We start from the raw sequence: 72,089 nt of genomic DNA on the forward strand, positions 1-72,089 counted from the left end.
CGAAAAAGAGAAAATTTATCTTGTGACAAGTCTTTGTTTCAACACCGAATTTTGTCTTTTTTACACACGCCACATGATATGTCGATTTTTCATGAAACGACTTTGTGAGCGTGTAGCACATTAAGATGTACGTGCGAAATTTTTGTTTCAATTTTTTTGACATTTTAAAATGTGTCTAACATGTATTTTAAAATAAAGGGAGCATATGCTCCCATGTGCCAAAACATCACTCCCTGCTGTGTATATATAACATTAAGTAGTATATTATAGAAAAATTTAGTTTTTTTTTTGAAAAAACAACACGAGAGAAGAAAAAGAAAGTAAAACATCGAATCCACATGCGAGGAATGAGCATGAACCAAGACTGGCAGAAGCCAGTTATGCAAGCTTATGCCATCTCCAATGGAGGGCCGCATATGGACATGTCTTATCCGTTCCTATTCTCATGGCCTAAATAGAAGGCCCAAGGATGAACAGCATACAAACAACTACTCTCTCTGATCCTAAAAAAGTGCCGGAAGCTACAGTTTAATTACATTTTACTGCTAACCCCTTCTAAATAAATCAATTTGATGCCGCTGCAACAATGTGTGTCCTGCCACACTACGAAGCCGCACATGCGTAGCAACATGCAGATGGTCCCGTGTACGGATGCATGCAAGCTAGTTGGCCAGGAGCAGGACGGCGGGTTGATTAGCTAAATTACTTGAGGGTGTGTTTGCAAAACCGTTCGTCCGACATTTTTTTAGGATCGGAGGGAGTACCGAGTACCTATGTTTGATCTACACAACCGTATTTTTAGACCAAATTTAGTTCGGATTTATGGTGGGATGGACAGTGTCCGGAGCTCGTGTCGTCCACATACATGCCACTAATGAAGAGATTGAGAATGTGGTCCAGGCCACATGCAGGCCACCGATTGGCCTTGCCATGGGACATGGCCCACAAAACATTACCTAAACTTTTATGATTTTATCATTCTTGCTGCGCTTAAAATATAAGTAATTTTGGATTGAAAATTTGCACAGTAATAGTGTACACCAATGGTACATGCGATTTTTTTTTAAAAAAAATTGAACACATTTGTTTTGCCTTTTCTTGTAATAGGGATTGCTGTTGGAGACGTACCACCCTAAACGAACAGTGATCCATTTTTTTTCCACGCAGCCACCGTATATAGACCGAAACAGATAATTTTGATATTCGGTATGCGTCCCTTCCTTGGAGATGGCCTCACGGGTCATCACGTGACGCCCAATCAAACCGTTACGCAGGCTCCCGTGTAGGGCGGCCCTCCTACTTGTCGCTCTTCTGAAACAGACAGGTCGTGCGGAAACCAGCCGTGCGTATGTGGTGTGACCACTGACCCCAGCCGTGCATTGGCCCTGTCCGTGTAGTCTACGTACGTGTGTAGATCTATAGTTCTCCTTTTGGACGTTTGGTACGTGCCTTGGCCGTGCTCTGTGTGGTTGTCCTCTTTGGTACACATCTATGTCGTATATGCACTTTGTCCGTGCATGTTGATTCCAGTGTATTGGCTGATAACTCTCTACCGTTAATTCTAAATTGATAAATCCTCACCTTTAGTTTCTGTAATTGTAGTTACTATAATACTTCATCTGTCTCACCAAAGTTGTTTAAAATTTGTTAAAATTTAGGTGCACCTACACATTGTCTAATATGTAGATACATCTAAATTTTATGTAGTATGTAGATATATCTAAATTTCGCCAAATCTGAGACAAGTTGCATAAGACGTAGGAAGTAGAAGATTGTACAAAACCTGAAGAAGAATTAGAGAGAACAAAAGAACTTACGAGCATACACTTGGATTACACATGAACTAGAATGAGTATGAATGTTGTTTTTCTTTGAAAAAGGGAAAGTTTCTGCCTCTACATCAAAGTGATGCATGCCATTTTTATTGCATTATCGAAGTCTGGTTACATGTTATTACAGTTTACGAATCACAAAGAGTTGGTACATGAATAAACTATTTAAATATAAAAGCAACATGAAGCGCATTTGCAGCAACATGCTAGTCCTTTATCAAACCGCCAACAAAATCCGGTGCTACCATTTTCAAACAATTGCACCCGGTGTCCTTGGTCTGCCGCTGATGTGTCGGCTATAGATAAGCCACATACAGGTCCAGTGAGTTGCCAGATGAATTGTGTGTAGAAATGGAGTAGATCCTAAACCGTTAAAGGAAAGTCATTGTGCACATGTCGTATCATAATGAGGCGTGCAAACTAACTCAGGTATCTTTCTTATTAACACCATACAACCAAGTTCTAACCAAATTCGTAATATTAGCTGGTGATGACTTGTTAAAGGTCATTTGAACAATGCACCCAATATTTTTTGTAAAATGATAATCAATAAAAAGATTTTGTATTGTTTTGTTTTGATACAAAAGCAACATTTCTCGATCTAAGATCATTCTTGCCAAAAACATTGCCCGTTTGAAAATAATCGTGCTAAAATCGATGTAAGGTTACATAGTAAGGGCATCCACGGGCGGACCTTGGGCCGAATAGAGCTACATACTGATTTTAGTGGATAAACGGGCCAAATACATGTGGAAATTAGATTTTTTCTTTATAGGCTGGATGGGGCGACGGCCCATTTCGCCCCCATGAAGGTCCGCCAATGAGGGCATCTCCAATATTTCTAAAAAAATGACACCTAAAAAGGAGTTTTTTTTTAACGGTAGAGGAAGTTTTTCTCGAAGTAGAACCAGATGTCCTCAAGTTGCTCCCTTAAAACCGGCTCCCTTTTTATGCACACATCCCTATATCGTGATTTCTCTCCTCGGTGTATGCAGGTGGCAACCAAGCTCTGGGAGAGCGAGGACAAGGTCCCCAATGACCTTACACTGCGAGGAGAGGTCGTGGTGACCTCATGTGCTAGCGATGCCCGAGCGGATACTCTCGATGTTGAAAACAACCTTGGGGAGCAGTTCACAAGGCGAGCATTACAAGGTGTGGCCGTATGCTTAGGGCATGCAGGGATGAGTGGTGGAGGTCGTGGAGTTTGCAGAGTTGTCGAAACTAGCCGGTTAACCTTCGGGCAGCGTGAAAACAAGTACAACCATGTCCGTCCTCTCCGGCCAAATTCGGGCCAAACAAGACCGTCTTGTAACCATCCCTGAGTAATAAAACTCCTTTTTCCAGCTAAAAGGCAGCATGGGTATGGGATGTCGGCGGAGCAAGTGGGAAAGGTCACACCGGCCGTACCATGGCAAGCTAATTCGGTTGCTACAGCGAATTAGATAAGTTAGATACCGAAAGTTTCTGAATGGTTGCTAGAAATCCCTCTCTTAGGAAACTATGTCGAGATTTGGTTTTAAGGAAATACTTTTGTACGGAGAGTTGGGTAGATGTTTCTAGTCTTTCCTTAAGAAAACTATATTGATCGGGATCATTTTTAGACTAATGGAGTATTGTTTCTTGTTTTTTTAGAGCGTGACAAGTTTTCAGACCAAAAGCCACTTTTTGAACTCTCCAGGAGATGATCCAAGAATTGGAAAGCGGAGAGTGGGCAACTAAACTATACTAGTCCAACTGAAAAATCAAATTTGTGTTTCTTACAGTAAATCGATTTGTGATTTTACACGAAAGAGAAGGAAGAAAGCGAGTGAAGGAGAGCGACGTTCACAAGATGGGGTTGAAGGTGGGCCGACACGTGAAACACGTACGAGCCGACCGACGGCCGATGCGTGCTTTAAACAAAATAGGTTGTGCAGGCAAATCCTATACACCGATCAGGTCAGCCGCTACCGCGCGCGGTATGGGCCGGTCTGGTCGGCCCAGTTCGCCTATTTTTTCTGTTTCTGTTTTTGTTTCTTTTTTATTTTTCTCCTTCTATTTCTTTTTTGTTTCATTTTCTTCTTTTGTTTTGTTTCTTTTCTGTTTATTTTTATTTTTGTTCAAATTGGAAAATAGTTTAAATATAGAAAATTTACAAAATTGAAAATTGTTCAAAATTCAAAAAAAACAAATTTAAAAAACATTCAAATTTGAAAAACGTTCAAATACAAAAAATGTTTAAATTTTATAAAAGCGTTCAAATTTGAAATCCATTCGAATTTAAAAAATATTCAAATACAAAAAATGTTCAAATTATAAAAGCGTTCAAATTTGAAATCCGTTCAAATATATAAAGCGTTTAAATTTGGAAAAATGTTCAAATTCGGAAAATGTTCATAACTAAAAATGATAATGTTTGGGAAAAATAAAAATTTTAAAAAATGTTCAAATTAAAATTTTGTCCATATCCGATAATGTTCAAATTTCAAAAAAAAAACAAAATCTGAACATTTTTTAATTTCGAAAATTTCTAATCTGAACAGATTTTGAAATTTTGTTCTCCAATTTTTTTTTAGTTAGATATTGAAAAAGAAAAATATTAACATAAAAGAAACAGCAAAAAAAGAAGGAAAAACGTACCTACTTTTAATGGGTCGCGGCCCAACCCACCGACCTGGTCGCGAGGGTTTGCGGTGGCCCGTACATGCCGACCAGGTCAGTGTACAGCAGCCCCCGTCAGCCTGGCTTTGGCCATGTTCATGTATAAGTGTCGTGGCCACGTTGATACAAGGGTGAGTATATGTAATTATTTGTCAGTGTCTGCATTTATATTTATTTGGTAAAAATAAATAAAAAGATAGACGTTCTATGTGACTTATCATAGCATATTAGTTTTTTTTAAGTAGGAGGTTATATAAGGATATGGGGCATCACTCCTCATTGACGAGCTAGATGAAAGAATGAATTTACAAAACCATCTTGAGGATGTTGATGAGTCCAAAAAGCGACATGTTTTTATTACATAAACATATTTTTTTTCTCACTACATGCTCTATCTAGATTTAACTATGTCATAGATGTATGGTTACAAGTTATGACTCATTTTCATGAGAGATTTTTCATAATTAGTAGTTTTAGTAGGACTTTAGTACTTTTACTTATCTTTGGGTGTGTGTAGGTGATATGAACCTTTATGGATAAAACACCAAGAAATGAGCCAAAGGGAGGCAATGTTGAGAGGTTACACGCACCATGATTAGCCATTTCAAGGGTGGAAAGAAGTCAATTTATTCATCACAATATAATAAATATCCAAAATTATAGTGTTGTAGCCCTCGTCCATACGAATTAAACGATCCAAAAGAAACACCTAAATTGGAGTTCGTATGAAAAAGTCTGAGCTCGGCCCGAAGTGCAAGCCCGACCCGGCCCGCCCGGGATTTTCGGGTCGGGCTGCCCATGCCCAGCTGTAGGCGCAAGTATCGCCCTCAGGAGGAGTGAGAGGGGATATCGATGGAGGCGGACTATATAAGAAGGGTGGCAGCCATGCCGACGGACAAACATAGCGGGATGCGGCTGCCATCGCACAGAGTTTGGGGGGGTGCACATATTGAGTGGTTGGTGCAGCGAGCTCGCCGCATGCGGCCCCGATGGAAGGCAGCTTGTGCGGTCGCACCGAGATGAGCGAGCGAATGGAGGCAGTAGCGAGAGGGCGGAAGGGATGAAAAAAATGAAGGAAATTACTTACTGACCGGTGGGTCTCGTGCAAGATTTTTTTTTTCATCCCCAAATTTTTAGCTATCCGTTGTGAGAGATGACGGCTTTGTACCATAGAAGTTTCGCGCGATCTGCAAAAGATGCTCTTAGGGCATCTCCAACGGAGCGACGGAAATGAACGTTGAGCGACCGTTTGCGTCCGCCGTGACCGAAAATGCATCTGGGTCCTGCTCGGGCGACGCAAAGTGACCGGGCCGTCCGCGGCGACGCAAACCTGGCCCAAATATGCGCCAGGTTTGCGTCTCCGCGGTCGCGCCGAGCGTTCTCCTTTTCTTACCCGGTCCCGCAAGTCAGGGATAACGAAATCGAGCGCTTCGACTCTTTTTCCCCTTCTTTCTGCCCTAGTACGACGCCACCATCCCAACCCCACCCACCGCCGTCCCGCCGCAGCGGCGCAGTACTCGCCGTCTGCTCGGTTCTCGCCGCACGGGAGAGTAGGATCGTAGTCGGGGTTGGCTCCGGCGCGTACCTGCCGCCTGTTTTGGGGCTGTTGCCGGTTGCGCCGCCCACGACCTGTTCGGTCAATTGCGCCGGTATGTGTCTTACTCATGTTTTCGGCACTATTGTGCGCGGCCATTGATCCACAGTTCGTACCCACGCAGATGGGCATGTGGCAAATGATGGACAAGTTCCGCGCGGAGGTCGTTAACTCCTCTTCCGACGAGGAGTCCGATCAGTCCACGCAGACATTGACAACTACTGCGGCCTCCATGATCCACGAGTTCAATTCAAACCAGGGGCCGGTGCACCAGGGCTATACCTGGGCATGTGTCGGGCCGGGCTAGGCCCCGGGCTAGGTCGAGGAAAGCCCGACGTTGAAAAAGCCGGCCCAAGCCCGGCCCGGCCCTACCAAATACCCACCAAGCCCGTCAGGCCGCGGGCCGGACCGTAGTGTAAATTGACGTTTTCGGGCTACCCAGGTCCGGCCCGGCCCGGCCGGGCCGTCCGGCCAGCATTTTCCGGCCTAGGCCGAGTTTTTCGGGCCGGGCTTCGGGCCGAGCTGCCCATGGCTAGGTATGACCGGGGCTCTGTCAAGGGCCGCTCAAAAACCTGCCGCGAAGGGCAGCTCTGGCTCCACAAGGACTACTTCCACCTCACCGATCCGGTGTTTAAGGAAAAAATATTCTGGCGCCGGTATAGGATGTCAAGGGAGCTGTTCATGGTCATTCTACCGGGAGTCAGACACTACAACCCCTACTTCCAATGCAGGCCCGATGCAACATGTGCGCTAGGCTTCACCTCCTACCAAAAATGCTCCACGGCTATTCGCATGCTATCATATGGAATGGATGCTGATATATTCGATGAGTATCTTCGAATGGGTGAGAGCACCTGCCTTGAGGCCATGTACAGATTTTATCGAGCCGTGATTTCCGTGTTCGGAAAGCATTACTATAGGGAGCCAACTGTTGAGGATACAAGGCGGTTGTTGTCTATCAACGAGTCTAGAGGATTCCCAGGAATGATTGGCAGCATAGATTGCATGCACTGGGAGTGGAAGAACTGTCCATTTGGATGGCAGGGTCAGTACAGCGGGCATGCGGACGGACGGACTGTCATTCTTGAAGCTGACATATCTCAAGATTTATAGATTTGGCATTCATTCTTTGGCATGGCCGGTTCCAACAATGATATCAATGTGTTGCACCGATCATCGGTTTTCAACAGGCTCATGCAAGGTAAAGCTCCCCGGGTGAGCTACGAGGTCAATGGAAATGAATATGACAAGCCATATTATCTTGTTGATGGCATCTATCCTGACTGGGCCACACTGGTGAAGAGTGTCCGTAATCCAAACTCCGAGAAGACGAGGAGGTTTGTCAAGATGCAAGAGGCTTGTAGGAAAGATGTGGAGCGCGAATTTGCTATGCTCCAAGCTCGGTGGGCAATTGTCCGTTACCCGGCAAGAACATGGTCGCTGAAGACCATGCATGAGGTGATGACATGCTGCGTGATCATGTACAACATGATCGTTGAGAATGAGCGTCCTGATGGCCGCAATGAGAGCCATTGGGAATTCCTAGGTGAGCTGGTTGCGCCACTTCCTGGGGCTTTATCTTGAGAGGACTATCTGCATATGATGTAGAAGTCACTGACGAGACCGTGTGCAAACGGTCGCAGACGGATCTGATTGAGCATCAGTGAGCATTGGCTGACCATGAAGACCTTACCTAGAATAATACCATCTTATTTTCATGTAGACTTTTTAAACTTTAGATGTAATGTAGAATTTATCTGATATAGAACACTCATATCGATAAAATGGTTTGAACTATTTACTAGAAAAAGGGCACCCTGCCCTTTTTTATCCAATGTTGAATCGACGACCTATCTATAAAAAAAAGAGAAACTTTTTGGATTTGAAGAAAAAAAAGAATAACTATGACTTTGTTGTAACTCTTTATTTTGTTGTTTTCAAACATCATAATTCATGCCGACGCGGAAATGCGTCGGGCAGCTGGAGGCATCTCCAGGTGCAAATGGATGCGCGGATAAAAACGGTCTTTCTCGCGTCCGCCGCGCGACAGAAACGAACGCAATCGAACACCGATTTACGTCGCCCTGATGGAGATGCCTTAGAGCATCTCCAGTCGCGTCCCCCAAACCGTCCCCCAAAGCGCGCCGGATTGAGCGTTTGGGGGACGTGTTTTGTTCGTGCCGCGTTTGGGGGACGTCGCTCCCCAGCCGCGTCCCCCAAACGCCGCCCCCAAACATTTAAAATAATTTTTTTAACACATAAACCATTTATATCAAATGTAGCATATGAAAAAAATGTTTTCGAGGATTGTTTTCAAATTAAATTACAACAAACAATAAAACAAGTAATCAAATATAATAAAAAGGGCTAGATGATACATCAAGGTGCCACGGTATTTCCTTTGATCCTCCACAAATGCTCAACGAGATCAGCTTGAAGTTGCTCATGCACATTGTCGTCACGGATCTCGCGTGCATGACCACAAAATCAGCAAAATCTGCAGGCACCTCATGATCAACCTCCGCGAGAGGTCCTTGACACTCATATGGACCAACATGTGACCTAACATGATTCTTGCGGTCATCCTCGATGATCATGTTGTGCATGATCACACAAGCCTGCATCACCTCCCACATTTGGTCGTGAGACCAGCTTAGAGCAGGGTACCGGACAATGGCAAATTGTGCTTGAAGCACACCAAATGCCCGCTCGACATCCTTCCCGCAAGCCTCCTGTCGTGTAGCAAACCGAGAATTCTTCGGACCTGATGGATTCGAGATTGTTTTGACAAAAGTGGCCCATTTTGGATATATACCATCGGCTAGATAATAGCCTTTGGTATATTGGTGGCCATTGATCTCATAGTTGCATGGTGGAGCATGCCCTTCCACTAGTCCGTCGAACACCGGAGACCGCTCGCAACACGTTGATGTCATTGTGTGATCCCGCCATGCCAAAGAAAGAATGCCAAATCCACAGGTCATAATCTGCCACAGCCTTCAAGCACCACACTGCAATATCCATGACGCCCTTTGTATATACTTTGCCAAGCAAACGGGTAGTTCTTCCATGCCCAGTGCATGCAATCGATGCTTCTAAGCATTCCAGGATATCCTCTGGCAGCATTTTGTGCCATGATCCTTGCAGTCTCTTCCTCAGTTGGCCCTCTCAAGTAGTATTTGCCGAACTTTCCCACCACAGCTCGACAAAATTTGTACATGCACTCAATGGCAGTAGACTCACTCATGCGAAGGTAGTCGTCCCGTGTATCGGCAGTGCTCCGTATGCAAGCATCCTCATGGCGGCGGTGCACTTCGAATGGATGAGAACCCGAGAACGCCTACGGCGTCGAGCTTGAGCTTGAAGTAGGGGTCGAACTCTCGAACGCCGTGGAGGATATTCATGAACAGGCCCTTGCTCATCCCCGTACCGGCGCCGAAAATTGTCGCGCATGTGTTTCCCCGTCGGCGAAGTAGTCGTTGTGCAGCATGGCATGCCCCTCCATCCTCTCGCCGGGGCTTCGACTTCCTTCTTCCCGGCCTTGATCCTCCGCGGCGCGGCCTCTTCCTCTTCTCCGCCTCGGCGTCCAAGCATGTCCCGGAGGGACGCGATGATCGAGCAAATGCTCCCGCAGGTCGTCGTCGAACGCTTGCTCGTCCTCCGGCAGCACAGGGCAACCATCTCATCGTCGTCGTCCATGGCTAAAGCAAAATCAATGGTTAAAATTGCGCCGAGGCGACGACGCAACAAACAGCGACCAATCGCGCCTACCCGGCAAGTCGTCGAGCACCTTCCGTGCGCGGAGGTGGGGCGGATTTGACGGCGCGTTCGGGAGGCGCCGGCGACGCGGCGGCGGCGGCACGACCGGCGGGAGCCCCGCCCGCGACAACGGTGCCGACTCGCGCAGCACGGATCGAGCGCCCAAACGGCCGGGAAATCCAGCGGCGGCGGTGGGGTGGGAGGCGCGGGAAGGAAGGAGCGACGAGAAAAGAGGCGCGAACCAACGGTTTATGCAAATAGTCGCCGACATGTGGGAGCCCGCCTCGCTTTCGTTGTGTCCGGCGTCCCCGGTGCGTCCCCCGTGGGACGGGGACGGGCTCGGGGCGCCGGACACCGTATCGGGGCGCGCCGGACAAAAAAGGGCTTTGGGGGACGCGGCTGGAACGCTTTTTTTGTCCGGCGCGCCCCAAATCGCTTTGGGGGACGGTTTGGGGACGCGACTGGAGATGCTCTTAGACTGCGTTTGGATGTCCTGTTTTATTTGCGCTCTGTTTTTTAGTTAAACTGTGCTCTTAGACTGCGTCTGTGTCATGGTATCGTCACGGCATATGCCATAGGGTGGCTAATCGAAGGGGCTCCTGAGAGATCTCACGGCGGTATCCGGAAGCGGGTATGGGCACGAGCGACACGGCGACGTACCCAGGTTCGAGGCCCTCCGGTGGAGGTAAAACCTCTACTCCTCGCTATGAGTGTATATGGTAATCACACAAGACAATGGTGCTCCTAGAGCCGTGTCCGGCCGGCCCCGGGAGGCTAAGGGAGACGAAGGTCTCTCTCACAGGGCAGCGCTGTAGGTAGGTGAAAGCAATAAGTGATCGATCGTCCCTGCACGAGAGGGGTAGTGCGGCTTATATAGGCACCGGCACTTTACATATAAGACCCTATAGTCTACTAGCCGGCTTGGCCGGCTCGGCTTCCGCTCCTTCCCGAGGCGGTGACGTCGGGAGCCGTTGAGGCGTCATGGCCTCGTCCCATCCGGCTGCTTGGTCGGCCGGTATGGAGAGGAGGTGTCTCTCGCCGCCGTCGCCCACCGTAGCCTCGTACGGCGCGTCGTAAGCCATGATGGCCTGTCCGGCGCGTGGCACTATTGCTCCACAGGTGCCCGCGCTTTACGGAAGATGAAGTCGCCGTGGACTTTGGGAACCCGGATCACCAACCCGGTTCCTTCCAAGTGCAAGACTCGCCAGCCTCGAGTCGGTCCGAGGCACTGCACCCCCGCCGGATATGGCTTGTAGAAGCCGGCCCAGCTGGCAGCATTGGCGGCCGTAGCCGGGCCGACTAGGACTTGGAGCCAGCCGGCTTCCGGACCAGCCGGCCACGGCGCCGCCGCGCTGCTCCTCGGCTGGCCTTTGCCGCGAGCCGGCCGCTGGCCAGCCGGCTGCTCCGCGTCCATTGCCCTACCCGGGTCTTCCCCCCGACATTAGCCCCCGAAGCCGGCAAGGTCCTGCGTTTAGAAGGACCTAGGCAGGTTTTCCCCGGCTTCTTGAATATATTTGACGGCACCCGGAGGGGCCGACCGAGGATTTCCTTTCGGCCGGCCGCGCCCTCATCCGGCTCGTTCCCGCTGGCTGCTCCCAGCCGGCCGCTTTTACACTTGTATAGTTCTTTGCTTTCTCGCAAGATTTGATGGCGCCTCCGCCTTGCTGAAGAGTTTTGGTTCGAGTGGAACTTTTGTCCGGCTCCGGCTTGCTGCGCGCCGGGGTCTCCGCCGCTCGGGCCCTGCGCCCGACTTGACCGGTCCGACGCCCTGCCCGGGCCGTCGGTTCGTCCGGTCACATCAATGTTCCTCCGGATTCGGTGCGGTAGTGGGCGACGTGGTGTGGCGGTTTCTGGTAACGGTAGCGGTCGTGGGCGACGTTAATGCGCAGAAGATCCGGGCGGCGTGGCCCACGAACGCCACTTGGAGGCCAACCGCCCGCGGCAGGAGGCTATAAATGCCGCGGGGGAGGGTACCGAGGCGGCACTTGCTCACTTCTTCTCCCTCGCGCTCCTGCCTCCATCGCTCTCCGCTCGAGCTTTTCGCTGCTCCGGCGAACGTCTTCCGCTGGCGAACCCCGGCGAGCGAATCTCCACCGATCCGCCGCCGTCGCTCCATCAATCCGCGCCACGGGGCCGCGCGTCGCTCGACGGAGCGTCCTCGCCCGCCGTTGTCGCCGCCGCGGTCGCAAGGTTCTTCCTCGCCGTTCCGCCTCTCCCGGTCATCTTCTTCTTCGGCCTCGTCGATGGCGTCCCCAGCCGGATCATGGAGGGGCTCCTACATGCGCGAGGACGACATCGAGCGCCAGGTGCGCCTCCGGCGGATCCCGCGGTCGGTGATCACGCGGGCGCCCGGCGGGGAGTTGGAGCCCAAGCCGGAGCCCGGCGAGCGCGTCGTTTTCGGCGCGCACCTCGACCGCGGGCTGGGCTTGCCGGCTTCGACATTCTTCCGGCGGTTCCTCGACCACTTTGGCCTTCAGCCGCATCACCTGCCGGCCAACGCGTGCGTCCTCTTGAGCTGCTACGTAGCGTTCATGGAGGCTTACGCCGGCCCGTGGCCCGACATCGACTTCTCGGAGCCGGCTCTTCTACTTGAAGGCCCAAACCACCGAGGGCCGCCGCGGGCCTCGTGGCGCCGCGTCGATCTACACCCGGCCCGGTACGCCTTTCCCCAAAATCCCCACCGTCGATTCGGTGAAGAACCGCAGCATGTCATTCTTCTACGTGCGCAACGACGGGCGCTCGTTGACCGGATCAACTTGCCGGAGTTCAACCCGGCTCCTCCGAGCCGGCCGGATCAACCGGAGCCACAACGCCCGCTCGACGGATCGGACCGCCGAGGTGAACCCGCTCCGGGACTTTCGGGGACAGCCACCACCGGCGGGCTGACCGCCGAAGATCTCCTCTCGCACCATCGCCGAGCGCCGGTGCTGCCGCTCCGTATGCGCTCCCACAAGATCGGGCACATGTCCGGCCGGTTCGATCCGAACCGGACGTCCAAGGCGCCGCTCAACAAAGCCCGTGTGGCCAGCCGGGTGAACCACATCACCAAGGCGAACCTAACGGAGAGCTGGAGCTACGGGCTGGTGCCTTGCGACAGGGAGCATCCGCCGGCACGGGTAAGTCTCATGTCTTTGCCATTTTCCGGCTTGCGGCTGCGAGGCCGACTTCCTTTTTCTTCTGCCGACTTCCGGCTTGTCATATGTTCATGTTTTTTCTGTCTTTCTAGCTTTTTGAGCGCCAGAACGTCGAGGACGGCGACCCGGCGACGAAGAGGTGGACGCCGGATCACGTCGATCCGGCCGACCAGGCCGGCGAGCATGCCGGCGACGACGACCCGCCGCAGCGCGCTGATCTAGGCGGCCGGGGGAGCACAATCCGCCCCCTTCACCGGAGCAGCAGGAGGAGGAGGAGGAGCCGGCGATGTCCGGCACGGGGCCCATCGCCGCCGTGCCTCTGCGTGCGAGGCCGCCAAGCACCACGGCGACTTCGGCGCCCAAGGGTACGAAGCGAGCCGGCTCCACCGCCGCCTTGGAGGCGAAGGCGAAGAAGCTGCGCCGGCAGCTCGAAGATGGTCCCGGAGCAGGCCGGGTGAGTTCTTTCTCTCCTTTTCTTGTTTGATTCCTTTTCTTTCCTTACTTTTATGCTTATTGTCTCTCTCGTTTATCCGGCTAGGGCCCCTATCAAGTTTGCCCGGGCGGCGGCTCCCGGCAAGCTCCGCGCGTTACGTCGCCGCTTCCCCGCCAGCAGGAGGGAGCAGACGCCGCAGCCTTCCTCGCGCGCACCTACACCGTCGCCGCCCGCCACGGGGCGTCTTCCTTCGCCGTGCCGCCGGCCTCGCGCCCGATCGCGGCACGCGGGCTGAGCCGACTCGCCGAGGCGACGCTGGACGACATGTTCCCGGCCGGACTCGCCCTTCCGGGCCCAGCTGCTGGGGCTGGTCTGGGAATGCCGCCGTCGACCGGAGACGGAGCCGGCAGCTCCGCACCGCCTGCGACCGGAACCGGAGCCGGGAGGGCTACGCCGCCCACGATCGGAGCCGGAGCCAGGCCGAGCGTGGTGGTGCTGGACGAAAGTCCGGAGGAGGCACCTCAGGCGCCGGAGACGACTGGGCCGGCTGGGCCATCCGCCGCGCCGGAGCGACGCCGCCACCGCAGCTCGACGACGGAGGAGCCGGCCCGACAGGAGCCGGCAAGAGACGAGCCGGTGCGCACGGAGGGCGCCGACTCGCGCGCGCCGGTGAGGACGGGAACCCCAACGGCGTCACCGCAAGGCCTCGCACGTGGCCAAGGGCGCACTTCTTCTTCAGTGCCGTCCGCCTCCGACTCCAGCCTCGGCTCGGCTGCCACCATGGAGCGGGCGTGGCTCCGCGCCGACTCCTACGAGGTGACCAGCCGGGAGGGGAACCCCGGCCAAGCATCGGTGGAGATGTTCTTCTCCAGCCCCGCAGGCCAATCTCAAGGCCAGGGCAACCGAGGCCGCGGCCAACGTCGCCAAGGTGGAGGAAGCCAACAAGGTAAGCTTCGACTGTTTTTGATCTGATTATTATCCTGGTAGCCCTCCGAGGCATGGGCCGGCTGCTTGGAGCCGGCACGGGTTTCGCCTGATCGACTAACTTTTTCCTTTTTCCTTAGGCTGTGGCGGATCGGCGCACCGCTCCGTACAACCGCGCCGTGACCCACTACCACAAGGCCAAGCCGGACCGGGCCGACTTGGCCCGCGAGCCGGAAGCCGCCAAGGGTAAGCTCTATGCTTCTTTCGACTTGATGTCTTGTTTTCTTTCTAATCTTGGTTGGCTGACATTTCTTTCTCGGCCGTCTTGCGCTTGAAGCCGCCAAGGTCCCGCAGCCGGAGTCGGATCTCCGAGCCGCCGCGACCGCTGCGCCGTGAGCGAGGAGGCGGGCCGATCCGCCGCCCGCAAGCTTAAGCCGGCCGATCGAGAGCCGACGCGGCTGCGCTCGCCGGAGCAGTAACCACCTTAAGGAGCTTGCTGCCCTCAAGAAGGACGGGGAGGAGAAGCCGGCGGAGCTGAGCAGCGGCCGGGACGAGGTGGAGAGGCAACGGCTTGCGCTTCAGAGGAAGTCACCACCAAGTCCACGGAGCCGACGGCCACCGCCAAGCGCCGGACGGAGGGGATTGGCGCGCTTGATCGCGGCTTGTCGGGTGAGTGCCTCTATGTTTCCTTCCCTTTGCCGGCTTTCGCTGTCGGCTGCCGGCTTAGGTTGGTAGCCGGCAGCTGAAACTTATCTTTTTTCGCTATCTCCATCTTCGGGCTGGGGGCGTCGGCTCGTGCTGGCCGCCGCCAGCTTTTGCTTTGCTCCTTCGAAATCTCGACCTGGGGGCAGTCGGTTCGTGCCGGCCGCCGCCAGCCTTACTTTAGAGCTTCGGAATCTCCATCTTCGGCCGGGGGCGCCGGCTCGTGCCGGCTGCCGCCGCCTTACTTTAGGACTTCGAAAATTTGCATTTTTCAGCTTATTTCGGCTTTTGGTGGTTTCTGACATGCTTCTTCCCGCAGCGGCCTTCCTAGAGACGCAGGATGCGGCCTTGGCAGCCGTTGGCGTTGAGCGCGAGTCCCGGAGGCAGGCGACTGGCGAGGGCAGCTCGGAGTACTTCAGCATGGAGGATCACCTGGCGTCCATGGCTGCCCGCATCGAGCCCATCACCAAGCTCGGCCGGGAACTTCGAAGGCGGCCGAAGAGCCGGTGCCCATGCCGTGGCCTCGAAGAGGCGGCGCCGCAAGATATCTCTCGGCCTCATCGCTGCGATGGAGCGGGCGCCGGACCGTTTCCTCGACCGGAAGGAGTCGGCCACGCGCGCCGGTGCCGACATGGCGCCGTCCTTCGTCCTCTCTTGGTACAACGAGGTGGACCCGGGGCAGCTTGAGTTCCGGCGAGCCAGCCGTGGAGGACAAGCTCCCAGCCGATCTCAAGGCCGCCCGCCTTGCTCGAGCCAGCGCCATCGCCGAGTTCGTCGACAAGACCCTCTTCGTCGCGGACCCGAACCCTCCTCCGTCCGATGGAGAGTACATGGACGATGAGGAGGCGGAGGACGTGCCTGAGGACGACCCGGCAGCCGGCTCCACCGATGCTCCTCCAGCTCGGCGCTTAGTTTACTCCGTCTCTTGATTGTTGCTTTTGCCAAGACAATTTATCAAATCCCCGGGATGCCGGGTGCATATGTAAGACAATATAATTATCCTTTTATTAAGGCACACTTTAATGTGTTTGTTAATCATTTGTGTGCCGGCTTGCTTTCTTTCGACTTGTTCGCTTTTTCCTATCCGCCCCACTCTTTGGCTGTGCTCTTGCCTGGCCGTACGTCCGACTTGCGATCCGTCGCCGGATCAAGAGCGGGCCGCCGAGGGAGGCCGACAAGCATTTCCGCCGAACGAGCTGAATTCGGCAATCCGACACTTTATGAAAATTTGCAAGTCAATTCGCTTTTACTCTTTCCCTTAGTCGTTTTTCGCGTGCCGGCTCCCTAGGCCTTACTCCCGCCAGCCGGACAGCCGGGTTGCGGTCTGTAGCTGGTTCGGAAGCCGGCTGTCGGAAACCGGATCACGTTACTGATCCGACCGCGTGAGAGGGTTCAAGCCAATTGGCGAAACAAGGTAAAGTACGCGAAAACTTGTCGGAAACGGCGCTCTTGGCGCAAGCTTTTTCATAACTTACAAAAGGGATACAAGGGATACATACATTCCTCGTTCTCATGTGTAAAATGGGCGGAGCAACCCGACATTCCAGTGGACGTTTAGTCTCCTCGTCAGCCTTGTCCGGCTTGTTTTTCTTAGCCTCTTGGGCATCTATGAGATAGTAGGAATCATTGCCTACCGCCTTGCTCACGATGAAGGGACCCTCCCATGGGGATGCTAGTTTATGCCGTCCGGCTGTCCGTTGGATCAGCCGGAGCACTAGGTCTCCTTCTCGGAATACTAAGGTCTTGACCTTCCGACCGTGGTAGCGACGGAGGCTTTGCTGATATACGGTTGACCCGGACTCGGCCATCAGCCGGACCTCTTCAACCAGGTCGACTCCATCTTCGCGAGCTTCTTTGGCTTCAGCCTTCGTGTAGAGCTTGATTCTTGGCGCGTCGTGCTCGATATCGCCTGCAGGACGGCTTCGGCCCCGTATACGAGGAAGAAGGGTGTGAACCCGACCGAGCGGTTTGGCGTTGTGCGCAGGCTCCACAAAGACGCCGGGCAGCTCTTCAATCCAGCAGCCGGCCGAGCGCTCAAGCGGCTCCACCAGCCGGGGCCGGATGCCGGCTAGGATCAAGCCGTTAGCCTTCTCCACTTGGCCGTTGGTTTCCGGGTGTGCCACGGACGATAGGTCCATCCGGATCCCCATTTCTCCGCAGTAGCGTTTGAAGATGCCTTCGGCGAAGTTGCCGCCATTGTCGGTGATGATGCTATGCGGGTAGCCATATCTCACGATTATTTCCTTGAGGAATGTGACGGCCGTGGAGCCGTCCAGCCTTCTTGATTGGCTTGGCTTCGATCCACTTAGTGAACTTGTCAATCATCACCAAGAGATGAGTCATGCCGCCTGGGCTGTTTTGAATGGGCCCACCATATCCAAGCCCCATACGGCAAATGGCCAGGTAATGGGGATGGTCTTCAAGGCGGAAGCCGGCGTGTTCCTTTGCTTGGCGAAGCGTTGGCAGCCGTTACACTTCTTCACCAGCTCTTCTCGCGTCTCCGAGCGCAACCGGCCGCAAAAACCGTGCCGGAAGGCTTTGGCCACTATGGCTCGGGAGGAGGCGTGATGGCCGCACTCACCCCGATGGATTTCCCTTAGGAGTTCAATCCCTTCAGCCGGCTCGACGCACCGCCGGAGCACCCCACTTACGCCGCGTTTGTACAGCCTCGTGGTTGATGATTGTATAGGCCTTGGCCCTTCTCTCAATCTGCCCGGCCCGGACTCCGTCATCGTGCAAGACACCGTCGGTGAGGTAGGAGAGGAATTCTTGTGCCCATGAAGGTACGCATCTTATCTCGAATACGCCGACCAACATGGTCTCCCGCGTGGGAGCTTCCGGCTTCGATCGCATGGTCGCCGGGTTCGGCTTGCTAGCCGGCGGGTTCGGCTTGCTAGCCCCCGAGTGTGGCGATGAAGCCCCCGGGTTGGACCGAGAAGTCCCCGGGTTCGGCATGGTAGCCGGCGGGTTCGGCTTGTTAGCCCCCGACTTGGGCGATGAAGCCCCCGGTTCGGCCGAGCAGCCCCCGGGTCAGCCCGGCACGAATATTGAATCCGAATCCGGTGATCGGTATGATGGACGGCTTCTTGATAACCGCTAAGGCGATGCCCGGCGGAATGGCTTGCCGGGTTGAGCCAATCTTGGACAAGGCGTCGCCCGCCTCGTTGTTTGCTCGTGGCACATGGTGGAATTCGCAGCCGTCGAAGAAGCCGGATAGCCGCCGGACATGGAAGCGGTACGAGGCCATGTTGGCGTCCTTCGCGTCCCGGCCGCCGCATGCTTGTCGTATAACCAAGTCGGAGTCGCCGAAGCAAAGTATGCGACGCACACCAATCTCCTTGGCCAGCTTCAGCCCATGTATGAGCGCTTCATACTCCGCCACATTGTTGGATGCGGCGAAGTGGATCTCGCAGGACGTAGTCCAGCCCGGTCTCCCTTGGGAGAGGTGATGACGATGCCGGCTCCCATGCCGTTGCGCATCTTCGAGCCGTCGAAGTGCATCTTCCAATGTGTGGAATCCGCACAGAGCGGCAGGTGATCGCATCTCAGCCCGGCCGACGAAGAAGTCCGCGAGGATCTCGCGACTTGATGGCCGTGCGTGGCTCGTAGAGGATGGTGTGGGCGGCTAGCTCCAGAGCCCACTTGGCAACCCGGCCGTTGGCATCCTTGCCGCCGATGATTTCCGCCGCAGGCGCTCGTGGCAACCACCCGGATGGGGTGTTCTTGGAAGTAATGCTTGAGCTTCTTGGCTGCCATGTAGACACCGTAGGTGACCTTCTCGGTAGTGGGGGTAGTTTTGCTTCGACCGGGAGAGCACTTCGCCGAGGTAGTAGACCGGGCGCCGGACCAGCCGCTCTCTGTTTTCGACTCTTTGCGCTCCACCACCAGACAACGCTAACCACTCGGTTGGTGGCTGCGATGTACAACAAGCATCGGCTCCATTGAACCCGGCGTTGCGAGGATTGGCGCGGTTGAGAGCACGCGCTTTAAGTCACGGAAGGCTTCATCCGCCCGCGGTGACCGTGACGAACTTGTCCGCCTTCCTCATCAACCGATATAGGGGCAAGTGCCTTCTCCCCAGCCGGCCGACGAAGCGGCTCAAGGAAGCCGACAGCCAGCCGAACTTCCGGACGTCCTTGAGGCACCGCGGCAGCTCCATCTTCTCAATGGCACCGATCTTCTCTCGGGTTGGCTTCGATTCCTCGCCGAGAGACGAGGTAGCCCAGAGTTGGCCGGCCGGGCACGCCGAAAGTGCACTTGGCCGGGTTGAGCTTCATCCGGAATCTTCGCAGATTGGTGAAGGTTTCTCTCAGGTCATCAAGGAGGGTAGGCATCTCCTTGGTTTTTACAACGACATCATCCACATATGCGTGAACATTTCCGCCGATTTGATCCTCGCAAACACTTTTGCATGCACCTTTGGTAGGTGGCGCCGCATTTTTCAAGCCGAATGGCATAGTCGTGTAGCGTAAGCCCCGTACGGGGTAATGAACGAAGTCTTTATTTGATCATCCGGATTCAAAGGAATCTGGTGGTAGCCTGAATAGGCATCTAGAAAAGACAACAGCTCACAACCGGCGACCGAGTCTATGACTTGATCTATGCGCGGCAGGGGAAGGGGTCCTTCGGGCACGCCTTGTTCAGGCCGGTGTAGTCGATACACATGCGCCAGAGCCGTTCTTCTTCAAAACCAGGACCGGGTTCGCCAACCAGTCCGGGTGCAAGATTTCCATGATGAAGCCGGCAGCTAGGAGCCGGCGATTTCTTCACCGATGGCCTTCCTTCGTTCTTCGGCGAAGCGCCCGAGAGGCTGCTTCACCGGCTTGGCGTCAGCCGGACGTGGAGGTGGTGCTCAGCCAACTCCTCGGCACACCCGGCATGTCTCTTGGAGTCCATGCGAAGATGTCCCGATTCTCACGGAGGAAGCCGGTGAGCTCGCTTTCCTATTTCTTGCTCAAGCCGGCACCGATGGTGACGTACTTGTCCGGCCGCGCCGGTCCAAGCAGGATCTTCTTGGTGTTGTCGGCCGGCCGGAAGTGAGTCGTCCCAGCTCGGGCTGCCTCGCAGCCGGCATGTCCGTCTCGCGCGGCCTTGGCGAGGGCAACGGCGTCGTGGATGAGCTGCTTCTGCGTGGCGATGACCAGCTGTCCGGGCCATCTTGGAGCTCGCGTGGCGCAGCCCATGGAGCGGCGATAGTCGCCGGCTATGGTGATGACCCCCTTTGGGCCGTGCAGCTTCATCTTTAGGTACCCATAGTGGGGCACCGCCATGAACTTGGTCGTGGCCGGCCTCGCCCAGGAGCGCGTGGTAGGGACTCACGAGGTCCACCACCTCGAACTCGATTCTCTCGTGCGGAAGTGGTCCGGCTTCCCGAACATCACCTCCAGCCGTGATCCGGCCGATCGGCCGGCAGCAGTGGCCCGGCACGATGCCATGGAAGACGGTGGGGGTGGGGCGCAACTCGGCCTCCCGGATGCCCAGCCTTGCGGGCGGTGTCGCGGTAGAGGATGTTGATGCCGCCGCCGCCGTCGATGAGGACGCGCGAAAATCGCACGCCGCGCCGAGTCGTGCCGATGGTGGGGTCGAGGACCATGGCGTAGCTGCCCGGCTTCGGCAGACAGCCGGTGTGTCGCGGCGATCGAAAGTGATGGCCTCGCTCGACCGGCTTAGGTACCGGGGGACCGGCGGTATGACCGCGTTGACCTCGAGGGAACGGCTCGCCGGGCTCGTCTTGTCCTCGGGCTCGGAGGTGAAGATGATGTAGGTAGCATCTTCGGCCGATATCGGCCATGGTGCACTTGGTTAGCCTCGTGGTGCTCGAGGTTGGCGTTCTCCGCGCCGCCTTGGCCACCCGGCCCGCCGGCCGGAGGAGGCGGGGGTGGAGGGGGAGGGGTTCGCCGCTTGTCGCCCGCTTCATGAAGTGGCAGCCGCGGGTGGTGTGGTTGGAGGGGTTCTTGCCGCCGTGATACTTGCACGGCGAGTCGAGCATCCGCTCGAAGGTGTACTTCGGCTTCCATTGCCGGTCCTGTTTGCTTCGCGGCGGCCGCCGCCCGCCGCGTTGTCCGACACGGCCGCCACATGGGCGGAACCGTACCGGCGGTCCGGCTGGTCGCCGTGACGCTTGCCGCGGTAGTTGTCCCGCCGGCTGCCATGCGAGCCGCCCTCGGCCGGCTTGTGCTCAGCCGGCTTGTTGTCTCGTCTTGCCGGGGCTGGTGAAACGTCGCCCGGCGCTTTGCCGGCTTCCTCGCCCGCCGCAGTACTTGTCGGCGATGGCCATCAAGGCGGCCATCGTCTTGGGCTCGCCGCGGCGTAGCTTGTGCCACAGCATGGTGTTGGGCCGGCAGCCTCCCATGAAGAAGCTGATGGCTTGCATCTCGTGCACGCCCTCGCAAGAGTTGCGCATCTCGCACCAACGCGTCAGGTACGCGCGATCCGTCTCATCCGGGCCCCGCTTGCACATCTCAAGCCGTTGAGGGCGACCCGGCCGGCGATAGGTGCCGGTGAAGTTGCCGATGAAGGCGGCCTCGAAGTCCAGCCAGCCGTTTATGCCGCCGGCCGGCAGGTTGTTGAGCCATGTGCGGGCGGAGCCGAGCAAGCATGAGGGGGAGTAGCGCACAGCCCAGCCGCTTGTTGCCCCGAGAGATGCCGACCGCGGTGGAGTAGTCCAGCAGCCGGTCCTCCGGCTTGGCGGTGCCGCCGTACTTGGGCGTGTCGCGGGGGAGCCGGAAGCCGTCGATCACGGGCTCGTTGGCGATGCGGGGCCCGAAGCACTTGGGGCAAGCCGGCGCTCCTCTTCCGCGATGCGGGATTCGATCAGCCGGTCGAGGCGATCTCTCGGCGCCGGCAGGCTCGATGCGCGGGCCCGGCCGGGAGTGGGCCGGCCGGCGAGCGCCGCCGGCTTCCGGAGCCGGCCGATGTGGGCGTCGAGGCTCGGAGTCTTGCTCCCGGTTCCCGCTTGGTGGGGCCCGGCCGCGCTGCCGCCGCCGCCCGGTTGGTGGCTCGGCCGGCTCGGGGTTGCGCGCGTGGCGCGGGAGTCGCTGCGCCGGCTTGGTGCCGGGGAGGCGGACTCGGCCGTGTCCTCGGCATTGCCCGCGGCACCACGAGCGTGAGGAGCCCTAGGGTCTCGGGCGTACTCGGGGTCTTTCGACCGCTCGTTGGCAGCCTTCACCAAATCAGCCACCCGCGCAGCTCCGGCGGCGTAACTCTTCGCCTTCGAGGCGGTGCAGCTCTTCTGCGGCGGCTTCGGCCGCGAGCATGTTCTTGTCGGGAGTGTTGTAGATGGGCAGCTCCATGGATGGAGCCGGCTCGTCCGCGCCGTCACGGTCGATCTCGGCGCCTAGGTCGCGGCCTCTCGCGGCGGATCTCGGCCGGCTCGACCGGGGTTGTCGCCGCCCGGGGTGAGGCCGTGGGCGTGGTTGTACTCGCGCTCGGGTGATGTCCCACCGGCGCTAGCAGCAGCCAGCTCCTCGGTCCGCTTGAGGAGGAGCACGCGGTGCGCCTCCGTGTCTGCGCTCGACGGCGGCGGCGTCGGTGCCGGCGCCGGTGGTGAGCGGGGTGCTCGGCTTTGCCCGGACTTGCTCCAGCCGGGACGGTGGTGGTGGCGCCTTTGGGCCCGAGCCGGAGGCGTTGGGGTCGACGTTGCGCTCCAGTTGGGGCCGCGGGTGCGCGGGTTCTTGGTGACTTCCTCGCCAGCCATCATGACTTGCACGACGGCGGGCCGGCGGGAGCGCCGCCGCCGGCTCGCGGAGGAGGGCTAGCGCAGCGCAACACCTGCCGCGGGTAGCGCGGCGGTGCGACGGTGGCGACGTAGACGTCGTGGCCGCCGAAGGAGATGACGCGGCCGCCGGCCGGGAAGGGCCGGTCGGCGAAGCGGCCAGGCCGTTGTCGCCGACGCAGCCGAGGGAGCCGAATCTCCGGATCAAGCCTCGAAGCGACTCGCTCGCCGGTGGTGATGGTGAGGCCCGTCCGGATGAAGACACCGGCCGAGGATGCCGAAGGCCCCACGGTGGGCGCCAAATGTCGTGGTATCGTCACGGCATATGCCATAGGGTGGCTAATCGAAGGGGCTCCTCGAGAGATCTCACGGCGGTATCCGGAAGCGGGTATGGGCACGAGCGACACGGCGACGTACCCGGGTTCGAGGCCCTCCGGTGGAGGTAAAACCTCTACTCCTCGCTATGAGTGTATATGGTAATCACACAGTACAATGGTGCTCCTAGAGCCGTGTCCGGCCGGCCCCGGGAGGCTAAGGGAGACGATGGTCTCTCTCACAGGCGCGCTCGTAGGTAGGTGAAAGCAATAAGTGATCGATCGTCCCCGCACGAGAGGGGTAGTGCGGCTTATATAGGCACCGGCACTTTACATATAAGACCCTATAGTCTACTAGCCGGCTTGGCCGGCTCGGCTTCCGCTCCTTCCCGAGGCGGTGACGTCGGGAGCCGTTGAGGCGTCATGGCCTGTCCCATCCGGCCGCTTGGTCGGCCGGTATGGAGAGGAGGTGTCTCGTCGCCGTCGCCCACCGTAGCCTCGTACGGCGCGTCGTAAGCCATGATGGCTCGTCCGGCGCGTGGCACTATTGCTCCACGGTGCCCCGCGCTTTACGGAAGATGAAGTCAGCGTGGACTTTGGGAACCCGGATCACCAACCCGGTTCCTTCCAGTGCAAGACTCGCCGGCCTCGAGTCGGTCCGAGGTACGCACCCCGGCCGGATATGGCTTGTAGAAGCCGGCCCAGCCTACGACGATTGGCGGCCGTAGCCGGGCCGACTCAGGACTTGGAGCCAGCCGGCTTCCGGACCAGCCGGCCACGGCGCCAGCCGGCTGCTCCTCAGCTGGCCTTTGCCGCGAGCCGGCCAGTGGCCAGCCGGCTGCTCCGCGTCCATTGCCCTACCCGGGGTCTTCCCCCCGACAGTCTGGATGTTCTGTGTTAGTTGCGCTCTGTTTTTTAGTTAACCTTTCTCAGACATCCATACAAAATCAGCAGAAAAGACGAAAATGCCGAAAAGAGAAAAGATCAGAGAGAAATATCAAAGTGGAGTTGGCATGGACAGGAGACCAGCTCCAGCTGCACGAGCTCGCTACGTGCCTCCCGATCGCGGAGGCCGGGCCCCTACCAGTCGCTCTCTCAAAACAAATACGTCGTGCGGCAATCACTGTCCCGTGGTCGTGGCCGTGCAGAAATGCAGTTCCCCGTTTGGTGCGTGTTTTGGTCTTGTCCATGTGCTTGTTCTCTTGGTACACGTGTATGTTGACAGTAGCGGTGCTGGGACCATAATATTGTGACGTGAAACTCATATTATTTACGTATTTTTAAGGGTGTGCCTATGTCTCAGTTGACTGAGATTTTTTTAAGTCCCAGTTAACTCAGAAAAGTGCAACTACAGTTCAAAGAAAAGTGCAACTCTGTTTAGTTGCATATTTCTGTCAGAAAAGTGCAATTGCACTTTTTTAATAGAAAAGTACAACTCAAAGCATATTTTTGTAAGTAACTTAGACTTAAGAAAATCTCAGTTGACTGAGACATAGCAAAACCGTATTTTTAAATCTTTCACAGATTTTTCTGGAGATTTTATTGTATGGATACAAAGGATTTGCCCACTTTATGTAGTTATTTGACTACGCATAAACCCTCTGGCTACGCCAAACGTCAACATATTAGTTATGTGTTTTTTATAAAAGGTATTTTAAAAGATTTATGTATTACAATTCAACCTCTACATAATTAACAGCCGCACAAATTCAGCAAAAAATAAAATTAAAATAACGTACTAATACAAGTAATATTTAAGAAACTGTATAGCCTTAAGGCATATAGTTTTTTAGGAAAAATTTCAGAATATAAGGTGTATTGCGTTGCTCCGCTTGTATGAATACTATAGAAATTTAATAAAGTTTTCTTATCCTATGCAAAGTTCTTTATTAGCTCATGTCAATTGCCTAGTGTTAAACCTAGTCAAACATGATGTAATTTTTATTAAATGTGTGTTCTTTAATTTCGTGCCAGAAACTATATGGCTTATATCCCAAAACGGAGGGCATTGTTTATGTCTATTCTTAAACATTGATACTAGTAGTACATTGGTTGATAATTCTCTACCTTTCATTCGTCGTAATTCTGAAGTGATAAACTCCAAGGTTAAGTAGAATTAGAGGAAACGGAATACACGAGCAGACACGTACTCCCTCCACGAATAAGTGTACATCTACGAAATAAGAAACAACTTAGTTCTCTCTCATTTTTTATGAGTCTCGACTCTATTAATTGAAGAAGAGGGATGATGATTGGTGGTTGAGGTGGAGGAGAGGAATGAGGATTGGAGGATGGAGTTGTGGAGTGATTACGAGGAGTTAATTGCGTTAATTAACTGCATAGGTACTGTAGATGTAAAAAATTTTGAAATAAATTTTAAATCTAGAAGTACACTTATTTGAGGACGGGGGAAGTAGATTAGATGGCTTTTACATTAATGTTGCAATCCGAGAAAAAAAAGAAAGACCAAAGAGAAAGAAGCACCTTGGCCTACTTTTTTATTTTTACATATTATATAATTATATAAGAAGTTTAGAAACAAAAACTTAATTTGGCTCCTAAATGCATATGCTCTCTTTAATATTTAGAAACTCAACTCAAGCGGGAAATCGAACCTTCTTGGCCTAGAACAAGTAAAATTAACCCAACCGCTCAGTTAGCACTTAGTTCTCAGTTATATTCGAGATCAACCCTTGGCTTAGTTTTACCTTTTTATATATTACTATATAAGAAGTCCAAAAACTCAAGCACCCCCTCCAGAAATCGAACCTAATTGGCCTAGAACAAGTGAAATTAACCCTACAGTTAGCACTCAGTTCTCATTTATATTCGAGATCAATCTTGTTGAAATCATAGTTTAAAAAACCGAACCTGTGATCGACCGGTGAGGTGATTGGTTCACTGGTTCGCTGGTCGGATCACCGGTTCATCTGGTTCGATGGTGACAAAAAACCATTAGTTTTAGTTAAAATTTAAGCAAATTTTGGAGAAATTGACCACAAAAGACATATATGGAGTATATTTCAATATCTAATCACAAAACATTGTGAGTCTAAGTGGCATCGTGTATTACGTGGTGCTATTTCTCCCTAGCTAAAGGTTTATAGTTCAATTTCTCCTGCGACATCTCTTTTTGCTGGTTTTTTGCTGATTGGACCAGTAACTCTTAAAAAACCGGTGATGCCGTCGGTTTAGGTTTTTTCGGTTGAACCACCGAACCGGTCTGGTTTTTAAAACTACAGTTGAAATCCATAAGGTCCCAACAAGGAGGGAAATCCACTTAGATTTATCTAGATACGCATGTTAATATGTAGATATATTTATTTTAGATAAATTAGAGTGTTTTATTTTGGAACTCAGATTGTACCCTCCAAGTGAACTTTGTCAAAAATTACCGGGCACAAAAGTCGTCGACAATCCCACGTGTAGAGTAATGGATCCTGAGATTGTTAAGAGTTGCCGGTCGCAGAGTCGTGGAATCACGTGATCAACTAGGGTTGCCTGTCACTCGATCCAATATCGATTTCTGCGCGCCCATCATCTCCACTAACCATTCACATCGGCATCAGCTACAGCGTTGCTTTGTCTTTGCATATATCGGCATCTTGTTGACGCGAGGAAGCCACGCTCGTTCGCTCGCTCGCTGACCGACTCTGCAGGCAGTAGCTAGCTAAGCTAGGATCCATCAATGGCGTCGAGCAGGGCAATCTTGGCCCTGTGCCTCCTTGCCACCGTGCTGTGCCCAGCCCTGTCGAGGCCGCGGCCGCTTCCGAACTTGCCGGTCAACGGCCCTCGCAACCTCGCCAACGGCCTCTCCTATGACTTCCACGCGGACTCGTGCCCGGACCTAGTGGACATCGTGTGGCCGATCGTGGAGAGCGCGGTGCTGGGCGAGATCGCCATCGCCGCCGGCCTCCTCCGCATCTTCTTCCACGACTGCTTCCCCCAGGGCTGCGACGCGTCCGTCCTCCTGACGGGGGCCAACAGCGAGCTGGATCCTGCAGCTCATCGAGGACGTCCGCGTCAAGGTGCACGCCGCCTGCGGCGCCACCGTCTCCTGCGCCGACATCCTCACCCTCGCCACCCGCGACGCCGTCTTCGTGGTACGTGCGCACCTCTCGTCTCCTCTCGTCGCTGGTAGCTACTGTACAACAGCAAAAGTCAAGGCACCATCGATCTGCTCCTACCTAGCTAGCTCAGTCGCGAAATGAATGAACTTTATGCAGGCCGGGCAGAGCGAGGTGTTCTACTTCTACGAGATGCCGCTCGGCCGGTTCGACAGCCTTGCGCCGGCCAGCAGCGGCGACGTCTTCGCCCTCCCGCGGTCCGACGCAAACGCCAGCGTGCTCATCGACTCCTTCAAGACCCGCAACCTGGAGCCCATCGACCTGGTCGCGCTCTCCGGAGCGCATACCGTCGGGAAGGCGAGCTGCGGCAACTTCAACAACCGCTTCTCCGAGGACTCCGACTTCGCCCGGAAGCTCGCCGCCAACTGCTCCAGCGACGCCAACCGGCTGCAGGACCTCGACGTCACCACCCCCATCGTCTTCGACAACAAGTACTTCAGCAACCTGCTGGAGGGGAAGGGGGTGTTCACCTCCGACCAGGTGCTCGCCACCGACGGCCGCACCCAGTGGGCGGTCCAGGGCCTCGCCCAGAACAAGTGGTGGTTCTACTCCCAGTTCCGTGACTCCCTCGTCAAGCTCAGCCAGTTCCAGCCCAATGGAAACGTCGGCGAGATCCGCAGCAAGAGCTGCTTCGTCACCAACGGACAGAGCTCACAGCTTGAGGAGGGCTTCGCGGCATCTGCTTGAGTTCAGTGCGACGGTTTTGTTTAAATTCCATGTAATAAGTGTTAGCTAATCTACAGTGTATCATCTTCTTCTGCGACCCATCCTCTGATGATGATGGCTCGCCACACCACACGTTTGAAATAAGGAATTCTCATGACATTGCCATCTTAATAAAAAGTCTGCTCGCATCCTACAGGGACCAGCTTGGCTGCCATCGAGCACCGAAAGCTCATGTTACCTAGATATCCTAGTGATTCACATCATGCCATTCATGGCATCACGTGCTACTGTCTGCTACATCACCTTCTCCACTATCTTCAGCAATTTACGGCCGAGAACACGGAAATCCGGCTTCTAGCTGTAGATGCACGGAAGCAAATTTGGTGCACATGAGCACCAGTGCTCCTGGTTTTTAAAATATTTGAAAACTGTATATCTACGTTTCAAAAAATTGTCACATTTATTCCGTGAATACATACATATGTCATGAATACTTGTGCAAAATTTCGTTAGAGATTGCATTGTATTTTGACCTACAGGAAAAAAACAAATTTGTTGCTACGTATAGTGGTATATATTTGTTAGAAATTTGTCTTTTTTGTATAGCTCAAAATACAACATATTTTTCTACAAAATTCACAACGTATCTTTGAAATGTTTATATGTATGTGAGTATTTAATATCATTTTTTTTGGAATTCGAAAAATATAATTTTTAGAAAACAGGAGCACTGGTGCTCATGTGCCAAAGACACTTTTCGTAGATGCACCTGCTACCTAAAAATAATTTTTCCAAATGTTAAAAAGTTAAGAGAAACTATTCGAGTATATTTATATATTTTTAGAAACAAGTGAAGGGCTTCAAAGGACCCAGACATCACGTGCCACTGTCTGCTATATCACCTTCTCCACTACCTAAAAATAATTTTTTCGAAATGTAAAAAAAACTATTGGGTACAACTTATATATTTTTAAAAACAGGTGAAGGGCTTCAAAGGATCCAGACATCACGTGCCACCTGTTACATCACCTTCTCCACTATCTTCAGCAATTTACGGCCGAGAACACGGAAATCCGGCTTCTAGCTGTAGATGCACCTGCTACCTAAAAATAATTTTTCCAAATGTTAAAAAGTTAAGAGAAACTATTCGAGTATATTTATATATTTTTAGAAACAAGTGAAGGGCTTCAAAGGACCCAGACATCACGTGCCACTGTCTGCTATATCACCTTCTCCACTACCTAAAAATAATTTTTTCGAAATGTAAAAAAAACTATTGGGTACAACTTATATATTTTTAAAAACAGGTGAAGGGCTTCAAAGGATCCAGACATCACGTGCCACCTGTTACATCACCTTCTCCACTATCTTCAGCAATCTACGGCTGAGAATGTGGAAATCTGGTTCTTAGGGTGCAGATGCACCTACTGCCTTTTTTTTCTTCCAAATGTTAAAAAATTCAGAGAAACTATTCGGGTACATTTCTGTATTTTTAAAAACAAGTGAAGGGCTTCAAAGAATGCAGACATCATGTGCCACTATCTGCTACATTAGCTTCTCCACTATCTTCAGCAATTTACGGCCGAGAACGCGGAAATCTGGCTCCTAGTATGCAGATGCACCTAGTACATAAAAATATTTTTTCCAAATGTTAAAAAATTAAGAGAAACTATTCAAGTACATTTATATATTTTTAAAAACAATTGAAGGGCTTCAAAGGACCCAGACATCACGTGCCACTGTCTACTACATCACCTTCTCCACTATCTTCAGCAATTTACGGCCGAGAACGCTGAAATCCGGCTCCTAGGGTGTAGATGCACCTACTACCTCAAAATAATTTTTCCAAATGTTAAGGAAAACTATCCGGGTACATTTATATAATTTTAAAAACAAGTGAAGGGCTTCAAAGGACCCAGACACCATACCTGGCCAACAGGCCAGGCAGCACGCGAAATAATCCTGATATAGTCCCGGCCTGGCCCGTGACGTGTATGAGCAGCGGCATGGAGCACGCGTGCTAGACCGGCACGGCTACCTGCAAAAACAACATATGTGGTGTGCGAACCTGGCACCTACACCTTCAGCTCCCTCTACTAAACCACCAGACCACCAAAGGGTACGTCATACATCTGGATCTTCGCCTTTCTTAATTGCTTTCTTGAGAATAGACCATTGGTTTGATGGCAATGCACGCGGAGCGCATGCTGCCCACCCGGTTTCGAGTCTTGGGCTCAGCAGGGTGCTCAGGAATTTTCTTCTATAAAAAATACCAATGTGTGCTATCGCCTGGGTTGGTCTCGTTTTTTTCTTAATTGCTTTCTTGGTGAGCCAACGAGAAACAACACACCGAGAAAAAAACACACATGGATCAAATTCGGGCCTCAAGTGCTAAACATGCCGCGTGCCGGCCCAGTAGAGCCTGGGCCATGCCCATGCCTCGAGGCCAGGCCCCCGTGCTGGCCCGGCACAGCCCACCAGGTAAAGGGCCCTCGCATGTCGGGCCATGCCAGGCCCATGAACGATGGTCCCGGGCCGGTTCCTTGGCCAGAAACTGCTTTAATTAGTGTCGATGGGAATACATATTACAAAAAAGGATCTTGAAGATAGGAAAAAAGAAATACAACATAGTCTTTCGAAACTGCATACATGACACTAAAACAGAAAGAAAAACACGCGGGTCCTCCACCAATGTCGATCTAGAACTTCAGAGCACGACCATCCACCCCACCACCAGGGACTATGCCCATTGCGGTGAAATGGACGATGGCCACCGCATTGAAGCTTATGAGGGCCTCACTGATGGCTCGACGGCTTTGTGGTTGCAGAAGGGATCGAACCGGTGCGTAGTCGGCGGCAAAGCTCGGGACGGCCGCCCGCGTGATTGCTTTATATTTTTCTATTCAGGGACCTTCGTGTAAAATTTCTTAGCTCAACACCATCTCAGCTCATACAACCACCAAACAAGTTCTTTGACCTAGTACCGGGCATGGGAGTCTTAGCTAATAGACATATTAAAGTTGCAGCACAATGCCCCATATGTAAACAAGGCTGTGAAGACATCAAACACTTACTATTCACCTGCATGAGAGCAAAGGAAGTGTGGAGAGCTCTTGATTTATGGAGATACATTAAGGACTTGTGTCGAGTCATCGCTCAGGCTCGGTCATTCTAGAAGAGATTCTAACTAGCCCATCAAAACAATCACATGTTGGTTTATTAGGTCTGAAGGAAACCATACTGGTTGCAGGTTGGTACATATGGTGGCATCGCCGTGAAGCGGTGAAAGGGGAGAGTGTTGCCAATGCAAAAAAAATCAGCATTCTCGATACATGCGATCACAGCAAATTATGGTGCAGCGACAAAGGCTACAGCTCCTAAGGTAAATGGGTGGATTAAACCACCTTCAAAAACCTATAAACAGAATATTGATGCAAGTTTTTTCCTATCGGGAATAGAGGCAGCAGCAGCTGTAATTAGGAATTCAAAAGATGAAGCAATTGTAGGTGGTGCTTGGCCGTTGGCTGACATCGTGGATGCTCCTACAGACGAGGCAATATCATTAAAAAGAGGACTAGAGTATTAGAGAATTTTCAGTGCTCTCCAACAATTGTAGAATCTGACAATATAGAAGTGGTGTTGCAATGGGGAGATTGAGATTTGGACAATATGGACTGTTTTCAGATTGCTCAAAGGATAGGTGGAATTTTGTTCAAATATTGTCCTAGAGATTTAAATATGGTAGCTCACAATTTAGCTAGACATAGTTTTGATACAAATCAGGTTATAGTTTGGGATGGTGATCCACCAGACCATGTGCTCCGGTAACTGTGTTTTAAACTCGGGCAGCAAGTTTCTAACACACTCTTTTTCTTACCAGGGTATCGTAGGGGACTGGAAGATTTTTAATGAGGCGACTTACGTGATTATTAAATTATGTTTTACCCTCAAAAAAAAGAAACAAGTTCTTTGACTCAGCATGGGTGAACAGACCCGACGCATCAAACACATGTAAAATCTGATTCCAGCTTGTGTAGGATGAGCTAGTCTCAGCTCGGAAAGGCAGTCTAAACTAGACCGACCTACCAAACACATCCAAAGTATCGCGGAAAAATAAATCTTTTCATTTTGTATAAAACGAAAATATTTTGTGCTCTAAGTAGATTTTCAAGAAACATTATTTTTTATTTTTATACATATCATAAAATAATTTTTTTCATGAAACTTTGTCTGCAAACATAGAATGCCGTAATGTACGTCCGGATATATCTATTCTGGATTTTTTAGACATTTTGATATTTTTTAGGCAAACATGTATACAAACACGTATAAGATGAAATAGATTTCAGAATTCTTCTAGAGATTTTGATTTTTTTAGCAGTAGGTGCATATACACCTATAAGCTAAAATAAAACTTTCTGTTCGAACATAAAATGTTAGGTTGTATACTCAGATCTTTTTGAAATATTTTCACCATTCAAAATACCTTTTTATAATATGTATCTCTATACCTAATTACCTATGATCCAAGTACCATATCCGAACGCATGGCTTTGGTACGATATACTTTTTCACAGTTGTCGCCGTTCCGCCTGTTCTAAATTATATGTTTGTACCTTACAGCATCCCCACCGGAAGCCTCCAAAGACCCCCCACCCCCCCCCCCCCCCCGCACACACAAAACAGCGTTTGGGGGCCAGTCCCAAAAACTGTTCCTAATGGCAGCTCCTAAACCTTGTCGGCACGTACAGAGGCCAAAAAAAAAAAACCGATTGGCACCCCCGTACCAGCCCCGTGGTTTTGGGGTCAAAGGGGGTGTCGGCAACACACGACAAGCGGAAAAACACGAGCAGGCCCGTCGTGACGGAGAGAGAGGTGGACTTAGGCGGCTCCTCACCTTGAAATATCTCCCCTGAAACCCTTCCCGTCGCAGATTTCCCTCCCGCTCCCGCCTCCTTGTCCCACCTCCATCTCTCCCACCTCTCCCCGCGAATCTCTGCCGTCGCCGGTCATGCCGCCGTGGAGAGCCAGGCCGCACGCAAGCGCGAACAAGCCAGAAGGATGGACGAATGAGGTGTGGGCGGTGGAGCTACACAGGAGATCCGTCGTGATCGCCGAACGGAACGCCCGTCGCAAGGAAGCTTTGGCCAAGAAGAAAGTGGAGGAGCAGTTGGTGTATGAGACTGCATACTACGAGGAAAGGAGGAGCGGTGAGGTCGTCCAAGCTGCGGCCATGGTGGGTACGCAACACAGCGCGGCCACGGGGCGGAAAGCCTTACCTTCGTCGCCGACCTTCTTTGACGAGGGTCGCATCCGGCGCATCAGCGCTTCTCATCGTCCGAGATCGACAAGAGAGAGCCCACCGTCGGCTGGGACGTCATCTTCTCGCCGGCGGCAACCACGTCTACATCCTACTTGTGCCACCCTAGGCTCAGCTTGGACTAGAACCACAAGTTCGACTCCACGTCACCGACAATGTGGAGGAGCCATGTCTTCTTCTGCGATGACCTATTGGTCAAGGATTTTCCATCAATCCAATGAACGCAAGATCTTTGGTGATTACAAAAATTTGGTCGTGAACCGCAATGAGAGTTCAATGTCGCATAGGTGGGGCGTCATACAATCCTTGGTCAATAAGTTGCATGGCTTCCTTGTGGCAATTCAAAAAAGGCAAGAGAGTGGCCGAGATCATGCCTTCTCATATACATATCATACATCGCTTGTTTGCATTGTCCAATGTTGTTCTTATTTTGTAGTTGAAGGATGCTCTATTCATGTATGAGAGCGGTGGAATGTTCCGCTACTTTCGTTCTTCGTGATTTCCACGAATATTAATTTGGACATGAGGCCGTGAGGATCATTTGCTTCAGGGTGCGTGATGAGCGGGTTTGGCGGTCGGGGAGATCCCGGCGATCCCGGCGATCCGCCATCGGCGGCAGCAGTCTGCGCGGCCCTCCGTCGACGCCGGCGAAGGCTCACCCTCGCGCCGGCAGCGGAGAACAGGTTCTCTCTCCTTCACGCGCTGCCGGAGGCAGGCGAGGCGGACGTGGACGCTGCGGTTTCGGACGCTGCGGAGACGTTAGCCGCCGTCGATCATGTTGCTGTGCGGGTCGCGGAGGAGGCTCTTGCGGACTATCCAACGCGGCCGTGCTCGCCGGAGCTACAGCGACCCAGGAAATCGGACGACGAGCTCCTCACAGAGTTCTGGGCGGACGCGGGATTTTCATCCCCGTCGTCGCGATTTTGGGAACGGCGCTCCACACCGGGCTCGGTGTCGTCAGGTATGAATTCTAACGGTGCTGGTTTGTGCAGGTCCGCATCCTCGTCTACTCCGGCAATGGCGCGGCGAGCGGCGCGTCGTGGAGGGAGCTCCGCGTCGGCCTCTCCATTGGGGCTCTGCCTGTCTCGGCCTCCTAGAGTTGGGAGCTGGCGTGGACCTCTGCCGCAACGCCGCGTGACGCCCCTGCCGGTCATCGGCCGATTCATCAGTGCAGCCGCCGCCGCGTTGTCGATCCCTACGTCGACCCCGGCTGCTCTCGCCGGTTCAAGTCTTCCGTCAATCACGCTGGCAGTTAACCAGCCCATAGACGACGCAATCATGGGCCTGCATGCAACCGCTGGGCCCGTCAGGGAGGACGTGGACCTGGCTGTACCGCTGGGATGGACCCACTTGAGGAGGAGACGACGTAGGTTTGGCAAACTGCCTCTGTCTCCCGCACGATCGTCTCCATCGCCGCAATCGCTGTGGTCTGCGGCGCCATCTACGCGGTCACCATCTTCGTCGTCCTCTACCGCGCCGTCTTCGTCCAGAGTAGCCGCTGCATCAAGGTCGTCTTCGGCAGCTTGTCCGTCGTCGCCCCAACCTGTGCTGCAGCCGACCTGGTCCCCGGATCGCCCGTCGTACCTCTCCGTCGTCGTGCTACCTGATACGTCTCCGACGTATCGATAATTTCTTATGTTCTATGCCATATTATTGATGATACCTACATGTTTTATGCACACTTTATGTCATATTCGTGCATTTTCTGGAACTAACCTATTAACAAGATGCCGAAGTGCCGCCTCGTTTTCTCGCTGTTTTTGGTTTCGGAAATCCTAGTAACGAAATATTCTCGGAATTGGACGAAACGAAGACCCGTGTGCCTATTTTTCCACGGAGCTTCCGGAAGACCGGAGAACATTCGAAGTGGGGCCACGAGGTGGCGACACCACGTGGCGGCGCGGCCCGGGGGGGCCCGCGCCGCCTATGGTGTGGCCCCCTCGTCCGGCCCCCGACTCTGCCCTTCCGCCTACTTAAAGCCTCCGTCGCGAAACCCCCGATGCGAAAAACCACGATACGGAAAACCTTACCGAGACGCCGCCGCCGCCGATCCCATCTCGGGGGATTCCGGAGATCTCCTCCGGCACCCTGCCGGAGAGGGGATTCATCTCCCGGAGGACTCTACACCGCCATGGTCGCCTCCGGAGTGATGAGTGAGTAGTTCACCCTCGGACTATGGGTCCATAGCAGTAGCTAGATGGTTGTCTTCTCCTCATTGTGCTTCATTGTTGGATCTTGTGAGCTGCCTAACATGATCAAGATCATCTATCCGTAATACTCTATGTTGTGTTTGTCGGGATCCGATGGATAGAGAATACCATGTCATGTTAATTATCAAGTTATTACATATGTGTTGTTTATGATCTTGCATGCTCTCCGTTTCTAGTAGAGGCTCTGGCCAAGTTTTTACTTTTAACTCCAAGAGGGAGTATTTATGCTCGATAGTGGGTTCATGCCTGCATTGACACCTGGGACGAGTGACGTAAAGTTCTAAGGTTGTGTTGTGCTCGTTGCCACTAGGGATAAAACATTGGCGCTATGTCCGAGGATGTAGTTGTTGATTACATTACGCACCATACTTAATGCAATTGTCTCGTTGTTAGCAACTTAATACTGGAGGGGGTTCGGATGATAACCCGAAGGTGGACTTTTTAGGCATAGATGCAGTTGGATGGCGGTCTATGTACTTTGTCGTAATGCCCAATTAAATCTCACTATACTTATCATGTCATGTATGTGCATTGTTATGCCCTCTCTATTTGTCAATTGCCCGACCGTAATTTGTTCACCCAACATGCTTTTATCTTATGGGAGAGACACCTCTAGTGAACTCGTGGACCCCGGTCCATTCTTTAATACCGAAATACAAATCTGCTCGCAATACTTGTTTTATCGTTTTCTCTGCAAACAATCATCTTCCACACAATACGGTTAATCCTTTGTTACAGACAAACCGGTGAGATTGACAACCTCACTCGTTTCGTTGGGGCAAAGTACTTTGGTTGTGTTGTGCAGGTTCCACGTTGGCGCCGAATCTCCGGTGTTGCGCCGCACTACATCCCGCCGCCATCAACCTTCAACGTGCTTCTTGGCTCCTCCCGGTTCGATAAACCTTGGTTTCTTTCTCGAGGGAAAACTTGCTGCCGTGCGCATCATACCTTCCTCTTGGGGTTGCCCAACGAACGTGTGAAATACACGCCATCAAGCTCTTTTTCTGGCGCCGTTGCCGGGGAACGAAGAAAAGTTACACCACAAAGATTTTCAACTCCCACGTCAACAGCTCTTTTTCTGGCGCCGTTGCCGGGGAGATCAAGACACGCTGCAAGGGGAGTCTCCACTTCTCAATCTCTTTACTTTGTTTTTGTCTTGCTTTATTTTATTTACTACTTTGTTTGCTGCATTATATCAAAACACAAAAAAAAATTAGTCGCTAGCTTTACTTTATTTACTGTCTTGTTTGCTATATCAAAAACACAAAAAAATTAGTTTACTTGCATTTACTTTATCCAGGTTTTATTTACTACTGCTAAAATGAGTAATCCCGAAGTTGAAGTTCGTTCATTTAAGCAACAAGGAGGAGAATGTTTAAAAGATGCTTGGTATAGAATTAATGATTCCCATAATAGGTGCACTAAGAAACACTCCACCGCTATCTTACTCAGGAATTTTTATGTTGGTATCTCTAGCTGGAATAGATATGTTCTTGATTGTCTCGCGGGGGGTAACTTCCTAGGTGCTCCCGCTTTAGAAGCTAGTTGCATTATTGAGAGTTTATTTGGAACACCACCTGTTAATGAAATTAAAATTGAAACCTCCCTTGATGATGTTATGAAAAAATTGGAAACCATAGAGAAAAATTTTAGTGTTGAAACTAAGTTGGAGATGTTACTTGTTAAAACTGATAAACTTGGTAAATCCTTAGGAGGAATCGATGAAAGAATTAGTGTCCTAGGAACTTGTGTTGACCATGATAATCAAATTAATAGGATTGGCAAACTTGAAAAAGCTATGGGAAACTTGGGTTCGACCTTTTCATCTTTACAGTTTAGAGAGAAAGCTTATGTGGGGAAGGAACAAAAGTTTATGTATGCCTCTAAAGTGCCTAAATCAAAGAAATATTATTATAGGCCTAAAATTGACAAAACCGCTAGTACCACTGCTAATGGGGGAGCTTATGATATCAATGCACCACCCTTCGATAATACTTGAGATATACTTTCTGCGCCTAGATGAAAGGCGTTAAAGAAAAACGCTTATGGGAGACAACCCATGTTTTTTACTACAGTATTTTTGTTTTATATTTGTGTCTTGGAAGTTGTTTACTACTGTAGCAACCTCTCCTTATCTTAGTTTTAAGTTTTGTTGTGCCAAGTAAAGTCTTTGATAGAAAAGTAAGTACTAGATTTGGATTATCTGCGCAGTTTCAGAATTCTTTGCTGTCACGAATCTGGGTCTATCTCCCTGTAGGTAGCTCAGAAAATTAAGCCAATTTACGAGCATGATCCTCAGATATGTACGCAACTTTCATTCAATTTGAGAATTTTCGTTTGAGCAAGTCTGGTGGCCTAATAAAATCCATCTTTACGGACTGTTCTGTTTTGACAGATTCTGTCTTTTATTTCGCATTGCCTCTTTTGCTATGTTGGATGAATTTCTTTGATCCACTAATTTCCAGTAGCTTTATGCAATGTCCAGAAGTGTTAAGAATGATTGTGTCACCTCTGAACATGTTAATTTTTATTATGCACTAACCCTCTAATGAGTTGTTTCGAGTTTGGTGTGGAGGAAGTTTTCAAGGATCAAGAGAGGAGTATGATGCAATATGATCAAGGAGAGTGAAAGCTCTAAGCTTGGGGATGCCCCGGTGGTTCACCCCTGCATATTATAAGAAGACTCAAGCGTCTAAGCTTGGGGATGCCCAAGGCATCCCCTTCTTCATCGACAACATTATCAGGTTCCTCCCCGAAACTATATTTTTATTCCGTCACATCTTATGCACTTTGCTTGGAGCGTCGGTTTGTTTTTGTTTTTTGTTTTGTTTGAATAAAATGGATCCTAGCATTCACTTTATGGGAGAGAGACACGCTCCACTGTTGCATATGGACAAATATGTCCTTAGGCTCTACTCATAGTATTCATGGCGAAGTTTCTTCTTCGTTAAGTTGTTATATGGTTGGAATTGAAAAATGATACATGTAGTAACTCTAAAATGTCTTGGATAATTTGATACTTGGCAATTGTTGTGCTCATGTTTAAGCTCTTGCATCATATACTTTGCACCCATTAATGAAGAAATACTTAGAGCTTGCTAATTTGGTTTGCATATTTGGTTTCTCTAGAGTCTAGATAATATCTAGTATTGAGTTTTGAACAACAAGGAAGACGGTATGGAGTCTTATAATGTTTACCATATGTCTTTTATGTGAGTTTTGCTGTACCGTTCATCCTTGTGTTTGTTTCAAACAACCTTGCTAGCCTAAACCTTGTATCGAGAGGGAATACTTCTCATGCATCCAAAATACTTGAGCCAACCACTATGCCATTTGTGTCCACCATACCTACCTACTACATGGTATTTATCCGCCATTCCAAAGTAAATTGCTTGAGTGCTACCTTTAAAATTCCATCATTCACCTTTGCAATATATAGCTCATGGGACAAATAGCTTAAAAACTATTGTGGTATTGAATATGTACTTATGCACTTTATCTCTTATTAAGTTGCTTGTTGTGCGATAACCATGTTTCGGGGACGCCATCAACTATTCTTTGTTGGATATCATGTGAGTTGCTATGCATGTACGTCTTGTCTGAAGTAAGAGAGATCTACCACCTTCATGGTTGGAGCATGCATATTGTTAGAGAAGAACTTTGGGCCGCTAACTAAAGCCATGATTCATGGTGGAAGTTTCAGTTTGGACATATATCCTCAATCTCATATGAGAACAATAATTGTTGCCACATGCTTATGCATTAAAGAGGAGTCCATTATCTGTTGTCCATGTTGTCCCAGTATGGATGTCTAAGTTGAGAATAATCAAAAGCGAGAAATCCAAAATGCGAGCTTTCTCCTTAGACCTTTGTACAGGCGGCATGGAGGTACCCCATTGTGACACTTGGTCAAAACATGTGCATTGCAAAGATCCGGTAGTCCAAGTTAATTAGGACAAGGTGCGGGCACTATTAGTATACTATGCATGAGACTTGCAACTTGTAAGATATAATGTACATAACTCATATGCTTTATTACTACCGTTGACAAAATTGTTTCATGTTTCCAAAATAAAAGCTCTAGCACAAATATAGCAATCGATGCTTTCCTCTTTGAAGGACCATTCTCTTTACTTTTATGTTGAGTCAGTTCACCTATTTCTCTCCACCTCAAGAAGCAAACACTTGTGATTAACTGTGCATTGATTCTTACATATTTGCATATTGTACTTGTTATATTACTCTATGTTGACAATTATCCATGAGATATACATGTTACAAGTTGAAAGCAACCGCTGAAACTTAATCTTCCTTTGTGTTGCTTCAATACCTTTACTTTGATTTATTGCTTTATGAGTTAACTCTTATGCAAGACTTATTAATACTTGTCTTGAAGTACAATTCATGAAAAGTCTTTGCTTTATGATTCACTTGTTTACTCATGTCATTACCATTGCTTTGATCGCTGCATTCACTACATATGTTTACAAATAGTATGATCAAGGTTATGATGGCATATCACTTCAGAAATTATCTTTGTTATCGTTTTACCTGCTCGGGACGAGCAGAACTAAGCTTGGGGAGGCTGATACGTCTCCGACGTATCGATAATTTCTTATGTTCTATGCCATATTATTGATGATACCTACATGTTTTATGCACACTTTATGTCATATTCGTGCATTTTCTGGAACTAACCTATTAACAAGATGCCGAAGTGCCGGTTCTCGTTTTCTGCTGTTTTTGGTTTCAGAAATCCTAGTAACGAAATATTCTCGGAATTGGACGAAACGAAGACCCAGGTGCCTATTTTTCCACGGAGCTTCCAGAAGACCGGAGAACATTCGAAGTGGGGCCACGAGGTGGCGACACCACGTGGCGGCGCGGCCCGGGGGGGCCCGCGCCGCCCTATGGTGTGGCCCCCTCGTCTGGCCCCCGACTCTGCCCTTCCGCCTACTTAAAGCCTCCGTCGCGAAACCCCGATGCGAAAAACCACGATACGGAAAACCTTACCGAGACGCCGCCGCCGCCGATCCCATCTCGGGGGATTCCGGAGATCTCCTCCGGCACCCTGCCGGAGAGGGGATTCATCTCCCGGAGGACTCTACACCGCCATGGTCGCCTCCGGAGTGATGAGTGAGTAGTTCACCCCTGGACTATGGGTCCATAGCAGTAGCTAGATGGTTGTCTTCTCCTCATTGTGCTTCATTGTTGGATCTTGTGAGCTGCCTAACATGATCAAGATCATCTATCTGTAATACTCTATGTTGTGTTTGTCGGGATCCGATGGATAGAGAATACCATGTCATGTTAATTATCAAGTTATTACATATGTGTTGTTTATGATCTTGCATGCTCTCCATTTCTAGTAGAGGCTCTGGCCAAGTTTTTACTTTTAACTCCAAGAGGGAGTATTTATGCTCGATAGTGGGTTCATGCCTGCATTGACACACGGGACGAGTGACGAAAGTTCTAAGGTTGTGTTGTCTTGTTGCCACTAGGGATAAAACATTGGCGCTATGTCCGAGGATGTAGTTTTTGATTACATTACGCACCATACTTAATGCAATTGTCTATTGTTAGCAACTTAATACTGGAGGGGTTCGGATGATAACCTGAAGGTGGACTTTTTAGGCATAGATGCGGTTGGATGGCGGTCTATGTACTTTGTCGTAATGCCCAATTAAATCTCACTATACTTATCATGTCATGTATGTGCATTGTTATGCCCTCTCTATTTGTCAATTGCCCGACTGTAATTTGTTCACCCAACATGCTTTTATCTTATGGGAGAGACACCTCTAGTGAACTGTGGACCCCGGTCCATTCTTTAATACTGAAATACAAATCTGTCGCAATACTTGTTTTACTGTTTTCTCTCGCAAACAATCATCTTCCACACAATACGGTTAATCCTTTGTTACGGCAAGCCGGTGAGATTGACAACCTCACTCGTTTCGTTGGGGCAAAGTACTTTGGTTGTGTTGTGCAGGTTCCACGTTGGCGCCGGAATCTCCGGTGTTGCGCCGCACTACATCCCGCCGCCATCAACCTTCAACGTGCTTCTTGGCTCCTCCTGGTTCGATAAACCTTGGTTTCTTTCTGAGGGAAAACTTGCTGCTGTGCGCATCATACCTTCCTCTTGGGGTTGCCCAACGAACGTGTGAAATACACGCCATCACTACCGCTGGTGGGTGGCATGGCGGATCCAAGGCCTTCCGCGGCTGCGGCGTCTTCGCAAGGTGGCGGGCCAAGGGCAGCACCAAGGCCGGCTGCTGTGCGGCCGCCTCCTCCTGTCGTCACGCAGCCGCCGACTTCTGGACCCGGCTTCGTACAACAGCAACAGGCCTCGGGCACTCAGCACACTCAGCCGCAGCCCGCTCAGCAGCAGCAGCAGCAGTCCCAGGGGCAAGGAGGACTTTATTCGCCTCCGTTTCCGCAGTACCGGCCGACCGCGACGCTGCCGTTCCAGCCGCTGCAGCCTCCGTCAAGGCAACCTGGGCCGCCGGCTTATTTTCCGCAAGCAGCGCATCAGTTCATGCAGCAGCGCCCCTTGCTCCACCAAGTTTCCAGCCACAACAACAACAGTTCCCGCAGCCGCATTTTGGTCGGTACCAACGGCAGCAGTTCATGCCTCCGGCCGCGGCGGCGGTGGGGCAGGTTGGGTCAAGAAACAAGCGTAAGAAGAAGAAAGGGGGGCAGCCAGGTCAGGTCGTGCAGCAGCCTCAGTTCCATCAGCAGTCAGACCAGTTGTTACAGCCATAGTTAGGGTTGTCGGCGGGCGCCCCAACTGGAGCGGTGCAGACGGTTACACCTACCCCGGAGGCGTCTGGGGTGTTTGAGGCTCCTTCTTCTTCGGAGCCTGCTTTGGTTGCGGATGCGGTTCAAGGTAAAGGGAAGAAGTCCGGGAAATGCTGGAAGTGTGCAGTTGACTCTCATGCCACCAAAGACCGCACGGTCCAACATTACTCGTCTTGTGTGCGATAATTTCAAGCACCCTACCTTGAGATGTCCGTCCTTGCGTCTTCCTAGACCATCGGCTTTTGTTGCGGGAGAAGGGACTGATGATGCTTTACTTTGTTTGCCTGATAGTGTTCATAAGGCGCACCTTGCACCGTCTTGTTCCCCTACAGCTCCGGTGACCATCTGCTGGGGATAAGGTCCCGGCTAAGGCAATCCAGGATTTGATGAAGAGAATTTGTCCGCTCAATGTGCGGTGGAAGTGGGAGGCGGTTGCACATGGGGATGATGCTTTTCTCATTGGTTTCCCTTCGGCGGCGGATCTTCCGCGTGTTGATGGTTTTCGGATGGGTGTACCGGCTCATAAGGCAAGCTGCTCGGTCACGGTTTGGAAACCTCGGGATATTCAGCCCAAATCGGAGCTTAAGCCAGTGTGGGTTCACGTGGAGGGTGTACCGTATACTGTGAGACACTTCCATGGTTTATGGGCGGTTGGGACTCTTCTTGGTGTTCCGCTCGATGTTGATCTTCTCACTTTGCGGAGCCGTGGGGTTGTGCGTATTTATGTTGCTATGGTCAACCCTCAGGCCCTGGAGGCACATATGGATGATGTTGGTCCGTTCCTTGCTGTGGCTTGTGCTGTCAAGCTGAAGCTTTTCAGCTTTCTGTTTCGTCGCGAGTTGGAGGATTTTGTAGCGGATCCGTCTTTCACTCCGTTTTTTTGGAGGCGGAAGGGAGATGACTTGGATGAGGAGGACATGGGTCATGACAAGGAGGAAGACACCTTTGGCCCATCTGGGGCATCGATGTCTGAAGCTTCTAATATGGAGGTGGATAATTCTGTGCACTCTTCCTCCACAAGTAAAGGAAAGTCGGTTGCGGCCTCTACAGTTTTATGCCCTGTCATTACACCTTATAATGCTACCCCGAGGACTCCGAGAGGCATGGAGATTGTTGAGAGGATTCGCAGAGTGTCCCCGTAGCTAGTGTGTCATCGGGCAGCGTCTCCGTTGGGAGTGGATACCATTCTTCCGAGCCCTCCGTTGGTTTCTCTTGGGATGCCGGGGAGTCTCCCATGTTCACCGCGGTCTTCAGTGGCTCCACAGGTGGAGATGATGGAGGGGGGGGGGCTGCTACATCACCGACGCCCACCCCTTTGTTTCCCTCCGTGTTGTTCGGAGGGGAGGCTACAGCCCTTTTGCCTCCCTCTACAGGTGGTGCGTCCATGATGGAGGGGGCTGCTACGTCGACTGTGCCCACTTCCTCTGGTTCGGGTGCTAGTGGTGCGGCGGTGGTGGAGGGGACTGCTACGTCACCTGTGTCCCCTCCCACTTCTGCGCCTACTGCTGGGGTGGCTTCGGTGGAGACGGAGACTGATACGTCTCCGACGTATCGATAATTTCTTATGTTCTATGCCATATTATTGATGATACCTACATGTTTTATGCACACTTTATGTCATATTTGTGCATTTTCTGGAACTAACCTATTAACAAGATGCCGAAGTGCCGATTGCTTTGTTTTCTGCTGTTTTTGGTTTCGAAATCCTAGTAACGAAATATTCTCGGAATTGGACGAAATCAAACCCGGGGGCCTATTTTTCCACGAAGCTTCCGAAGTCCGAAGGAGAGACGAAGAGGGGCCACGAGGGGGCCACACCCTAGGGCGGCGCGGCCCCCTTGGCCGCGCGGCCCTGTGGTGTGGGGCCCTCGTGCCGCCTCTTGACCTACCCTTCCGCCTACTTAAAGCCTCCGTGACGAAACCCCCGAGTACCGAGAGCCACGATACGGAAAACCTTACTGAGACGCCGCCGCCGCCGATCCCATCTCGGGGGATCCAGGAGATCGCCTCCGGCACCCTGCCGGAGAGGGGAATCATCTCCCGGAGGACTCTACACCGCCATGGTCGCCTCCGGAGTGATGAGTGAGTAGTTCACCCCTGGACTATGGGTCCATAGCAGTAGCTAGATGGTTGTCTTCTCCTCATTGTGCTTCATTGTTGGATCTTGTGAGCTGCCTAACATGATCAAGATCATCTATCTGTAATTCTATATGTTGTGTTTGTCGGGATCCGATGGATAGAGAATACTATGTCATGTTAATTATCAAGTTATTATACATGTGTTGTTTATGATCTTGCATGCTCTCCGTTTCTAGTAGAGGCTCGGCCAAGTTTTTACTTTTAACTCCAAGAGGGAGTACTTATGCTCGATAGTGGGTTCATGCCCGCATTGACACCCGGGGAGTGACGAAACCCCTAAGGTTGTGTTGTGCTTGTTGCCACTAGGGATAAAACATTGGCGCTATGTCCGAGGATGTAGTTGTTGATTACATTACGCACCATACTTAATGCAATTGTCTGTTGTTAGCAACTTAATACTTGGAGGGGTTCGGATGATAACCTCGAAGGTGGACTTTTTAGGCATAGATGCGGTTGGATGGCGGTCTATGTATTTTGTCGTAATGCCCAATTAAATCTCACTATACTTATCATGTCATGTATGTGCATTGTTATGCCCTCTCTATTTGTCAATTGCCCGACCGTAATTTGTTCACCCAACATGCTTTTATCTTATGGGAGAGACACCTCTAGTGAACTGTGGACCCCGGTCCATTCTTTAATACTGAAATACAAATCTGCTTGCAATACTTGTTTTACTGTTTTCTCTGCAAACAATCATCTTCCACACAATACGGTTAATCCTTTGTTACAGCAAGCCGGTGAGATTGACAACCTCACTGTTTCGTTGGGGCAAAGTACTTTGGTTGTGTTGTGCAGGTTCCACGTTGGCGCCAGAATCTCTGGTGTTGCGCCGCACTACATCCCGCCGCCATCAACCTTCAACGTGCTTCTTGACTCCTACTGGTTCGATTAAACCTTGGTTTCTAACTGAGGGAACTTGCCGCTGTGCGCATCACACCTTCCTCTTGGGGTTCCCAACGGACGTGTCAACTACACGCATCAAGCAAATTTACGGCGCCGTTGCCGGGGAGATCAAGACATGCTGCAAGGGGAGTCTCCACTTCTCAATCTCTTTACTTTGTTTTGTCTTGCTTTATTTTATTTACTACTTTGTTTGCTGCACTTATATCAAAACACAAAAAAATTAGTTGCTAGCTTTACTTTATTTACTGTCTTGTTTGCTATATTGAAAACACAAAAAAATTAGTTTACTTGCATTTACTTTATTTGATTCATCATGTTTCCTTTTGATTTTACCGCAAAGAACATACCGGTAGGACAAGGGTCTATAATTGGGAGGAACAATATAGAAGAATTTTTCACCCATGTTAGTACCGTTGAAGATTTCGAAGATAGACACTTGGTAGACCTTGCTCCCACCTATGAAATTGCTGCTGCTGCTTTAGTTCGCCTGTTGGAAACTAAATTTGTTAATCTCAATCCTATAATCCAACACATGTTTTTACACTTGGTGATATGGAAGAGGGGGAAAAGAAAGATTTTGTTTTAGAAACACTTCTTAGAGAATTTGGTGGTCTAGCAAGAGAAGCTAGAAAGGTCTTTTCTAAATTTAATATGCTTGGTTCTCATACTAATTTTGTTAGTCTCCTAGAAAAGATGGACATGGATAGAATAAGATACACTAATAATATTAATGATGGTAGGGAGATCAAAGCACCAATACCATGTAAACTCCTAGCTATGAATGATGCACTAGAACATAACTATGCTTGGCTTGTTCCTGAAAATTTGTTTGATGAGAGTAGCAAGCCCAAGACTAATGAAAAGGGAGACGCTGAAACTTATGTATCCAATATACTTTGCATGGTTGAGAAAACTCCAAACCCCGCTGTAGGTGCACCACCCTTCGATAATACTTGAGACACACTTTCTGCGCCTAGCTGAAAGGCGTTAAAGAAAAGCGCTTATGTGAGACAACCCATGTTTTTACTCCAGTATTTTTGTTTTATATTTGTGTCTTGGAAGTTGTTTACTACTGTAGCAACCTCTCCTTATCTTAGTTTTATGTTTTGTTGTGCCAAGTAAAGTCTTTGATAGAAAAGTAAGTACTAGATTTGGATTACTGCGCAGAAACAGATTTCGTTGCTGTCACGAATCTGGGTCTAATTCTCTGTAGGTAACTCAGAAAATTATGCCAATTTACGTGAGTGATCCTCAGATATGTACGCAACTTTCATTCAATTTGAGCATTTTCGTTTGAGCAAGTCTGGTGGCCTAATAAAATCCATCTTTACGGACTGTTCTGTTTTGACAGATTCTGTCTTTTATTTCGCATTGCCTCTTTTGCTATGTTGGATGAATTTCTTTGATCCACTAATGTTCAGTAGCTTTATGCAATGTCCAGAAGTGTTAAGAATGATTGTGTCACCTCTGAACATGTGAATTTTTATTATGCACTAACCCTCTAATGAGTTGTTTCGAGTTTGGTGTGGAGGAAGTTTTCAAGGATCAAGAGAGGAGTATGATGCAATATGATCAAGGAGAGTGAAAGCTCTAAGCTTGGGGATGCCCCGGTGGTTCACCCCTGCATATATTAAGAAGACTCAAGCGTCTAAGCTTGGGGATGCCCAAGGCATCCCCTTCTTCATCGACAACATTATCGGGTTCCTCCCCTGAAACTATATTTTTATTCGGCCACATCTTATGTACTTTGCTTGGAGCGTCGGTTTGTTTTTGTTTTTGTTTTGTTTGAATAAAATGGATCCTAGCATTCACTTTATGGGAGAGAGACACGCTCCGCTGTTGCATATGGACAAATATGTCCTTAGGTTCTACTCATAGTATTCATGGCGAAGTTTCTCCTTCGTTAAATTGTTATATGGTTGGAATTGGAAAATGCTACATGTAGTAACTCTAAAATGTCTTGGACAATTTGATACTTGGCAATCGTTGTGCTCATGTTTAAGCTCTTGCATCATATACTTTGCACCCATTAATGAAGAAATACTTAGAGCTTGCTAATTTGGTTTGCATATTTGGTTTCTCTAGAGTCTAGATAACATCTAGTATTGAGTTTTGAACAACAAGGAAGACGGTATGGAGTCTTATAATGTTTACCATATGTCTTTTATGTGAGTTTTGCTGTACCGTTCATCCTTGTGTTTGTTTCAAATAACCTTGCTAGCCTAAACCTTGTATCGAGAGGGAATACTTCTCATGCATCCAAAATACTTGAGCCAACCACTATGCCATTTGTGTCCACCATACCTACCTACTACATGGTATTTACCCGCCATTCCAAAGTAAATTGCTTGAGTGCTACCTTTAAAATTCCATCATTCACCTTTGCAATATATAGCTCATGGGACAAATAGCTTAAAAACTATTGTAGTATTGAATATGTACTTATGCACTTTATCTCTTATTAAGTTGCTTGTTGAGCGGTAACCATGTTTCCGGGGACGCCATCAACTATTCTTTGTTGGATATCATGTGAGTTGCTATGCATGTCCGTCTTGTCTGAAGCAAGAGAGATCTACCACCTTCATGGTTGGAGCATGCATATTGTTAGAGAAGAACTTTGGGCCGCTAACTAAAACCATGATTCATGGTGGAAGTTTCAGTTTGGACACATATCCTCAATCTCATATGAGAATAATAATTGTTGCCACATGCTTATGCATAAAAGAGGAGTCCATTATCTGTTGTCCATGTTGTCCCGGTATGGATGTCTAAGTTGAGAATAATCAAAAGCGAGAAATCCAAAATGCGAGCTTTCTCCTTAGACCTTTGTACGAGGCGGCATGGAGGTACCCCATTGTGACACTTGGTCAAAACATGTGCATTGCAAAGATCCGGTAGTCCAAGTTAATTAGGACAAGGTGCGGGCACTATTAGTATACTATGCATGAGACTTGCAACTTGTAAGATATAACTTTCATAACTCATATGCTTTATTACTACCGTTGACAAAATTGTTTCATGTTTTCAAAATAAAAGCTCTAGCACAAATATAGCAATCGATGCTTTCCTCTTTGAAGGACCATTCTCTTTACTTTTATGTTGAGTCAGTTCACCTATCTCTCTCCATCCCAAGAAGCAAAAACTTGTGTGAACCGTGCATTGATTCTTACATACTTGCATATTGTACTTGTTATATCACTCTATGTTGACTATTATCCATGAGATATACATGTTACAAGTTGAAAGCAACCGCTGAAACTTAATCTTCCTTTGTGTTGCTTCAATACCTTTACTTTGATTTATTGCTTTATGAGTTAACTCTTATGCAAGACTTATTAATACTTGTCTTGAAGTATTATTCATGAAAAGTCTTTGCTTTATGATTCACCTGTTTACTCATGTCATCACCATTGTTTTGATCGCTGCATCCACTACATATGTTTACAAATAGTATGATCAAGGTTATGATGGCATATCACTTCAGAAATTATCTTTGTTATCGTTTTACCTGCTCGGGACGAGCAGAACTAAGCTTAGGGATGCTTGATACGTCTCCGACGTATCGATAATTTCTTATGTTCTATGCCATATTATTGATGATACCTACATGTTTTATGCACACTTTATGTCATATTCGTGCATTTTCGGAACTAACCTATTAACAAGATGCCGAAGTGCCGGTTGCTTGTTTTCTGCTGTTTTTGGTTTCAGAAATCCTAGTAACGAAATATTCTCGGAATTGGACGAAATCAAAGCCCGGGGGCCTATTTTTCCACGAAGCTTCCGGAAGTCCGAAGGAGAGACGAAGAGGGGCCACGAGGGGCCACACCCTAGGGCGGCGCGGCCCCCCTTGGCCGCGCGGCCCCGTGGTGTGGGGCCCTCGTGCCGCCTCTTGACCTACCCTTCCGCCTACTTAAAGCCTCCGTGACGAAACCCCCGGTACCGAGAGCCACGATACGGAAAACCTTGCGAGACGCCGCCGCCGCCGATCCCATCTCGGGGATCCAGGAGATCGCCTCCGGCACCCTGCCGGAGAGGGGAATCATCTCCCGGAGGACTCTACACCGCCATGGTCGCCTCCGGAGTGATGAGTGAGTAGTTCACCCCTGGACTATGGGTCCATAGCAGTAGCTAGATGGTTGTCTTCTCTAGGCCTGGAATTAAAACTCGAAACTCGCGAGCTAAACGAGTAACTCGTGACTCGACTCGCCTTGACTCGAACTCGGTGTATAACGAGCCAAGCCAAGTTTCATATTTTGTCATTAAACGAGTTCAAGCTAAACGAGCCGAGTTCATCGAACTCATGAGTAGCTCGTTTAGCTCGGTAAAAATGAATTTGGCCCAAACCCACCAAAATGCGCAAGTATATTTGTGGTTTCTCAACTTGACAATTTTATGCTGATGATATATTGATCGTTGTGGTTTATATTTTTGTGGTACCATAGTCCTAATGCTTGTTGTTCATTATTTATACCCAAATATTCGGGGAAAATGCATTGTACATATTACATATTCTATTTGACAGTTTTAGACGAGCTACTCGTGAGTTACTCGCGAGCTTTGCGAGTCGAGCCGAGTTTCAAATCCGGACTCGATTGTTAAACGAGTCGAGTCGAGCTAACTCGATTGTTGATCGAGCTCTAGCGAGTCAAGCCGAGCTGGCTCGGCTCGGCTCGAATTCCAGCCCTAGTCTTCTCCTCATTGTGCTTCATTGTTGGATCTTGTGAGCTGCCTAACATGATCAAGATCATCTATCTGTAATTCTATATGTTGTGTTTGTCGGGATCCGATGGATAGAGAATACTATGTCATGTTAATTATCAAGTTATTATACATGTGTTGTTTATGATCTTGCATGCTCTCCGTTTCTAGTAGAGGCTCTGGCCAAGTTTTTACTTTTAACTCCAAGAGGGAGTACTTATGCTCGATAGTGGGTTCATGCCGCATTGACACCTGGGGAGTGACGAGAAACCCCTAAGGTTGTGTTGTGCTTGTTGCCACTAGGGATAAAACATTGGCGCTATGTCCGAGGATGTAGTTGTTGATTACATTACGCACCATACTTAATGCAATTGTCTGTTGTTAGCAACTTAATACTCGGGGGGGTTCGGATGATAACCTGAAGGTGGACTTTTTAGGCATAGATGCAGTTGGATGGCGGTCTATGTATTTTGTCGTAATGCCCAATTAAATCTCACTATACTTATCATGTCATGTATGTGCATTGTTATGCCCTCTCTATTTGTCAATTGCCCGACTGTAATTTGTTCACCCAACATGCTTTTATCTTATGGGAGAGACACCTCTAGTGAACTGTGGACCCCGGTCCATTCTTTAATACTTGAAATACAAATCTGCTCGCAATACTTGTTTTACTTGTTTTCTCTGCAAACAATCATCTTCCACACAATACGGTTAATCCTTTGTTACAGCAAGCCGGTGAGATTGACAACCTCACTGTTTCGTTGGGGCAAAGTACTTTGGTTGTGTTGTGCGGGTTCCACGTTGGCGCCGGAATCTCCGGTGTTGCGCCGCACTACATCCCGCCGCCATCAACCTTCAACGTGCTTCTTGACTCCTACTGGTTCGATTAAACCTTGGTTTCTAACTGAGGGAAACTTGCCGCTGTGCGCATCACACCTTCCTCTTGGGGTTCCCAACGGACGTGTCAACTACACGCATCAGAGACAGGAGCTGTTGCGGGGACGGTGGTGTGGGGGGATGCTACATCGCCCTTGCCCCCTACCACCGTGGCTCCGGCAACGGCTTTGGGTGCGGCGGTTTTGGAGTCAGGGACTTCACCGATGACCTGTCCTACCTCGCCTACGGCTTCATCCACCACGCCGACGACTGACTCTTCCTCACCGTCGCCGGTTGCGTCACCTTCTTCGCCCCCTACGCCTACGACTCCGTCGACGCCCTGTGTGATGCTTTCCCGGCATCATAGGGGGCCGAGTGCTCAGCCACCACCCACTCCTGTGCCGTTGACTGACCGCCATGGAGGGTATGTCACGCCGGTTAGGCGGAGTGGGAGGTTTGGTGTGGACGCGGCTGGTGGGACGGTGACGGATGAGGACACCATGCAGAAGGTGATGCGCCGTAAGGCGGCGCAAAATCTCGACTTCGATGGTATGATTTCTTCTCATAAATCTAAATCGTTTTTACCGTTTTCGTCACCTGTTATTTCTTCTAAGCTTAGTAGTTTAGGAGTTAGCCTTGGTAGTTCAGTAAAGGAGATATCTGTTTCAACTAGGGTCTTGAAGCATATGGAATTTGATCGTATTACGGTTATTCCAAAAGTTTCGACCATGTTGGATTCCACTTATTTAGACGAGGATGAAGCGATTGCCACATCAGATGGTCAGCTTCTTTCTCATCTAGTTGGTGAAGTGTTAGAGGTGGGTTTGGACGAGGACGACTTGTACTCTCTATATGAGTTAAAGGCATCTCGTCGGAAATCCAAATCCTCCTCTAACAAGAAACCGCGGAAACGGTCAAAAATTCCCAAATACCCAATTGTTTCCCAATGAATGGCATGTTTGCGAATAGCAAAGGTCTTGGTGACTTGGCTAAACACTTACATTTTGCTGATTGCATTAGGGATCATAATTTGGATTTTTTGGCTATTTCTGAGACGGGGCGACGTGATTTCTCGCAAAGTCTGTTGAACCGTATATCCGGTGGTATAGACTTTACTTGGATATCATGTCCGCCCCGTGGGCGTTCTGGGGGTATCTTACTCGGTGTCAGAACTGACTCAATGGAAATGTTAGCACATTCGGTTGGGGAATATCATATCAAATTCCACATCCGTAATAGAGCTGACAATTTCATATGGAGTCTTGTAGCCGTGTATGGTGCTGCTCAGGAAGATTATAAGGCCGCCTTTCTTCGTGAGCTGGTGAATCTAGCAAAGGAAAACCCTCATCCTATCCTTATAGGGGGGGATTTTAATTTGTTGAGATTTCCATGTGAGAAGAGTAGGGGAAGTTTTGACAATCACTGGCCTTTCTTGTTCAACGCGGTCATCGACAGCTTGGACTTGAGGGAGGTATCAATGATTGGCAGACAATTTACTTGGGCTAACAATCTTCCGGAACCAACATATGAAAAGCTAGATCGTGTACTCATGGATACTGATTGGGAATTAAAATTTCCAATGGTAACGGTACGCGCGCTAGAACGTATTGTTGGGTTATCGGATCATGCTCCCATCTTATTATCCATTGGTTTACCTAGACCCCCATCTAACCGCCGGTTTAAATTTGAACTTGGCTGGTTGAATAGGGAAGGTTTTCAAACCATGGTTAAAAAGGTATGGGAAAGACCGGTTGTGGGTATGTCTTCGATCCAAAGGTGGAATAACAAAATGCGTGCGGTACGCAAACACCTCTGTGGTTGGGCACGACATACAACTGGTATTCTTAAAAAAGAAAAGCAGCGGCTTTCATCTATTATAGATGACCTCGAAGCTAAAGCAGAAGTTAGACCGCTTTCCGCACAAGAGATTGAGCTAAAAAGCCAATCAAATGCGGAAATCGCAAAACTACTGCGTGAGGAGGAGCTGAAATGGTACCAACAATCTAAGGCCCAATTTATCCTGGAAGGTGATTCGAATACAAGGTACTTCCATTGCGTTGCCAATGGCAGGCACAGGAAGAAGCTTATTCGTACTCTGGTTCAGGAAGAGGGTACGATTGAGGGCCATGAGCAGCTAAAGTCGTATATTACGAGCTATTATAAAGGGCTTTTTGGTGCTCCAGAGGAAAGTAATTTTTCGTTAGATGAGACAAGAACGGAGGATATCCCCCAAGTCTCTCAAGCGGAGAATAATTTTCTCACTTCGACCTACTCTGAGGAGGAAGTAAGAAAAGCTGTCTTCCAAATGGAGCATAATAAAGCTCCTGGTCCTGATGGCTTCCCAGCTGAATTTTATCAATCTTTCTGGGATGTCATCAAGATCGACCTGTTGGCTCTTTTTGCGGATCTACATGATGGACAATTGGAGCTTTTTAGGCTCAACTTTGGTGAAATTATCTTATTGCCCAAGGTTAATGAAGCAGAAAGGATTCAACAATACCGTCCTATTTGTCTTCTTAACGTGAGCTTTAAAATATTCACTAAGGTTGCCACGATCCGATTAAATTCGGTGGCAGATCATGTGATTAGGCCTTCACAAACTGCTTTTATGCAAGGATGGAATATTCTCGATGGGGTTGTAGTCCTCCATGAAACTGTCCATGAATTGCATAGAAAGAAGTTGAATGGCGTCATTTTAAAGATCGACTTTGAAAAAGCCTATGATAAGGTTAAGTGGTCCTTTTTGCAACAAACTCTCAGGATGAAAGGTTTCTCTGATGAGTGGTGTGCGTTGGTCAATAGTTTTATCTCGGGTGGGAGTGTTGCCATTAAAGTCAATGATGACGTGGGCAAATATTTCCAGACCAAGAAAGGACTAAGACAGGGAGATCCATTATCGCCAGTGCTATTTAATATAGTGGCTGATATGCTTGCTGTTCTGATTGAACGTGCAAAGTCAGAGGGCCAGATTGAAGGGGTTATTCCTCATCTTGTTGATGGAGGTTTATCCATTCTTCAATATGCCAACGATATAATTCTTTTTATGGATCATGTCATAGACAAGGCTCGGAACCTGAAGTTAATTCTTTCTGCGTTCGAGCTTTTGTCGGGTCTAAAAATAAATTTCCATAAAAGTGAATTGTTTTGTTTTGGTGAGGCCCAAGACCATGTTGCAGATTATGCTGAGCTTTTCGGCTGTGGCCAAGGCCAGTTTCCAATTAGGTACTTGGGAATTCCGATTCACTATCGGAGACTTACCAATGCTGAGTGGAAATTGGTTGAGGAAAGACTTCAGATCAAATTAAGTAGCTGGAAAGGTAAACTACTGTCTCGGGAGGAAGATTAGTACTCATAAATGCAGTACTAAGTAATATGGTACTTTATATGATATCTTTCTTCCAACTTCCCGAGAGGAGTCTTAAAACGATTGGATTATTTCCGATCAAGATTCTTACGGCAAGGGGATAGTGAGAAGCGTAAATATCGGCTGGCTAAATGGAGTGTGCTTGTGTCGGCCCAAAGATCATGGAGGACTTGGTATTCAAGACCTCCGGGTCAAGAATAGGGCACTACTCGGTAAATGGTTGTACAAACTACTTATCGAAGAGGGCATATGGCAAACACTCCTCAAGAGGAAGTATATTGGCTCAAAGGCTATGTCTCGGGTTCTTTGGAAACCAGGAGATTCGCATTTTTGGGCTGGTCTTGTGGAAACAAAGAAGTTTTTCTTTCCATATGGATCCTTCTCTATTAAGGATGGGTCGGAAATTCGTTTCGGGAGGATAAATGGTTGGGTAATACCACACTCCGAGAACAATATCCGGCATTGTACAATATAGTACGCCACAAAAGCGATACTATCGCTAAGGTGTTGGAAACTTTCCCACCAAATGTGGATTTTAGAAGAAGTCTCATCGGTCCCAGACAAACCTCGTGGCAAGAATTGTTACAGCGTCTTGAGTCAATTCAATTGACGCGGGGACCTGATGTATTTCGATGGAATCTTACCGGGAATGGTTCATTCTCGGTGGCTTCAATGTACAATGCTCTCATTCAACCTGAGTTACCGGTCGATAATAATTCAAAAATCTGGAAGATGAAGATACCACTGAGAACAAAAATCTTTGCTTGGTATCTTCGTCGGGGGGTTATTCTTACTAAAGATAATCTTGCCAAACGCAACTGGCATGGAAGTAAAAAGTGTGTCTTCTGTCATCAGGACGAGACTATTAAACACTTATTCTTCCAATGTAAGTTTGCTAGGTCTATATGGTCAGCTGTCCAAATAGGGTCTACCTTATACCCACCTCGTAATGTTGCCAATTTATTTGGTAACTGGCTCAATGGCGTGGATGTTAGGTTTAAACGTCTTATTAGGATGGGAGCGATTGCAATAATTTGGTCGCTATGGCTGTGTAGAAATGACAAGATTTTCAATAACATCTCTTCTTCTTTTCTACAGGTCATCTACCGGTGCACTGCTATGCTTCGTTCATGGATACCTCTGCAGCGACTGGAGCACCGGGACCTCTTTACGGAGGTGTCTTCACGATTGGAGGATACGGTGAGGGATATTTTCTCCCAACATGGGTGGCAGCGTTACTTCCGGCTAGATCCTCCTAGCTAGTCTTTTTATTGCTCTATGAACTCTGTTATATCTTTGAACACCATTTGTGGATTTGTAACGGATCTTTGTGCGGCTGTGTGCATCTTAGTTATGCAGAGGCCGGGTATATTGCGCAAGTAATAAAATGCCCATTTTCGAAAAATGTATGAGAGCGGATTTTCTGCCACCCAGTGGCAATGCCCCCCACCTAGCTGCCGTCTGATGACATGCTGGAGATTCGGTCCGCAATGACAGTTTGGAGCGGTTAAAACTCGGTAGATGTTATCAAGCTCCAAAGATAGGGATTATGAGCGGAATGAGAAGACTGATCAAAGGTGGAATGCTTTGCGGACAAGGCTGCACACAAGATCAAGCTTGATGAGGCTAAGGTTGAAGCCACCAAAGTGGTCGCCCAAGCCACCGTCATTCGTGCCATGAACGAGTCGGCGCAAGCCAAGGTGACCAAGATGAAGGAAGACGCCAAGATCTTGATGGCCGACACCTCCACCATGGAAGATGATGTCAAGGCTTGGTACAAGATGGCCCGGGATAGTGTCATGAAGGAGATGATGCAAGAAGCGGCGGCTGAGCAGACATTGCCAGCGGCAGAACAGATGACAGCCACCACTCCAGCACCATCCTCGGTTGTGATTGACGACTCGCTGGCCTCCTCCATTTGATCTCCTCTCTCCATTTGATAACCCTCCCCGGTTTGTAATATGTGAGCCAGACTTGGTGGTATTTTGGTAGGCGACAAGTGGCCGGTGAATTTGAACGTGGATTTGAATGTGGGCGCTTTTTAGTGGCTAGATTTGAACAACCATTTAGTTTTTATTATTATTTCAAGTGTTTTGATCAACAGGGGATTAATATGGGAGACTGTGGGGGAGTAAACCCCAAACCGTAGCAGTGTTGTCGGCGTTCCCTCAAATGATCTATCTAGTTTACTTGTTGGCACCTATTTGAAGCTACCGGTGAGGATGCTCTTAATAAATGAAGTACGGTCGATTCAATCCCAAACTATACCCACGATCAGCCACAACGGTGATACATAGCTACATGCCTACATCCTCGCGCCGCCAGCAGCTGCACATCCTCATGCCTTCTCATCTCTGCCTCCTTTTTTATATCTACTGTAGTTCTTCTTAGACAACCCCTTCTTATCCTTTTTTGCGAAACAAAAAACTGTTCATGCCCCAATTTCTCTATTAAATTCTATTAATGACCGCACACCTTTTTATTTCCCTTGTTTTGTTTTATCATCGTAGACGTAAAGTCGACCTACCCGGAACTAAGAGGATAATTAATTCGGTCGTTGTGGTCGGACTCTATTATGGATTTATGACCACATTCTCCATAGGTCCCTCTTAGATCTTCTTTCTCCAATCTTGGATTAGGGAAGAAGGAGATATTCGCGAGTACTAGTGGGGTTTCATTATGGGGCAGCTCATGATCTTCGTATCGATCTATTATCCACCTCTGTATCTATTCTTTCTTAGCTAAACGGGTGGAGGATCCACCCAATTTATATCATGGAATCAAGAAACGGATCCGAATTTGACTGAAATGCACGATCTTCTCAGGTATCACTTTTCACGATACCTAAAAGGTGGAATAGGGATTTTCGAACCATTTCCTATAAGAGAATGGTTTCCATTACTTTGAGAAATGGATTCTTATATGAAACTATAGCTATTGCATTAAATAAGAAAAGAAACTAATAGAAGTCGAAGACGCGGAATGGTAGTGAATAGAGAGAAATCACAGTACATTGAAGATATTGATGTTTCCTACGTTTTTTTTTCGATAAAGAGCATATATTAATATCGCGGAGATATCAATTACACCCAGCCTCTGCAACAATATCATGCCCTAATGACATGAAGGATGCATACATCCAAAAAAGAGAAAAAAATTACAGAAAAAAAAATGTCCCGCTACAGAGATCCATAACTTGAAACAACAACACTGACACCACCAAGACAACACCAGAAGCTTAGCTTCTCCATAAACGACGTCTCCAAAAAGGAAACAGTGCACAAATGTTGTCTCGCCCGATCATAGATCTTAGGTTTCCACCCTGAAAAAAGTCGTCTCTATCAAAACTGTAGGGATACGTTGCATAGAAAACAAAAAATTTCCTACCGCGAGAACGCAAACCAAGCCAAGATGCAATCTAGAAGATGGGAGCAACGAGGAGATGATCGAGACTCACCCTTGAAGATTTCCAAAGCCTACAAGATGAGGCACTTGTTGCTGCGGTAGACGATCACTTGCCGCTTGCAAAAGCGCGTAGAAGATCTTGATCACGGTGCCACGATCGGGCAGCACCTCCGTACTCGGTCACACGTTCGGTGTTGATGAAGACGGCGCCCTTCTCCCCGTTCCAGGGGGCAGCGGAAGTAGTAGCTCCTCCTTGAATCCGGCAGCACGACGGCGTGGTGGCGGTGGCGATGGAGAACTCCGGCGGAGCTTCGCTAAGCGTTGCGGGAGAGGTGGAGGAGGTGGGGCGGCTAGGGTTTAGGAGAGGGGGGCGCCGGCCACTATGGGGTGTGGCCACCTTGTGGTGTTGGGGTGGCCGGCCCCCTCCCCTTGTCCCTCATTATATAGGTGGAACACCCAAGAGTTGGTCTACAAGTCTTCGAATAAGACCCGAAACCAAAACCTTCCATATGACATGAAACCTACCCAAGGTGGGATTCCCACTTGAGGTGGGACTCCCACCTTTCCTTGGGAGGGGGTGGCCGGCCACCTTAGGTGGAGTCCACCTGGGACTCCACCCCCTAGGGTTGGCTGGCCATGGTGGTGGAGTCCCTTCGGGACTCCGCCTTCCAAAGTGATTTCTTCCGGACTTTTCTAGAACCTTCTAGAACCTTCCATAAATGCACCGGATCATTTCCAAACTTGGAATATGACTTCCTATATATGAATCTTATTCTCCGGACCATTCCGGAACTCCTCGTGATGTCCGGGATCCCATCCGAGACTTCGAACAATTACTTCGAACTCCATTCCATATTTCAAGTTCTACTATTACAACATCAAACCTTAAGTGTGTCACCCTACGGTTCGTGAACTATGTGGAAATGGGTGAGAACTCTCTCCGACCAATAACCAATAGCGGGATCTGGAGATCCATAATGGATCCCACATATTCAACGATGACTTAGTGATCGAATGAACCATTCACATACGATACCAATTCCCTCTGTCACGCGATATTTTACTTGTCCGAGGTTTGATCATCGGTATCACTCTATACCTTGTTCAACCTCGTCTCCTGACAAGTACACTTTACTCGTACCGTGGTATGTGGTCTCTTATGAACTTATTCATATGCTTGCAAGACATTAGACGACATTCCACCGAGAGGGCCCAGAGTATATCTATCCGTCATCGGGATGGACAAATCCCATTGTTGATCCATATGCCTCAACTCATACTTTCCGGATACTTAATCCCACCTTTATAACCACCCATTTACGCGGTGGCGTTTGATGTAATCAAAGTACCTTTCCGGTATAAGTGATTTACATGATCTCATGGTCGAAAGGACTAGGTAACTATGTATTGAAATCTTATAGCAAATAACTTAATGACGTGATCTTATGCTACGCTTAATTGGGTGTGTCCATTACATCATTCATATAATGATATAACCTTGTTATTAATAACATCCAATGTTCATGATTATGAAACTAATCATCTATTAATCAACAAGCTACTTAAGAGGCTTACTAGGGACTCATTGTTTGTTTACATATCACACATGTATCAATGTTTCGGTTAATACAATTATAGCATGGTATATAAACATTTATCATAAACATAAAGATATATAATAACCACTTTTATTATTGCCTCTTGGGCATATCTCCAACGAGTCTCCCACTTGCACTAGAGTCAATAATCTAGATTACATTGTAAGGTACCTAACACCCATGGCATTCCGGTGTTGGTCATGCTTTTCCCTAGGGAGAGCTTTAGTCAACGGATCTGCTACATTCGGATCGGTGTGTACTTTGCAAATCTTTACTTCTTCATCTTCGATGTACTCGCGAATCGAATGATAACGCAGCTTGATATGCTTCGGCCTCTTGTGTGACCTTGGTTCTTGTGCATTGGCGATGGCACCCATGTTGTCACGAGTAGATGACTAGTGGGTCCAATGCACTAGGAACCACACCGAGCTCTACAATGAACCTCTTCATCCATACCGCTTCGATGAAGCCTCGAAGCCGCTATGTACTCCGATTCTGTTGAAGACTTCGCCACCATGCACCGCTCGAGCTTGCCCAGCTCATTGCAGCACCATTCAATATAAACACGTACCCAGATTGTGACTTAGAGTCATCAGGATCAGTGTTCCAACTTGCATCGGTGTAACTTGTTACAACGAGCTCTTGATCACCTCCATAACAAAGAAACATATCCTTAGTTCTTTTCAAGTACTTCAGGATATTCTTGACCGCTGTCCAGTGCTCCATTCCTGGATCACTTTGATATCTGCTAGTTAAACTAACAGCATGTGCTATATCCGGTCTAGTACATTGCATGGCATACATGATAGAGCCTACTGCCGAGGCATAGGGGATCTGACTCATCCTTTCTCTTTCTTACTGCCGTAGCCGGACCTTGAGTCTTACTCAAGACCTTGCCCGGTAACATAGGTAAGAATCCTTTCTTACTTTCGTCCATTCTAAACTTCTTTAGAATCTTGTCCAGGTATGTACTCGTGATAGCCCTATTAGGCGTCTTGATCTATCTCTATAAATCTTGATGCCTAATATATATGATGCTTCACCAAGGTCTTTCATTGAAAAACTATTATTCAAATAACCTTTTACACTGCTTAATAGTTCTATATCATTCCCAATCAATAATATGTCATCTACATATAATATCAGGAATGCTACAGAGCTCCCACTCACTTTTTTGTAAATACAAGCCTCTCCATGACACTCGTATAAACCCGAAGTCTTTGATCATCTTATCAAAGCGTCGGTTCCAACTTCTCGATGCTTGCTTCAGTCCATAAATTGAACGCCGAAGTTTGCATACTTTGTTAGCATTTTTAGGATCGACAAAACCTTTGGGTTGTACCATATACAACTCTTCCTAAATGTCTCCATTAAGGAACGCCGTTTTGACATCCATCTGCCAAATCTCATAATCAAAAAATGCAGCTATTGCTAACAAAATCCTCACAGATTTTAGCTTCGCTACAGGTGAGAAAGTCTCATCGTAGTCAACACCTTGAATTTGTCGGAAACCCTTTGCGACAAGTCGAGCTTTATAGACAGTAATATTACCATCATCATCTGTTTTTCTCTTGAAGATCCATTTATTCTCGACAGCCTTGCGGCTATCTGGTAAGTCTACCAAAGTCCATACTTTGTTATCATACATGGATTCCATTTCGGATTTCATGGCTTCTTGCCATTTGTTGGAATCTGGGCTCATCATCGCTTCTTCATACATCGTAGGGTCTTCATCATTGTTGTCCACAATCATGACATTTAGAAAAGGATCATACCAATCAGGAGTGGCACGTTCCCTTGTCGATCTGCGAGGTTCAGTAGCTATCTCATTCGAAGTTTCATGATCATTATCATTAGCTTCCTCTTGTTGCCGGTGTAGGCGGCACGAGAACAACTTCCGGTACTACGCTACTCCGATCAACAAGTGAAGATTCATCAATCTCATCGAGTTCTACTTTTCTTCCAAGTCACTTCTTTAGTGAGAAATTCTTTCTCAAGAAAGGTTCCGTTCTTAGCAACAAAGATTTTGCCTTCGGATCTGTGACAGAAAGTGTACCCTATAGTTTCCTTAGGGTATCCTATGAAGACGCATTTCTACGCTTTGGGTTCTAGCTTGTCCGGTTGTAACTTTTTTACATAGGCTTCGCAACCCCAAACTTTTAGGAACGACAGCTTAGGTTTCTTATTAAACCATAATTCATACGGTGTCGTTTCAACGGATTTTAATGGTGCTCTATTTAAAGTGAATGCGGCTGTCTCTAATGCATAACTCCAAAATGATAACGGCAAATCAGTAAGAGACATCATAGAACGAACCATATCTAAGAGAGTTCGATTACGATGTTCAGATACACCGTTTCGTTCAGGTGTTCCCGGCGGTGTCAATTGTGAAAGTATTCCGCATTTCTTTAAATGCATGCCAAACTCATAACTCAGATATTCACCTCCGCGATCAGATCGTAGAAATTTAATCTTCTTGTTACGTTGATTTTCTACTTCACTTTGGAGTTCCTTAAACTTCTCGAAAGTTTCGGATTTATGTTTCATGAAATAGATATACCCATATCTACTCGGATCATCTCGTGAAGGTTAGAACATAACGATAACCACCGCGCGATGCTACACTCATTGGTCCACACACATCGGTATGTATGATTTCCAATAAGTCGGTAGCTCGCTCCATAATACCGAGAGAATGGAGTCTTAGTCATTTTTCCCATTAGACATGCTTCGCATCTATCAAGTGACTCAAAGTCAAGTGATTCAAGTAATCCATCGAGTATGGAGTTTCTTCATGCGTTTCACTCCAATATGACCAAGACGACAGTGCCACATATAAGTAGAATTATCATTCAATTTAATTCGCTTAGCATCAATGTTATGTATATGTGTATCACTACTATCGAGATCTAACGAAATAAGCCATTCTTTTCGAGTGCTCGACCATAAAAGATATTATTCATAAAAATAGAACAACCATTATTCTCAGACTTGAATGGATAACCGTCTTGCATTAAACAAGATCCAGATATAATGTTCATGCTCAACGCGGGTACAAAATAACAATTATTGAGGCTTAAAACTAATCCCGAAGGTAGATGTAGAGGAAGTGTGCCGACAACGATCGAGATCGACTTTGGATCCATTTCCAACGCGCATCGTCACTTCATCCTTTAGTAGTCTTCGTTTATTCTTTAGTTCCCTGTTTCGAGTTACAAATATGAGCAACCGAACCGGTATCAAATACCCAGGTACTAGTACGAGAACCGGTAAGATAAACATCTATAACATGTATATCAGATATACCTTCTTTCTTCTTCTTGACAAGGCCGCTCTTCAGATCCGCCAAATACTTGGAGCAATTACGCTTCCAGTGTCCCTTCTCCTTGCAGTAATAGCACTCGGCATCAGGCTTAGGGCCGGTCTTAGGTTTCACAGGAGGCGTGGCAGCTTTCTTGCCAACCTTCTTGAATTTTCCCTTAGACTTGCCCTATTTCTTGAAACTGGTGGTCTTGTTGACCATCAACACTTGGTGCTCTTTCTTGATCTCACACTACAAGAAAAGTTCTGATAGACAACGTCTCAAAATCGTCCGCTAAGGGGTATTTTTCGTCGCCCATGGGCCTAACCCGACGATATGGGTTCTGTTGTGGAAACTGCGTCAGGCAAAGTCCTACGACGATTTTTCGGTCCGTCGCGCTTGGGCGCCCTTCCGCCACGGAAAATCGGACCGTTGCCCAAGTGTTTCCGGGAGCCCGTTGACTGCCGACGTCATGCAAGCCGACACGTGGCGGACGCCGTTAGCCGGCGGTTAACGGCGTTAACCGCTGAAACCCCGTGGTAGATGGTAGGCCCACACGAGGCCCGCCACGTCTTAAGCGGGCCGGCCCATTAAGTTTGCGGGCCGGGCCAGCCGACTTAGTTTGACCGGTCAACTATATAGCTGGGCTGGTCCATTAGTTACGTGGGCCGGGCCTAACCTCTAAGGTTGATTGGTCAAAACTTTAATGGGCCGGCCCACTAAGCATGTGGGCCGGGCCGAATGCACTCGTTTGACCGGTCAACAGGCAAAAGGGCCGGCCCACAAGACATGTGGGTCCCACTTTCCTGTTATCGGGCCGGCCCATTTACAAAGTGGGGTCCACATTAAAGCAAATGGGCCGGCCCAAGAAGTTAGTGGGCCGACCCAATTAGCATGTGGGTCCCACTTTCCCGTTAAAAGGCCGGCCCATTTAGAATGTGGGGTCCACCATATAGCAAGTGGGCCGGCCCAACAAGATAGTGGGCCGGGCCAAAAACACAGGTGGGTCCCACTTTCCTGTTACAGGGCTGGCCCATTTAGAATGTGGGGTCCACAATAGAGCGAGTGGGCCGGCCCAACAAGATAGTGGGCCGGGCCAAAAAACTCTGGTGGGTCCCACTTCCCTGCTAAAGGGCCGGCCCATTTAGTATGTGGGGTCCACCATATAGCAAGTGGGCCGGCCCAACAAGATAGTGGGTCGGGCCAAAACGCTGGTGGGTCCCACTTTCCGGTTAAAAGGCCGGCCCATTTAGTATGTGGGGTCCACCATATAGCAAGTGGGCCGGCCCAACAAGATAGTGGGCCGGGCCAAAACGCTGGTGGGTCCCACTTTCCGGTTAAAGGGCCGACCCATTTAGTATGTGGGGTCCACCGTATAGCAAGTGGGCCGGCCCAACACGCTAGTGGGCCGGGCCAAAAACACAGGTGGGTCCCACTTTCCTGTAAAGGGCCGGCCCATTTAGTATGTGGGGTCCACCATAGAGCAAGTGGGCCGGCCCAACACGCTAGCGGGCCGGGCCAAAAACACAGGTGGGTCCCACATTCGTCTTAAAGGGCCGGCCATTTAGTACGTGGGGACCACCACAAAAGCAATTGGGCTGGCCCAACTAGTTGGTGGGCCGGCCCAGTAGTGGGTGGGGTCCACCATAAAGCAAGTGGGCCGGCCCAATAAAAGTGTGGGGTCCACAGTTAATCAAGTGGGTCTGGCCCAATAAGTAAGTGGGCCAGCCCGTTTAGTTGCTTCGTTTATATGCCGGCGTAAAAGGCGCTTTAGGATTTTGCGGGCCGGCACGTATGTGATTTCGCTTAATTGGGCCGTTTAAGGGATGGGAATTCGTGATTTAGATACTCGAGAATATTTACGCGAGCATTGATTTCTGCTCGGATAGCCTCACTTACAACAAGCACCAAAGAAAAATGCGCGAAAGAACTATAAAAACTAACTAAATATTACATCGATTCGCAAGGCTTTGAAAAAATATTACGGAACCCGGAGAAATTGAATGGTAATTAAACCTAGCAATACAATGAAGCGATCCAGGCAATCTTTTAAGTTGTCCATGCAGCACCTATATCTGAAACAAAGACATTACAAGTTAAGATAGCAACAATGGAAACGCAAAGACACTGCAATATTGTTGGCCAAAGAATTTGGAACTCATCATTTCGTCGTTATAACAAGATCATTGTAATGCGCACAATAAGCAAACAAAGAGTGCATGCCGCATACCAACAGCCAATATAACAGAGCATGTTAGAATGAATGACGGACTTACTCTTGTCGAGTCCATGCAAACCAACATGTTCGGGGAGTACAAAATTGGCATGAACAACATATGTGAGCTATAAATTTTGTAACTAGCAGTGAGCAAGATGAAGTTATGATGGCTACATCTAGGAGCGGAGAATGTAAACCAAAAATAGAAGTTACGATGGCAAAAGCTAAAGAGGAGGGAATGTGAACCAACATGTGCCAAGTGCAATTACTTCATTTTGGACGTGAACTAAATAATACTCCTGAACTTATAGTGAAGGGGATGCAAATCAAGATGTTTCGGGATATAAACTTGTAATGAGCAACACATAGAGGATAGTTAATCTTTGGAGCTTAGGATGGACCGGATACGGAATATAGTGGGATCACCTGTGAACTTGTATAAGAGGGAATGCAAACCAATATGTTCAGCTTTCCATATGTGAGCGTCATGCCAAGTCGAGAGAAACAAGTCAATAATGCGGCTTTTGAAGAACAAGATGGCACGCAAAATTATTATCTAGTAGTATGACAAGTTTATTTGTACTACGGGCTAGATAGCGAGTGATAGCATGCCAAACTAAGTCCTTACTTTGTTAGCTTACAATGAACTAGATACAAAACAATGGCATCACCGTAGTACGGGGAATGCAAGCCAACATGTTCATGGAGTAAAAAATTGGCACAAACAACATAGTAGCGAGGCCATAATTTTTGTAACAACGGCTGAGTAAGATAAAGTTATGATGGCTAGATCTACGGAGCGAGGGAATGTAAACCAAATATAGAAGTTACGATGCCAAAAGCTATAGAGCAGGGAATGCGAACCAACATGTGCAATTACTTGAAATTGGCCGTGAACTAAATAATAGCGAGGATGTTACTATAATTCCTATAATTTTTGTAACAACGGCTAGAGCAAGATAGAAGTTATGATGGCTACATCTACGGAGCGGGGAATGCAAACCAAAATGTTCAATCGCTTAAAGTTAGCAATGAAGTAGAAAATAGCAACGTGTTACGGTCATAGCTAGGAATGAACTAAAAGAGCTTCGGACAAACAAGCATACGAACCCCGAACATGGCGCTAAAACAAGGGACTTACATTAGGAGAAGCACTGCTGTGGGAGTCACGAGCAGATCTTCCTGGGGTTGATAGATCCGGTGATGAAGTACGCTACATGTGCTACTTGGGGTTGGAGAGACGGCCATTACACTTCATGATTACTCATCTCATACGCAAAAACGTAACGGCGCGTCGTTAGCACAAACAGAGTTCCCCCAAGATTAAACAAGAACTTGCGAGGCAAGCAATAGAAAAGCGACGAGTAGAAGAGTTTAGATCATGCACGGCGCGGGTGAAGCGGATCCGGTTCATGCACGGCGGTGTCGGTGAGCTAGATCCGATGCGGTGGACGACGGATCCGGCGAAGCGGCTCCGGTGGGGTGGACGATACCGCGGTCGAAGCGGCTGCGGTAGGCTGCTGGATGAGCATATGGTTTCGAGGTTCGGCGGGGATGATCCGGTCCGGTTGATGACGGCGTCGATGAAGCGGCTCCGGCAGGCAGCCGGATGATGAGGATCGCGAGGGCTCGGGTAGGCCAGGGAAGTCCGGCGGGGATGTTCCGGTGCGGTGGTCGTGGAGGTGGTAGAGAGAGGGACTTGGGAAGTTCCGGTGGGTGGGTCTCAGATGAGAGAGTGAGGGAAATGAATTTTTTGGGAGGGTATCCGGGGCTAGGGAGGTGGTGATCCAAAAAATGACGGCCAGACCCCCCCACAAACCGACTTTGCTTGTCATCTCCACGGGGGTAGAATCGGAATTTGGAAGCGTGTGAAATTTTTGTATTTTGTGGGCGGGAAGTTTTGCCGCTATGAGATTTTGAATTTCGCTAAGGTCCAAGTATAATGATAAAAAATTGTGAGACCGTACTAGTACCTCTGTTCAAGGCCGATTGTAAAATCAAATCATCATCAAGTTGAACATCGGTTACTACCATGATCATCATCGGACACGGATACTGGTGACATGCACCTGAAATTGGTGCATCCGTTGCAAAGTATAATGCTAAAATTTTGAGTGACCGTACTAGTACTTATGTTCAAGCCCGAGTGCAACATCAAATCATCATCACGTTGAAAATTTGTTACCATGATCATGATCTATCTCTAAATTTGGCGCATCCGCTAAATGCGGCAAAGTATAATGATAAAGAAATCGTGAGACGAGTAGTAGTACTTACGTTCAAGGTCGAGTGCAACATCAAATCATCATCACGTTTAAAATTTGTTACCATGAGCATGATCTACCTCTGAAAATGGGCGCATCCGCTAAAACTTGCAAAGTATAATGATAAAAAAATTGTGAGACCGTACTAGGACTTATGTTCAAGGTCGAGTGCAACATCAAATCATCATTACATTGAAAAGTGTGTTACCATGATCATGATCTATCTCTGAATTTGGCGCATCCGCTAAATCTCGCAAATATAATGATAAAAAAATTGTGAGAATGTACTAGTACTTATGTTCAAGGCCGAGTGCGGGATCAAATCATCATCACGTTGAAATTCGTTACAACGATCATGACATATCTCTAAAATTGGCGCATCCGCTAAATCTCGCAAAGTATAATGATAAAAAAATTGTGAGGCTTGTACTAGTACTTGTGTTCAAGGCCGAGTGCAGGATCAAATCATCATCACGGTGAAATTTGTTACAACGATCATGACATATCTACGAAATTGGCGCATCCGCTAAATCTTGCATGTGGCGCATGTCAGTGCGGAGCAACAGGCCGGTGCTATCAAGGTTGAGGCGTCAGTAGCGTCATCGGGCTCTCCTCTTTTGATAGATCTTCTACATGGCGTGGCGCACCGCCCATCGAGAAGCGAGTCACATGTGATACCGAGGTGGAGACGTCGCCGGCCTCCTCGAGGCGCGGCCGCCCTTCTACGAGCCGGCGTCGACTCAAGGTATGAATCCATGCGTTGTCGCGCCCCTTCTTCAGATGAAGTGGGGTGCCTTAGATTTATTGTTCTTCTCTTACGATTATTTCGAGCCGAACATGTGTGCTCTTTCTCCGAATATATTGCTTGAAAAGCTAACCAAGTTAATTAAATTCACTTCGTTCTTAATCTTGCGTGCTAATTTTGTTATTTTTGCGACGGTGGTGCGCGCAAGGAGATTTATTTGTGGGTGTGCTTTGAGTCTGTTAGGCCTAAGTCGAAATCCTCGGCTAAACGAGGCATCAGCTTAACACATAAAAAAGGTGTTCAATCTCGCCCACAATGTCCTTTTCTTTCCTCTTCCTTTATTGGAACTTGTTTTGCAGACAAGGAAAGTGGCACGTGTAATGTGAGTAAAACCCTCTTAGCCAAAATCAGCTACAAGCAAGATTTTCTGTATTGTAGATGCCCCAATTGACTCTAATCCCCAATGTAGTCTTTTTTTATGTTAGTATAGACTTCTTTACATGGCATGCATTTGCCTAATGAGCAGCATTGTATTGCCATTCTAGCCAACTTGATCGATATGTCAAGCTTCATGCACGAGATGCCATGTTTAATTTACTCCCTCACTCCGATCCATATTTCTTGGTGTAAAATGAATGTGAATCGAAGGGAGTACTTTTCTTAGATAGTACTATACCATTTCAAAAAAAAAATACTAGTACTTCGTACTACTACATCACAAATGCATCAAAAGAGTACTACCATCACAAGACCACCACGGTTGTACTAGTAGAGTTTAATACTGAACTTCCAAAGGGAATAAGATTACACATATGAACTTTAAACAGGACCGGGAGCATGAGGGCCGGCGAGCGGGGGCGTTGGCCGGGAACAAGCCGGGCAAGACGTAATTACGGAGGAAGAGGCCATATGCTTGCGTGCTTGGCCTTGGTTGCGGGGCGGTGCTTCCCCGATGTACTTAGGCCTACACCCGTCGCATCTTTGGATCGAGTCGCGGATGTCCTTACGGAGGATTTTGCCACGGAATGGGCAAAATAGCTCCCGCGCATGCGGAAGCGAATTTCACCACCCTTCGGCCGCTTCGAACGTAGCGGCTCTTCACAGTCCCTGCGCTCCTTGTTGTCGTCCATGTCATCGGAATATTCCTGTGAATTATAAAGTACATAATAATCGGGTGCTTAATGAAAGATCGAATAAATACGCACTATCATAAGCAAACCTTAGAAACCCTAAAATTAAATGTGTAGAACAAGTAAATGGCAGAAGAAATCATACTAAATCACGAGAAAACCCTATGAACAGCAATGAACATAAGCCACAACAATTGCAAGTCCACTAAGTATGAACAGATAAATTAATTATATGACAAATCAAGCCAACTACATGGCCGATTAGTCGAAATGAAACTAGAATCGACCGTACGAACCGTAGAATCAAGTACGTCTACAAGAACAAGGTAGGGGATCAAATCAATCAAGAACCGGGTTCGTGCAAACCACGCGAACGAGTAATATGACACAAAAAGGATCGGGACGAGTTTCGGTAAAAGAGCGAGTACCTCCTCGTCGTCACCCTCGACATCCTCACTGGAACCGAACGTTTGGGCCGAAATCGTCGAAGGGGTCGAGGTCCGCGTCCAGCGCACCGGGTCTAGGAAGACCTCGCCGTGGTGGCCTGCAACGCCTTGCGGATCTTCGGCGGGAGCAACGGGCGTTGCTATCCACCTTCTCCTCGACGGCCGGGACGCCCGTTTCGACCGAGGTCGAAGAATCGGACAAGCGGAGGAGACGAGCGGCCCGGGTGCCCGGTGAAGCCTCACCCGCCGCGGCCGGCCACTACCGCAGAGGCATCCTCGCGCGCGAGCGGCCGCCGATTGCTCCGCCTCGTACGCAAGACCTGTCTTCATGCTGCTGCGGTTGGAAACGAGGAAGTCGATGCCTCGGAGGTGCGGTGAGTTGATGGGAGGGGAGAGGACGAGCTCGCGAGAGACGATGAGGTCGATTATTTTATAGCCTCTGACTCTCTGTATCAGAGGGGCATTAGTTGTGGACGCGACAGACGATGAGGCCGATTAGTTGTGGACGCGTGAAGTCGTGCATGTACTCGATTCTCACGTATACCAATACTTCCAAACGTCATAAGTAATTCACAATCATTCGGAATAATATGAGACCTTAACATTTTATTGTTTGTGTCAGATATTGTCCATGAAAAATAACATCCTTCAAAAAATAAATCCCCTATGCCAATCCGGTCATGCCCGTCTACTCCAACTAGCTTCCTCGAGTAATTTGTCACCTTACATTCTTAAAATGAACCAAAATTTGGCACAGGGGCATCACATGGAAAATGATGTTACCATTCTCTCTTCCCATTTTTGTTTGAATTTTTCAAAATTGTCATGCCCTAATGGAAAAAATGTATGTTCCTTCTATGAAGCATGTATCAGAATGGCATTACCAAAACCTGGGGGTGGCGGGGCACATGGTGGTGTGATGATACATCACATTTGGACCACACAACACAATTTGGACCAACCAAAAAAATTCAACCACCCTACACAAACCCTGGTCAAAACTAGTTTGACCAATATTACAAAAGTTGTACATAATTCAGAAACCGTCGAAATATACGAATCATTCGAGAGTCAATGCGAAGACAAAGCAATTATGCCAAAAGACGAAGGCGAGAGGAGGAACGAGGTCTTGCTATATTGCACAACAAAGCCAAATTCAACTTTTCATCGATTCCAAAATTACGGCTGCAATTAGCACACCCTGGTCTCACGATGTCGCAATAGTTGGGCTGCTGGGAGCGGAGACACTCGACTTCCTTCTTCAACTTATCGCACTCTGTGCGAACTTTCAAGTACTTCGTCTCGAAATATTGCGCATGTTCGGCATGCAACTCCACTTCTGTTGAAAACTTTCACGGTCACAGTTGCAATCACACTGACCAGCCTTGTCAGTGACCACACTCATCGGTGGGCTGGGCGCGTAGTTCCTCGACTTCCTTCCTCAACTTCTTACACTCCGCGAGAACGTCTGAGTACCGTTTATCAAAAGAAGATTGCTCGGAACGGGCATTCTCCTCCGATATGGCACGATCTAAAATGCACCTGCCCACGAGGTGGCGGATTTTCTTATGAAGGATGGTGTTGTGGCCCTTGATCCTGGTCCAGTTTCGCGGAGAATCGTGTTATCACATCCTGCATTGCAAATTCAACAACAATGAAGTATGCAGAGTGCAGATGAGGGGGGAGAAATAAACAAATGGAGTGCCAACCTCTTCAATATGCCTGAGAGCTGCAAAGTCCTTGTCCATAGGAACCTCTTCAACTATGGAACCGCCATCCCTGGAAGAAAGACAGTTAAGTAGTTGGATCTGGCAGCCAGCAAGGAGGCGGCACGGCAATGGAAACATACACGGCCGAAGATGCACACACGCGCACGGCTGCTCCTCTCCCGGAGGCGAGCATTCGTCTGCGATTCGCATTCGGGATACCAAACCTATGCATGAGTTTGAGGTTTCTGTTACGAAGGGTGGTGTTGTGGCCCTTTAATCTCATAATCCCTTCCTGCATGGAAAAATTCACCAATAACGAATCAGGGATCCTTTTTCATTCAAAGGATATGAAAATCATAAGATTAGGAAAAGCATAGGATTTTGTATACATTAGAGAGGGTGTATGCGCTATTTTATGGGCTATTTTGGAATGTACAAAATGAAGTCGTGTTTAATAAACCCAAATCTCATCCCTTCTTGCGGGTTATCCCTATGATTATTCACTAGATCCGTATGTTTCTTATCTCCAGCCCGAGGATCAGCGGGATATCATGGAGTACGGGTGCAGCCGACTAGAGACAGCCGCACGGGATTTTTACAGCCGGGGTGGCTGGCGGTTTCCTCATAGAATTACTTAACGATGTGTTTTTGCCTTTTTGGCACCCAGTTGTTTTCTATGTTTCGTTGGTGGATCTTTGTGTCGACTCTAGCTGATCCGTGAGAAGTTGTCATAATTTGTGTATGAACTGAAGAAAGCAATAAAGCAGCCATATACATCATTTTGATGCAGAGGCTGTGATATGTCCCCCATTTCGAAAAAAGGAACAAACATAGGATATATTTCTATAAATCAAACAACTAATGTAGGGAAGAACCCATAGGATCTAAATGCTACACAATTCTTATAGAAGTCCTACGAATTAAAGAAGCCCTCATGCAGTACGGAGATGAAGAGGAAGAAAAAAAAGCAATGGATATACTTCGTATATTATAGTGCATACATTATTAATGCTCTTGAGAGCTAACAAGTGCTCATCAAACAACGGGTCCTCGGTAGCTAAGTACGAAGTGGATCCTGCGGTAGAAAGCACGAGCCTGGAACCGTCGGCCCTGG

General features: G+C 48.9%; 1 pseudogene; it reads left to right on the plus strand.

The window, feature by feature from the left end:
* Positions 1 to 26,645: 26,645 nt before the first annotated feature.
* On the plus strand, positions 26,646 to 27,996 carry LOC124708052 (annotated as a pseudogene).
* The last annotated feature ends 44,093 nt before the right edge of the window (positions 27,997 to 72,089 follow it).

The sequence above is a fragment of the Lolium rigidum genome, chromosome 4 (assembly GCF_022539505.1).
Source record: "Lolium rigidum isolate FL_2022 chromosome 4, APGP_CSIRO_Lrig_0.1, whole genome shotgun sequence".
In the NCBI taxonomy this organism is placed as follows: domain Eukaryota; kingdom Viridiplantae; phylum Streptophyta; class Magnoliopsida; order Poales; family Poaceae; genus Lolium; species Lolium rigidum.